This window comes from Glycine max, chromosome 4, assembly GCF_000004515.6.
Source record: "Glycine max cultivar Williams 82 chromosome 4, Glycine_max_v4.0, whole genome shotgun sequence".
NCBI lineage: Eukaryota > Viridiplantae > Streptophyta > Magnoliopsida > Fabales > Fabaceae > Glycine > Glycine max.
The window spans coordinates 21,539,821-21,611,909 of NC_016091.4; the positions used below are offsets into that span (position 1 = coordinate 21,539,821).

Sequence of the window (72,089 nt, forward strand, 5' to 3'; positions counted from 1 at the left end):
GAGGGGGGCCAACTGTGCGAATACAACCAGAGAGGGAGGCTATCACACAGCTACTATGCATACCGGGGCAAGATTTCACCCGTGCCGCTGGAAAGAGACGAGTGCGGATCATGCGCACCAACATGACCACTCTTGCACAGATATAGATGACATTGCTACTTAGCAACATTCTGCCCAGCGACCGCAATGTCAATCTCCCCCTGCAAAAGTATCAGTTGGTCTGTGTCGTCCCGACATGGGTAAGTATGCATATGGTTCAACTGATTTCTAATGCCATCTACTATTTGCAGGGATCGCACCCACAAGACACCCAGTGGACCCGGAAAAGTCCAACAGGGCCCTGGGGTTTCCAGCTCTGGTTACGGGCCTCTATAAGTCCTACAGGATGCCCGTACCCCCCCGGCAAGGTCACGTCATCATAGGTAAGTATGCACATCGCTCAACTGATTTCTGATTTCATCTATTGTTTGCAGGGATCGCGCCTGCAAGACACCCAGTGGACCCGAAGAAGTCCAACAGGGTCTTGGAGTTGTCAAGCTCTAATTACGGGTCTCTGTCAGTTCTACGGAGTACCTGTCACCTCCAGCAAGGGCATCAGGCCCCCTACTAATCGAGCTTTCATCAAGAAGTACTGCGCCCCCAGGCAGGCGCAGGGCGAAACACCACATCAGCATTGGGATGGCCGGTAGCGGGCAATAGACACACCGCCACCACCTCTAGAGTTCACCTCAGCTCATCCATAAAAAGGTTAAAGCGTTGCCTACGACACATGGCCGACCAATAGGCGACCAAGTCTAAAGCCAAAGGTAAGCAAAGTACTAGGTCCATGACCGACAAATCATTAGGCGTCCAGCTCAAGACGTTAAAGAAGCGCTACTAGGAGGCAACCTAGTAACTTTTAAATTTCTGCTTGCTATTTGATCACCTTTTGTTTCTCAAGTCATATTGGGACACACCTAGTTGCTCATGATCCTAAGAATTTAAATAAAATGAGCACAAGCTCGGAAGGTAGTCATACCTCACAAAATATATGTATGCGTGTTTAGGTAGTGAAAAATACCTTAGATATGCATGTATGTAATTTAGGTAGCAAACAACTACCTCACAAAATATATATGTATGTTTAGGTAGCAAGATACCTTAGATATGCATGTATGTAGCAAAAAGATACCTCACAAAATATATATATGTATGTTTAGGTAGCAAGATACCTTGGATATGCATGTATATAGCAAAAATACCTCACAAAAATATACACATGTTTAGGTAGCAAGATACCTTGGATATGCATGTATATAGCAAAAATACCTCAAAAAAATATACACATGTTTAGGTAGCAAAATACCTCAAAGAAAAAAAAAAGAAAAAAAAAAAGAGAGAAAAAAAAAAGAAAAATAAGTTGTCAAGCTGAAAAACCAACATGCTTTTGAAAAGAGATGACTTCCAACTTTTCTTTGAAAAAAATTCACTGATCATAACTAGTTTTTGAAAAAATGTGTATACACCTGAAGGGTGAATGCTGTGAAAATTTTCCCGAACGCCCAAAATGGACTCGGATGAATGCACAAATTGATAAAAGAGCATATTTTGGAAACATTGGGTTGACTAAAAATAGAGGAAATGAATCCTGAGCCCTAGCATCACATGACCATAAAAATTTGACACTTGAGTGTCCACATAGGTGCATGCATGACCAGTTTTGCATAAAATTTCCAAATCATCATTTTTGCATTTGTGTCATGGAAATAATATGGGACATCCCTTTTATCCTTGAACCAAACCAAACCCTGACATGTATCATGTCTAGCCATTCTACAAGCCTTGAGCCAAAATCCTGACTCACCATAAACCTTGACCCAGGGTGAGAATGTCAATCCTTGCCCTCGGAAGCAAAAAAGAAAAGAAGGAAAATTTCCAATCAAAGAGTGGGAGAAAGAAAAAAGAAAAGAAAGAAAATTCCCAACCAAAGAATGGGAGAAAGTAAAAAAGGGAAAGAAAGTTCCTGATCAAAGAAACTAGAAGAAATGTGCAGAAAGGTCTTTTAACCAGACAATATCTGAACAATACAGAATTGTCACCAAATAAACAAAAAAGAAAGGAAACCACGACCTGAAAGTGGTCTTCTCCCTTTGATTACCAACCAAAATCCTGTGCGTCGGTGACTTATTCGCCTCGCGCAAAACAAAAACAGAAAAGGAAAAGGCCAAAAACACACAAAAGCCGAAAAACCCACCAAAAGAGCCCATTCCCAAGGGAAGTCCTATTGATCCATGATCACGCATGTAATTTTTTATTTGATAGGAAATAATTTGCAAAGTCAAGTCGTGACATATCTATGGTTCGGAATTAGGATGAAACACTTACCTGTGCGAGATTGATACACTTTGAGTGATTTTCTTCTATTTTTGTCGGACCCAGTGTTTCCTCTAAATGGTCATTTAGAAATGAAATGCTAAACATCCAAAATCTCATTTATGGTTATCGGGGATTTCATCAACATACTCTCCTTCCCCGGTGGACGCACTGTTTTTCACTCAAAAAAGCATATGCTTCTCTAATCAGTTGGAATATTTGTCTCTTTGCTAAAGCATGTTTGCATTTTAATGGAGAAAACACAGAGACTTTTTCAAGTCTCACAAGTTATCCAGAACTACGTAGGTCTGAGTTCCTCATTGGAGGATACGTAGGAGCAAGAGCCTCGCTTTTGTCGACCACACCACCTTTTGTTGTCATGACCCAAGAGCTGGTAGCCCGCGGAGACACCTTACGGTTATCCGCACCTCGTCATTCAGTGACCCCAAGTGTGATTGATGAGCAGAGGCCAATGTGGTCATCTGCGCCCTTTCCGGAGATGTCAGCATCTTCCGGTGGAGACTTTTTCAAGTCTCACAAGTTATCTAGAACTACGTAGGTCTGAGTTCCTCATTGGAGGATACGTAGGAGCAAGAGCCTTGCTTTTGTCGGCCGCCCCACAAGATCTGTCATACTGACCCTGAGGTCATGTGACATGCGGAGACAAAATTTGGTCATTCCGCACCCCTTTCCATTCAGACACAGTCGTGTCCGATGGCACGTAGAGACAAAATTTGGTCATTCTGCACCCTTTGTCATCCAGAGGCGGCGGGCCCGATGACATGCGGAGACAAAATTTGGTCATTCCGCACCCCTTTGCCATTCAGACACAGTCGTGTCCGATGGTACGCACAGACAAAATTTGGTCATTCTGCACCCTTTGTCATCCAGAGGCGGCGGGCCCGATGACACGCGGAGACAAAATTTGGTCATTCCGCACCCCTTTGCCATTCAGACACAGTCGTGTCCGATGGTACGCAGAGACAAAATTTGGTCATTCTGCACCCTTTGTCATCCAGAGGCGACGGGTCCGATGACATGCGGAGACAAAATTTGGTCATTCCGCACCCCTTTGCCATTCAGACACAGTCGTGTCCGATGGTACGCACAGACAAAATTTGGTCATTCTGCACCCTTTGTCATCCAGAGGCGGCGGGCCCGATGACACGCGGAGACAAAATTTGGTCATTCCGCACCCCTTTGCCATTCAGACACAGTCGTGTCCGATGGTACGCAGAGACAAAATTTGGTCATTCTGCACCCTTTGTCATCCAGAGGCGGCGGGCCCGATGACACGCGGAGACAAAATTTGGTCATTCCGCACCCCTTTGCCATTCAGACACAGTCGTGTCCGATGGTACGCAGAGACAAAATTTGGTCATCCAGAGGCGGCGGGCCCGATGACATGCGGAGATTTACATTATCTTCCGCACTCACAAGATCTGTCATACTGACTTTTGAGTCACGCTGACGGGCGGAAATACCCGATTGGTTATCCGTATAAACATTCTTTTGCTATCTGTAAGACAGAACGCTTGATAGCATGCAGAGACTGACATCGTCTTCTGCACCTTTTGTTCCCTCGGGAACAACAAGTCATTTGCATGTGGAGATTTTATGGTCACCCGCAACTCTCGTCAACCGAGAGGAACGAAATTAGTGTCTTATCTTTACTTTCCTTTTATCTCCAATAAAAGACAAGTAAAGAGGGGCAACTGTCATACCCTAATTTCGTCCGGGGACCTTTGCTTGATGACATGTGACCTTTCTTTGGTCCTTGTGAGGTGCTTGGCACCCATCATTAGGCAATTTGTGAAATTCCAGGGCATGCCGGAAAACAAAAAAATATTTGATGCACAATCCGTAAGTTTCCGTGACACACCGGAAATCAATTGGAAGCATCGTTGCATAATTAAGTGAGGTTCCGTAACATTCTGTAAGTCAAAAGGGGATGATTATGTAATCCGCAAGGTTCCGTAACATTACGGAAAGAAAACAAGTATCGTTACGAAATTCGTAAGTTTCCGTAACTTTACGAAAAAAGAATCACCAAAAAAAAAATAGAGGGGGGTGTACTTAGTAAAAATGGGGGTGCAAATAGCACCCAGGCCCACTTGGGCCCTCCAGAAGGCTGTTGCTTCTGGAGGAAGCAACCTGGCTCGCCTGGGCGAGCTGGGCGGCAACCACCTCCCCTATTTTTGCTATAAATAGGGGAGGAAGTGAAGAAGAAAAGGGTTCAGCCCCTTAGGTACTTCTCTCTCTTTCGAATTTGCTTGGAAAAATTGTTTCCGTGAAGAAAATCTAAGCAGAGGCGCTTCCGAAACGTTTCCGTAACGTTTTCCGTGAAGATTTTCGCAAAGGTTTCAACCGTTCTTCGACGTTCTTCATTCGTTCTTCATCGTTCTTCGATCTCCAACGGGTAAGTACCTCGAACCAAGCTTTTCGATTCATTCTATGTACCCATGGTGGTCCACATTGTGTTTCGAGTATTTTTATTCTCATTTCATTTACTTTTTATACCCCCTTTTGACGTGCTTAAGCCATTTTACTTAAGTCATTTCTCGCTTAACTTAAAAATAAAATAAATTTCCACCGATCGTTTGAATTGTATTATCCGTTAACTTCGGTTAAAATAAATTCCGACCGTTCGGTCGTGCCGTAACCACGTTGGAAATCAAAAAGAGATAAAATAATAATATAATAACAAAAAATATACCTTTTAGTAAAATAAAGCGGAAAATCAATCGGACATTTTCTCTTTAGGATTTCTCATTCTTAATTGAATTGACTAATAACTAAGGTGAAACTAAGGCTAAAATCAATTCGCCTAGTCAAGCTCGTCCACAAAAATAGGTTTTTGAAGTTTGTCATTTCAATTGCTCACTAAGTAAAATGGATCATTTTCAAGGTCCAACGCCTTAAAATGATCACCTTTTAAGTAAAAAAAAAGAACCACTTGATAAGAAAGAACTACGTAGGTCTGATTTCCTCGTCGCAAATTGAGGAATACGTAGGAGCAAAGGGAAAACACCCTTGTCGACCACAAAAAGAGAAAAATATAAAAAAGGGCATAAAAGATATAAGGACGTAAAGGGAACGTAAAAATCAAAGTCATGTTTGCACATTCGATTAAAGGCTGTCGTCCCTTGTGACGGACGTGTGGGGTGCTAATACCTTCCCCGTGCGTAAATACAACTCCCGAACCTTTCACTTAAAAGTTTGTAGATCGCGTCTTTTCCAGTTTTTCCGACATTTTCCTCAAATAAACATTGGTGGCGACTCCGCGCGTATTCCTTTCGTGGAACACGCATCCCGCGAGTCACGCGTCGCCCTCCCGCCGAAGGGTAGGTTGCGACACACACCATTTCTGATTGGGAAGACTTGGAAATTAACTCTGGAGTGCAGGTCACTTGAGCAAACAAGCTAGCAACATACATTCATATTCCAGTGAAGGTTAACTAAATATGCAAAGATGTAATTGTGAGAGAATGAGAGACAATGGCATCAAATTCATCCATATTATTAGCATTGTGACTATTTTTATAGTAATAGCATAAACTTAAGAATCCTAATGAGTCCTTGGAGACATCCAACAGCAACCTTCAAATTGCCCCAAGCATCATGCATAGTATCGCTTGACGACGTCAGAATTCACAAGCGATTGTCCTCCTCAAATCTCAGTCAGCCTGCATCAATTAGACTTTGCACCTTATGTTTCAGGGTCATACAATGCTCAATGGAATGTCCTGAAACTCCCCCATGATAAGCACATGTCACATTCGAGTTGTATCCTCGGGGAAATGGAGGTTGAGGGATCTTTGTTGGGATTATGGCTACCATTGCATTATTGAGCAGATACAGGAGTAAGTTAGCATATGACATCGGGATTCGGGTGAATTCTGTAGGCTTCTTTTCTGGGAAATTCCTTTCTTTGTTATTTTGGTTGGTATTAGGGGTGGTGTTTGGTCTTGGATATGCAGCGGGTGGATTTTGTGGCTGATTTAGGGGTGGCCTTTGTGGTTGATTGGGTGTTCTTGGTTGGTAGGGTGACGGGTAATGGACAGGACTGATATTACTTGAGTAGTGATACTGTTGGGGAGGATGTTGGTACATGGGATTATAAGGGGCTAGTGGAAAGTTTGGCCACACGGGAAGTGCAGCCATAAATGAGGTTCTCCCTCCTTCTTCCTCTCGCCACTCCTCCCGGGACCCCATTACCAGGATTCGCAGAAGCAACATAATTAAATTTCCTTTTGTTAGACAAGTGGCCTCAGATATCTTAAGTAGGGGGGGTTGAATTAAGATATTCCAAACTTTTTCCCCTAATTAAAAATCTATCTTACTTTTTACTTAAGTTATGAATTCCCTTAATGACAATCTTCTTAAATATTAATTCAAATGAAGCAACTTGAATATGAATATAAAGCAATAATAAATAAAGGAGATTAAGGGAAGAGAAAATGCAAACTCAGTTTTATACTGGTTCGGCCACACCCTTGTGCCTACGTCCAGTCCCCAAGCAACCCGCTTGAGAGTTCCACTAACTTGTAAATTCCTTTTACAAGTTCTAAACACACAAGGACAACCCTTCCTTTGTGTTTAGAGATCTTTTACAACAAGAGACTCACAGTCTCTTAATCCCTTAGAGAATGAGAAGAAGAAGAGGAACAAATCTCTCTAGAAAGAGATGGATTTTACAGATTGAGCACTCAATTAATTCCTTAATGAATTGCAATTGAATTGGCCAAGGAATTCTTAAGAGGATAAAATGAATTTGCTCTTTGAGAGGATAAACACTTTGTTGTTCTGAAAATCTCTAAGCAATTTCGTGTTTAAGTCACATATATATAGACCATTGGTGGTCATGAGTAAAGCCTTTGAAAAGTTGTGACTCTTGAAATTATTTTTCTGAAATTCCTGTCTGGTAATCGATTACAGAATTTGTGTAATCGATTACAGCTTTTAAAATTTGAATTAAAACGTTTACTAACTGCTGGTAATCGATTACCAAAATTGTGTAATCGATTACAGCTTTTAAAATTTCGAATTCAAATTTTTATAGCTGTTATAAAACGTATTTGGCCACTGGTAATCGATTACATCCTCTGGTAATCGATTACCAGAGAGTAAAACCTTTGAAAAACACTTTTTATTTTAAATCACTTGGCCAAACCTTTGCTAATTCAATTAGGAATTCCCTTCCTAATATTCTAGTGATCATCTTGATGTTGTGACTTGTAATCTTGAAGTATTGTCTTGAATTTTAATCTTGAAAAGCCCATTTGCATCAATTGCAACACATCATCATGATCATCATCAAAACATCAAAGCCAATTGCATCTACAATCTCCCCCTTTTTGATGATGACAATACAATACCTGAAATCAAGATTCAAGCAAGCAACAAACAATTGTATATAGATAAAATGTGCATCCGTTTTCTCCCCCTATATTTCGGAATACATGATCACTTGATTTCTAAGTTTGTTAAGCTTTTTCTTAAGCTTTTGCTACAACCTTTTTCTCCCCCTTTGGCAACGTCAAAAAGCCAAAGAACTCGGAAATCAACACAGTTATAACAGTGGAGTAGCAAGATATAAGTATCAGAGTATTAAATCCAATAAGCCAAACTCATAATCAAGAAAATAATCAAACCAGAATTCTAATAACATAAAATGTCAATAACCACAAAATATCCAAGACTGAAACACAAGAAAAAAAAACAAAGTACTTAGCATAATAATGTAAATTCTAAGAAACTAAAAGCCAAAATACACGGCTTATAAAAGATAAATAAGCAGAATCTAAAATCTAAGAAGACGGAGGAGGTGGTGGAAGATCGAAACTCTGACGAATGTATCCGACATCCTCTTCAAGTTGTGTAAGACGAATGTCCATACCGGCAAAGCGTGAATCTAACGAGTCAAAGCGGTCACCAACATACGAACGAAGACCCCGTAATTCGGAGAGGACTTCATTCATGAGTGCGGAATCTTCACGTTGAGGGGGAGGTGAAGGAGTACGTTCATCTTGAGGAGGGAGTGCATCCTTCTTCAGCCATTGTCCATTCCGATCTTTACGATACCCAAAGGAGGTCACTGCTCCAGCACCAATTGCAAAGGAACGCTTGACTTGAACAAAGGGTTCATCATCAAGCGGAATTTGAAAATGACGCAAAAATAGAGTAATCAAATGTGGATAAGGAAGAGGTGCATTGGCCCGTAATGCCTTATGCATTCGGTACCGAACCAAATGGGCCCAGTCGATCTGACGACCAGTTAGAAAAGCCCACATAAGAATCAAATCCTCCTCAGAGGCTTGTGCTAAATTTGAAGACCGAGGAAGCAAAATCCTAACAATGATATAATGCATGATGCGATTATCAAAAGTTAATGACCCGGCCAACAATCTACCGGTCATGTCAGCTTGATCATTGCAGACCATGCGACGAGCATCATGACTCGAATAATCGAATTTCCAGTCATCAACAATGGTGCCCTCAAAAGGTGCACCTTGACTGGGTAAATGAGTCAAAGAAAAGAAAAGTGACTGATCAATGACCATAGAAGTACCATGCACCTCAGACATAATAATACCATCCTGAATTTTTAAATTGCAGTAGAAGACCTTTACAAGTTCAGGATAATATGGCAATTTAAATGACATGAAATCAACAAGACCAGAATTTTGAAACACTTGATAGCAATCAAACGTTTCATCATTAAAGAACTCTACGTCTAGGTACTTAGGGTCTAAGATTATTCTAGAAGAAAACTGAGAAAGGTACCGTAGACGTTGATCATCGGATGAAAACAGTGTTGATGATCTTGGAGATGACAAAGAAGGAGGAATAGGTGTTGTGGGTGCTCCGGATGGGCCGTGACGGCGATGGGCAGCAGCAGTAGCGGTGGAGGATGATCCCTTTCTCTTCTTTGATGGCTCTGCCATTTGATGAAGTTTTTCTGGATTTCGATCGGTGGAAGTGAAAGAGGAGTGAAAAAGAGGAAGATTGGGCTTTACGGGACGTGATTTGGTGAAGAATTGAGTGAGAATCGAAGGTTTGAAGTTCTAGGTATGGAGGAAAACGTGGAGGAAGCTTTGGCTGCGCAGCAGCTCGGATTTCGTGAGTATTTATAGAAGATGACGCATTGTAATCGATTACAGGTATTGGTAATCGATTACAGGCCCAATAAGCCTTCTGGTAATCGATTACAGGATGTTGTAATCGATTACAGGCTGCCTGTTCATGTGTAATCGATTACACTGGATGGTAATCGATTACCAGAGCCTATCCTAGGCTAGTTTCTAAGAGAATATCTATATTTATGCTCAAATACATCCTATATGACTAATTTTCACTACTAATACACTAAATTCAATCATTCAATTACTATATACACAAGAAATCATAAATTCTATCATAAAGACAAGAATTCAAACAAGATCAAACAAAATAATCTACAATCAAAAGGTAAAAAATAAATCAACCAATCAATCAACCAATCAATTCCTATTTTTCTAAATCTCTTACATCTAAGAGACCTAATTCTCTTCTAATAGAGAAAAACACTTCCTTGGGGAGAGGTTTAGTGAAAATATCAGCAAGTTGATTCTTAGTATCAACAAATTCTAATACACAATCTCCCTTTAAGACATGATCTCTAAGAAAGTGGTGTCTAATCTCTATATGTTTAGTTCTTGAATGTTGAACTGGGTTTTTGGATAGATTTATGGCACTAGTATTATCACACTTAATAGGTATGCGATCAAGAATGATGCCATAGTCAGATAATTGTTGCTTCATCCATAAAATTTGTGCACAACAACTACCGGCAGAGATATACTCCGCTTCAGCAGTAGATAAAGCAACACTGTTTTGTTTCTTACTATGCCATGAGACAAGAGCCGATCCAATAAATTGACAAGTTCCACTTGTACTTTTTCTATCAGTTTTAGATCCGGAAAAATCAGAATCAGAATATCCTATTAAGTTACATGTTGAATTCTTAGGATACCATAATCCTAAATTGATTGTTCCTAATAGATATCTCATGATTCTCTTTACTGCACTTAGATGTGATTGTTTGGGGTTGGATTGAAACCTAGCACACATGCATACACTAAACATAATATCAGGTCTACTAGCAGATAAATAAAGAAGAGATCCGATCATACCTCGATATTGTTTTATGTCTATAGACTGACCAGATTCATCTTTATCTAAGTAACAATTAGTGCTCATTGGTGTAGACATGTGTTTTGCACTATCCATCCCAAATCTTTTGATCAATTCCTTGCAGTATTTGGATTGATTGATGAATATACCTTCTTGTGTTTGCTTGATTTGTAATCCCAGAAAGTACTTTAGTTCTCCCATCATTGACATTTCAAATTCACTTTGCATATCAAGGGAAAAATCCTTGCACAATGAATCATTAGTGGATCCAAAAATTATATCATCAACATATATTTGAACCAACAAAATATCATTAAGCTTTCTCTTTATGAATAATGTGGTATCCACTTTACCTCTGGAGAATTCTTTTTCAAGAAGAAAATTACTTAATCGTTCATACCATGCCCTAGGGGCTTGTTTCAAACCATAAAGAGCCTTTTGTAATTTATAAACATGGTTTGGTTTATCAGAATTTTCAAAACCAGGGGGTTGTTCAACATATACCTCTTCTTGAATTAATCCATTTAGAAAGGCACTCCTAACATCCATTTGATAAAGTTTAAAGTTCATTATGGATGCATAAGCCAAAAGCATTCTAATGGCTTCTAATCTTGCAACAGGAGCATATGTTTCTTCATAGTCTATCCCCTCTTCTTGATTATACCCTTTTGCTACTAACCTGGCTTTATTTCTAATAATTATACCATGTTCATCTAATTTATTTCTAAAAACCCATTTTGTTCCAATGACAGGATAATTTTCAGGTTTTTCTACTAATTTCCATACCTTGTTTCTTTCAAATTGGTTTAGTTCTTCTTGCATGGCAATGATCCAATTATCATCTACTATGGCTTCTTTTATATTTTTAGGTTCAATCATAGATACAAAAGCCATATTATTGCATAAATCTTTAAGAGAATGTCTAGTTGTTACCCCTTTTGAGATATCACCAATAATGTTGTCGAGGGGATGATCTCTTGAAGTTTTCCATTCTCTTGGGAGAGCATCATTGGATTTACCTTCTTCTGGAGGATCTTCATTGTTTCCTTTGTCATTTCCTTTGGAATCTTGTTCATGAATGTTCATATGTTCTAAAGAATCTGCAATGTCATCTAGCATATTCTTTGTTGACAATATAGCATTAGATTCATCAAAGGTAACATGAATGGATTCTTCTATATTCATAGTTCTCTTATTATATATTCTATATGCTTTGCTTTGTAAAGAATATCCAAGAAAGATGCCTTCATCAGATTTTGCATCGAATTTTCCTAGATTATCTTTACCATTATTAAGTACAAAGCACTTGCAACCAAAGACATGTAGATGAGAAATATTAGGTTTTCTACAGTTAAATAACTCATATGGGGTTTTCTTTAAAATAGGTCTTATCAAGGCTCTATTCATGATGTAACATGCAGTATTGACAGCTTCAGCCCAAAAATACTTTGGAAGAGAAGTATCATTTAATAAAGTTCTTGCAATTTCTTCCAATGACCTATTTTTCCTCTCAACAACTCCATTTTGTTGAGGAGTTCTTGGTGCAGAAAAATTATGTTCAATACCATGTTCATCACAAAATAATTCAAAATCTTTATTTTCAAATTCACCCCCATGATCACTTCTAATGGATGCAATCTTGAGATTTTTCTTGTTTTGTATGATTTTAGCAAGTTTCCTAAATGCATGGAATGAATCACCTTTATGTGTAATAAATAATGTCCAAGTATATCTAGAGAAATCATCAACTATAACTAAAGCATAGTAATTTCCTCCAAAACTCATGGTTCTAGATGGACCAAATAGATCCATATGCAATAACTGTAATGGTCGAGTGGTTGAAACAACATTTTTAGATTTGAATGAGATTCTTGTTTGTTTGCCCTTTTGACAAGCATCGCATAATTTATCTTTTTCAAATTTCAATTTAGGCAAACCAACTACTAAATCTTTTGAAATTAATTTATTTAAGTGATCCATGTTTATGTGAGCAATTCTTTTATGCCATAACCATGGATCATCATCTTTACTAAGAAAGCAATGATTATTTTCTTGTTTTATGCTTAAGTCTATCATGTAAACATTATTGACTCTATGTCCTACATGCTTTATATTAATGTCATGCTTATGTTCTATAAGACATTTCTGAGAATCAAATGATACTAGATAGCCTTTGTCACATAGTTGACTAACACTAAGCAGGCTATGCTTAAGACCTTCAACAAGTACAACATTTTCAATGGAGTTTGAAGAATTTGTACCTATTTTACCCACTCCAAGAATTCTACCTTTGTTGTTGTCACCATATGTTACATGCCCGCTTTTCTTTGGAGATATGTGTGTAAAATTTGATGCATCTCCAGTCATATGTTTTGAGCATCCGCTATCTATGTACCACTTCTTTCTCAAAGATACCTGCATAATCAAGTTTTTGACTTAGGTACCCAAATTTTATTGGGTCCTTGCATGTTAGTATAAACTGAGGATCCTTTTGGGACCCATATCATTTTAATATTACTATAATTTTTCTTGAAGTAGCAAGTTGATATGCCATGTCCTCTTCTTCCACAGTAAAAACAAGTGATGGAATTAGAATTACATTTTTGTGTGGAAGTGGAAAAGTTTTTATAAACCTTTTGTAGTTTTTCAGATTTATACCCTAGTCCATTTTTATTTGACACATATCTTTGTTTACTTAATATAACATCTAAATTATTTCTACTATATGAAAATTTTGCAAGTGAATTTTTTAACTCTTTAATTTCTTTTACATATTTATCACAACAACTACAAGAATCTGTTATTTTCTTGTCATTAATAGTGGAGATATTAACTTTTTCATTTGTTTTAGAGATTGAAACTTCATTTCTAAGAAGATCTAATTCTTTGTTTAATTTTGAAATTTCATTTTCTAAATTTGAAATTGTTTTCTTTGATGATGAAACTAATTTTGCAAGTTTAATTGATTCTTTATGCAAATCAGCAAATGCATCTTGCAATTCATCAAAAGAAATAGATAAGTTGTTTGAAGATGTTACCTCTTCATCACTTTCGTAACTTTTTGCCATAAGGCAAAGATTTATCTCTTCATTTTCAGAATCATCAGAGGATTCCAAATCATTTTCATCCCATGTGATGTATGCTTTCTTTTTCTTGTCATTTTCTTCATTTTGGTGCAATCTTAATAGTTCCATCTCGTGTTCCTGCAACTTACCAAATAAAGTGGCAAGAGACATGTTAGACAAATCTCTTGATTCAGAAATAGCCGTTACTTTGGGTTGCCATTCTCTACTTAAACATCTTAGCACCTTGTTTATAAGATCTTCATTTTGAAATTCTTTGCCTAAGGCTGCTAGATGATTTACTATATGTGTAAATCTCTTTTGCATACTCTGAATATTTTCATTTGTATTCATTCTAAATAATTCATACTCATGAGTTAGTGCATTTATCCTAGATCTTTTAACATCTGTAGTTCCTTCATGTGTTAATCGAAGAGTGTCCCACATTTCCTTAGCACTCTTGCAATTTGAAACTCTGAAATATTCATCCATTCCTAGGGCAGATGTTATTATGTTTTTGGCTTTTAGGTTGTATTGTACTCGTTTTCTATCCTCTTCAGACCATCTATCTCTAGGTTTTTCTATGGTTATGCTTTCACTTGATGAACTACCATCTATTGAAACTCTTTCTACTGTGGTGGGTATATAAGGCCCTATTTCAATGGCTTCCCAGATATTTAGATCTATTGCCTCGATAAAAATTTGCATTCGGGTTTTCCAGTAGTGGTAACCCTCTCCATTAAAGATTGGAGGTCTATTGATAGAATTCCCTTCTGGAAATAAGGAATTTGCTGAGGCCATCTTTTTCTTGAAGCTTCTAAACTTTGTACAAGAATGAAGCTCTGATACCACTTGTTAGACAAGTGGCCTCAGATATCTTAAGAAGGGGGGATTGAATTAAGATATTCCAAACTTTTTCCCCTAATTAAAAATCTATCTTACTTTTTACTTAAGTTATGAATTCCCTTAATGACAATCTTCTTAAATATTAATTCAAATGAAGCAACTTGAATATGAATATAAAGCAATAATAAATAAAGGAGATTAAGGGAAGAGAAAATGCAAACTCAGTTTTATACTGGTTCGGCCACACCCTTGTGCCTACGTCCAGTCCCCAAGCAACCCGCTTGAGAGTTCCACTAACTTGTAAATTCCTTTTACAAGTTCTAAACACACAAGGACAACCCTTCCTTTGTGTTTAGAGATCTTTTACAACAAGAGACTCACAGTCTCTTAATCCCTTAGAGAATGAGAAGAAGAAGAGGAACAAATCTCTCTAGAAAGAGATGGATTTTACAGATTGAGCACTCAATTAATTCCTTAATGAATTGCAATTGAATTGGCCAAGGAATTCTTAAGAGGATAAAATGAATTTGCTCTTTGAGAGGATAAACACTTTGTTGTACTGAAAATCTTTGAGCAATTTCGTGTTTAAGTCACATATATATAGACCATTGGTGGTCATGAGTAAAGCCTTTGAAAAGTTGTGACTCTTGAAATTATTTTTCTGAAATTCCTGTCTGGTAATCGATTACAGAATTTGTGTAATCGATTACAGCTTTTAAAATTTGAATTAAAACGTTTACTAACTGCTGGTAATCGATTACCAAAATTGTGTAATCGATTACAGCTTTTAAAATTTCGAATTCAAATTTTTATAGCTGTTATAAAACGTATTTGGCCACTGGTAATCGATTACATCCTCTGGTAATCGATTACCAGAGAGTAAAACCTTTGAAAAACACTTTTTATTTTAAATCACTTGGCCAAACCTTTGCTAATTCAATTAGGAATTCCCTTCCTAATATTCTAGTGATCATCTTGATGTTGTGACTTGTAATCTTGAAGTATTGTCTTGAATTTTAATCTTGAAAAGCCCATTTGCATCAATTGCAACACATCATCATGATCATCATCAAAACATCAAAGCCAATTGCATCTACACCTTTTCCTCAAACCTACTTCAATTTTCTCGCCAGCAAACACTAGATCTGCAAAACCTAAAGGCATGTAACCTACCATTATCTCATAGTAGAACACCGACAGTGTGTCCATTATCATTGTTATCATCTCTCTCTCCATCATCGAGGGCACTACTTGAGCTGCCAGATCTCTCCATCATTGAGCGTATTCTTTGAAAGATACATTGTCTCTCTTGCACATTTCTATAGTTGCATTCTATCTGGAGTCATATCAGAGTTATACTGATACTGCCTAATGAAAGCATCCATTAGGTCCTTCCATGAGCGGATTCGAGAAAGTTCCAGGTTAGTATACCAGGTAATAGCTACCCCAGCGAGACTCTCTTGGAAGAAATGCATCAACAACTTTTTATCTTTCGCATACGCCCCTATCTTCCTGAAATACATTTTGAAGTGATTCTTTGGGCAAGTGGTTCCTTTGTACTTATCAAATTCTAGCTCCTTGAACTTTAGAGGAATAACCACGTCGGGCACCAAGCATAATTCTGACATGTCAGCAAAGCCATAATCTCCTCCTTCTTCAATGGCCCTCAGCCTCTCCTCTATAGGATCAATTTTTTTCTTTTCAACTATAATAGGAGGTCCTCCATCCATCATAAAATGTAAGAGTTATGATGGATGTCTATACTGAGGGCCCCCCACAGCATTTGGCACGAGGACACTAGAAAACGCAGGCCCTTTAGTGGTATATCTAGACATGGCAAAAAAAACTCATACCCGTGGGTACTCATCCGAATTTGTCTCGACTTTGACCGGTAATACCCGAGTTGACCGGGTATGGGTTTGGGTTCGGGTTTTCCCCGATAACCAAAAGTCGGGTATGGGTACTGTAGACAAAGGATCAAGCTGAATGTTTTGATGATGCCAAAGGATTACATGAATCACATGCTTCTCAAAGATTTATTCAAGACAAAGATATTCAAGATGAATGATCAAGACAGTCTTTAGAGTCTTAGGAAGGGTATATTAAATAGGAAGGGAATTCCAATTGAAGTCGCAAAAGGTTTGGCCAAGAAATTAAGTTAAAAAGTCTTTTACAAGAAATTTACTCTCTGGTAATCGATTACCAGTGGCCAAAACTGATTTACAACAGCTATTAAAATTTGAATTCAAAATTTGCCCTTTGTAATCGATTACACATATATGGTAATCGACTACCAACAGTTTCTGAACGTTTTAATTCAAATTTTAAAGCTTGTAATCGATTACACATATACTGTAATCGATTACAAGAGCAGATTTTCAGAAAATATTTTCAACAGTCACATCTTTTTATGTGGTTCTTGAATGGCTATCAAAGGCCTATATATATGTGACTTGAGACACGAATTTGCTAAGAGTTTTTCAGAACAAAAAGGTCTTATCCTCTTAAAAAGCAAATCGTTTTATCCTCTTACAAATTCCTTGGCCAAATTACTTGTGATTCAATAAGGAATTATTTGAGTGCTCAAATTGTTCAATCAATCTCTTTAAAGAGAGATTTCTTCTTTTCTTCTTCTTCATTCTGAAAAGGGATTAAGAGACCGAGGGTCTCTTGTTGTGAAAGAATTCTAAACACAAAGGAAGGGTTGTCCTTGTGTGTTTAGAACTTGTAAAAGGAATTTACAAGATAGTGGAACTCTCAAGCGGGTTGCTTGGGGACTGGACGTAGGCACAAGGGTGTGACCGAACCAGTATAAATTTGAGTTTGCATTTTCTCTTCCCTTAAACTCCTTTATTTATTATTGTTTTATATTCATATTCAAATTGTTCTATTTGAATCAATATTTAAGAAACTCATTATTAAGGGAATTTATAACTTGAATAGAAAGTGAAATAGAATTTTAATTGGGGAAATAAGTTGTAATATCTTAATTCACCCCCCCCCCCTTCTTAAGATATCTGAGGCCACTTGTCCAACAAGTGGTATCAGAGCTTCATTCTTGTATAAAGTTTAGAAGCTTCAAGAATTATGGCCTCATCAAACTACTTGTTTCCCGAGGGAAATTCTATAAATAGACCTCCCATCTTTAATGGAGTGGGTTACCACTACTGGAAAACCCGCATGCAAATCTTTATAGAGGCAATAGATTTAAATATTTGGGAAGCCATGGAACAAGGACCTTATGTTCCCTCTATAATAGCCGGAAGTGCAACAATAGAAAAACCTAGAGCAGATTGGACTAAGGAAGAAAGAAGATTAATACAATATAATTTAAAGGCCAAAGAATATTATTACATCTGCCTTAGGAATAGATGAATACTTTAGGGTTTCAAATTGTAAAAGTGCTAAGGATATGTGGGATACACTACAAGTAACACATGAAGGCACAACAGATGTTAAAAGATCTAGGATAAACACTTTAACTCGTGAGTATGAACTTTTTAGGATGAATGTAAATGAAAGTATACAAGACATGCAAAAGAGGTTAACACACATAGTTAATCATCTTTCATCTCTAGGAAAAACTTTTCAAAATGAAGATCTAGTAAATAAAGTCTTAAGATGTCTTAATAGAGAATGGCAACCAAAAGTAACAGCCATCACAGAATCTCAAGATTTATCTAGTATGTCTCTTGCTACATTATTTGGAAAATTGCAGGAGCATGAAATGGAATTACTAAGATTAAATCAGCATGAAGAAACTGATAAGAAGAAGAAAGGAATCGCTCTTAAAGCCTCATCTGCAATCCAAGAAGACAGTGATAAAGAAGATTCAATTGACTTGGATAATGATGAAGATATTAGTCTGTTAGTAAAAAGATTCAACAAGTTTCTGAGAGTCAGAGGAAATCAAAAGTGACCCAATTTTAAACCTAAAAGAAGGACAAAAACTTCATCCTCTACTCTAAAATGCTTTGAGTGCAATCAACCTGGACATCTGAGGGTTGATTGTCCCATCTTCAAGAAAAAGATGGAGAAGTCTGAAAAGAAAAATATTAATGAAAAGAAATTGAAGAACACATACATTACATGGGATGAAAACGATATGGAATCTTCTGAAGATTCAGAAAATGAAGAAATAAACCTCTGCCTTATGGCAAAAAGTTATGAAAGTGATGAAGAGGTAACATCTTCAAACAATTTATCTATTTCTTTTGATGAATTGCAAGATGCATTTGCTGATTTGCATAAAGAGTCAATTAAACTTGCAAAGTTAGTTTCATCTTCAAAGAAAACAATTTCAAATTTAGAAAATGAAATTTTAAAATTAAGCAAAGAATTAAATCATCTTAGAAATGAAGTCTCAATTTCTAAACCAAATGAAAAAGTTCATATCTCTACTATTTCTAACAAGAAAATGTCAGATTCTTGTAGTTGTTGTGAAAAGTATGAAAAAGAAATCAAAGAGTTGAAAAACTCACTTGCAAAATTTACTTATAGTAAAAATAATTTAGATGTCATATTAGGAAAACAAATACATGTCTCTAATAAGGTTGGACTAGGATATAAATCTGAAAAACAACAAAAATTTCATAAAAACTTCTCTACTTCCACACAAAAATATAATTCTAGTTCTATCACATGTTTTTACTGTGGAAGAAAAGGGCATGGCACATCTACATGCTATTTTAGAAGAAATTGTAACAATATTAAAATGATTTGGGTCCCAAAAGGATCCTTTATTCATACTAACACACAAGGACCCAATAAAGTTTGGGTACCTAAGTTACAACCTTGATTTTGTAGGAACCCTTGAGGAAAAAGTGGTACATAGATAGCGGATGCTCAAAACATATGACGGGAGACAAATCAAAATTCATACATATCTCTCCCAAGAAAAGCGGACATGTAACTTATGGTGACAACAACAAAGGTAGAATTCTTGGAGTTGGAAAAATAGGTACAAATGCTTCAACCTCCATTGAAAATGTTCTACTTGTTGAAGGTCTTAAACATAGTCTGCTTAGTGTGAGTCAATTATGTGACAAAGGCTATCTGGTATCATTTGATTCTCAAAAGTGTGTCATTGAACATAAACATGATATGAATATAAAGCATATAGGGTTTAGAGTCAATAATGTTTACATGATAGACTTAAGTCAAAAACTAGATAATAATCAATGTTTTCTTAGTAAAGATGATGATCCATGGTTGTGGCATAAACGAATTGCACATATAAACATGGAACACTTAAATAGATTAATATCAAAAGATTTAGTTGTTGGTTTGCCAAAACTAAGATTTGAAAAAGATGGGCTATGTGATGCATGCCAAAAGGGAAAACAAACTAGAGTTTCTTTCAAATCTAAAAACATTGTTTCAACTACTCAACCCTTACAATTACTTCATATGGATTTGTTTGGTCCTTCCAGAATCATGAGTTTTGGAGGAAGTTACTATGCTCTTGTTATAGTTGATGATTATTCTAGATACACATGGACTCTTTTTATCACTCATAAGAATGATGCATTTCAAGCATTTAGAAAACTTGCAAAAATCATTCAAAATAAGAAAAATCTAAAGATTATATCTATTAGGAGTGATCATGGGGGTGAGTTTGAAAATAAAGAATTTGAATTATTTTGTGATAAGCATGGGATTGAGCATAACTTTTCTGCACCAAGAACCCCTCAACAAAATGGTGTTGTTGAAAGGAAAAATAGATCTTTGGAAGAGATTGCTAGAACTTTATTAAATGATACTCCTCTTCCAAAATACTTTTGGGCTGAAGCCGTTAACACTGCATGCTACATTTTAAATAGGGCTTTAATAAGACCCATTTTAAAGAAAACTCCATATGAATTGTTCAATGGCAGAAAACCAAACATCTCACATCTTCATATCTTTGGTTGTAAATGTTTTGTATTGAATAATGGAAAAGATAACTTAGGAAAATTTGATGCTAGTCAGATGAAGGTATTTTCCTTGGATATTCTCTGCATAGTAAAGCTTATAGAATATATAATAAAAGAACAATGACAATTGAAGAGTCTATACATGTTTCCTTTGATGAGTCTAATGCCATTCTTCCAAGGAAGGATTTTTTAGATGATATTTCAGATTCCTTAGAAGATACACATATCCATGGAAATGACTCTAAAGAAAAAGTTGAAGGAAGCAATGAGGATTCTCAAGATAATGGGGCTAGAGGAAATAATGAACTTCCAAGAGAATGGAAAGCCTCAAGAGATCATCCCCTTGACAACATTATTGGTGATATATCAAAAGGGGTAACAACTAGACATTCTCTTAAAGATTTATGCAATAATATGGCTTTTGTATCTATGATTGAACCTAAAAATATAAAAGAAGTCATAGTAGATGATAACTGGATAATTGCCATGCAAGAAGAACTGAATCAATTTGAAAGAAATAATGTGTGGAAACTAGTAGAAAAACCTAAAAATTATCCTGTCATAGGAACAAAATGGGTTTTTAGAAATAAATTAGATGAACATGGCATAATTATTAGAAATAAGGCTAGGTTAGTAGCAAAATGGTATAATCAAGAAGAGGGAATAGACTATGAAGAAACATATGCTCCAGTTGTAAGATTAGAAGCCATTAGAATGCTCTTAGCATATGCATCCATAATGAATTTTAAACTCTATCAAATGGATGTTAAAAGTGCTTTCCTAAATGGTTTAATTCAAGAAGAAGTATATGTTGAACAACCCCCAGGCTTTGAAATCCCGGATAAACCAAATCATGTTTATAAATTGCAAAAGGCTCTTTATGGTTTGAAACAAGCCCCTAGGGCGTGGTATGAACGCTTAAGCAATTTTCTTCTTGAAAAAGAATTCTCTAGAGGTAAAGTGGATACCACATTGTTCATAAAGAGAAAGCATAATGATATTTTGTTGGTTCAAATATATGTTGATGATATAATTTTTGGATCCACTAATGATTCATTGTGCAAGGAGTTTTCCCTTGATATGAAAAGTGAATTTGAAATGTCAATGATGGGAGAACTAAAGTACTTCCTGGGATTACAAATCAAGCAAACTCAAGAAGGTATATTCATCAATCAAGCCAAGTACTGCAAGGAATTGATCAAAAGATTTGGGATGGAAAGTGCAAAACACATGGCTACACCGATGAGCACTAGCTGTTACTTAGATAAAGATGAATCTGGTCAATCTATAGACATGAAACAATATCGAGGTATGATCGGATCTCTTCTCTATTTATCTGTTAGTAGACCTGATATTATGTTTAGTGTATGCATGTGTGCTAGGTTTCAATCCAACCCCAAACAATCACATTTGAGTGCAATTAAGAGAATCATGAGATATCTATTAGGTACAATAAATTTAGGATTATGGTATCCTAAGAACTCAACATGTAACTTAATAGGATATTCTGATTCTGACTTTGCCGGATCTAAAAATGATAGAAAAAGCACAAGTGGAACTTGTCAATTCATTGGATCCGCTCTTGTCTCATGGCATAGTAAGAAACAAAACAATGTTGCTTTATCCACTGCTGAAGCGGAATATATTTCTGCCGGCAGTTGTTGTGCACAAATTTTATGGATGAAGCAACAATTATCTGACTATGGCATCCTTCTTAATTGTATACCAATTAGGTGTGATAATACTAGTGCCATAAATCTATCCAAAAACCCTGTTCAACACTCTAGAACCAAACATATAGAAATTAGGCACCATTTTCTTAGAGATCATGTCCTAAAGGGAGATTGTATATTAGAGTTTGTTGATACAAAGAATCAGCTTGCTGATATCTTTATAAAACCTCTCCCAAAAGAAATATTCTTTTCAATAAGAAGAGAATTAGGCCTTTTAGACCTTAGTGATTTGGATAGGTAATTATTATTTATGAATGATTGATTGTGCTTTTGATTGAGTATGACGCTTGTGTTGTTTAATTTAATTTACTTTTTGTTAGTATAATAAATTATTAAGATAGTATAAGTTTTTAGACTTAGAAATAAGTTTTTCTTTTAGGAAAAGGCTATGTTTTTGTTCTGGTAATTGATTACATGAATACTGTAATCGATTACACTAGAACAAATGGCCTGTAATCGATTACAGTATTCATGTAATCGATTACCAATAGGCTGCCTCCTCCTGTAATCGATTACCACGCGTCCTGCTCTATAAATATCACATTTTCCAGACATCCCTACGCAGCCCCTTTTCTCTTGCGACGTTCCTCCATTCCCAAACCTTCAAACCTTCGTATCTCACTCATTTCTTCATCAAATCAACTCCCGTAAATTGCAATCTTCTTCTTTTTCATTTTTCTTTTGATTTCACCGATTGAAATCTGCAAAAACTCCTTCAAATGGAAGAATCGTCAAAGAAACGAAAGGGTTCTTCCGCCTCCGCTTCGGCTTCAAGAGCTCATCGTTCCGGAGCCACTAGCGCATCCACAGCACCAATTCCACCCTCATTGTCCTCTTCCCCATTGTTTTCTTTCGAAGAACAGCAGAAACGGTACTCAAATCTTTTCTCATCTCGTTCCATTATCGACCCTAAGTTTATTGATATGGAATTCTTTTCTGACGAAACCTTTGATTGCATTCAATCCTTTCAGAACTTAGGTCTTATACCTTTTATGTCATTACAATTGCCTATTTATCCTGAATTGGTTAAAGTTTTTTATTGTAATCTTGAAATTCAGGACATCACTCTGATTTCTGAGGTTTTTGGGATAAAAATGGTCATTGACCAATCCCTTTTCCATGACTTAACCAAATTAACCAATGACGGTGTACCATTTGAAGGTACACTGAATGACGACTGGAAATTTGATTTCTCTGCACATGATGCTCGCCAGTTGGTTTACACCAACAATGCGGATATGACTGGACGTCTTCTTGCCGGGTCATTGGCTTTTGAAAGCCGCATCCTTCACTATTTAATTGTGCATATTCTGCTTCCACGGTCTTCAAACCTTGCCCAGGTTTCTGAGGAAGATCTAATTATCATGTGGGCCTTTCATACAGGGCGTCAACTTGACTGGGGACACTTAGTCAGATATCGCATGCATAAGGCATTGCGATTAAATGCTCCACTACCATATCCACAGCTTGTTACTCTCTTTCTTCGTCATTTTGGAATTCCTCTTGATTCTGAATCTTATACTCCAATCAAGAGATCCTTTTTAATTGGTGCTGCTGTGATTGCTTCTTTTGGTTACCGCAAAGACCATGATGGCTCTTGGGTCAAAAAGGGCGCTCAACCCGCTGATGAAGAAGGCAACCTACCAGTTGAAGATAATTCCACTCTTCTTCAAAGGATTATGGACAAGTTTGATGGACTTCAGACTTTTGTTGGTGACAAGTTTGATGCCATGGAATTGCAAGTTTACATGCAGTTCGATGCCATGGAATCAAGGATCACCAAAGTTGAAGAAGATGTCTCCTTCATTCGTACTTGCTTTGATCCACCACCACCGCCTCCATCGTCGTCTTAGCTTAAGTATTATGACTAAGTATTATTAGTAATTACGTATTATTAGTACTTTGGTTTATTGCCGTGTATTTGGCTTTTTGTTCTAGTTATCGTAGTCTTGCACTATTATTATAATTCTCGCTTTTGTTTTGGTTAATTATGACGCTGTATGGATTTATTTTGATTTAATGGTTGGCTTTGTTTGGATATTTATTATGTTAATGTTTGGATATTGATTGTTTTGCTCTAGTTCTTTTTGATGTTGCCAAAGGGGGAGAGAATTTGGGAGAGCACATACGGGTTAGAAATCAATTAGAAATTTATTAGAAATTTATCAATAACAAAAGTTAGGCATACATGCCAAAAGATAGGGGGAGTAAGGGTTGTGTGAACGTGCTACCATCTTGTGTATAGCTTGTCTTGATTTCAGGTATTGTCATCATCAAAAAGGGGGAGATTGTAGACAAAGGATCAAGCTGAATGTTTTGATGATGCCAAAGGATTACATGAATCACATGCTTCTCAAAGATTTATTCAAGACAAAGATATTCAAGATGAATGATCAAGACAGTCTTTAGAGTCTTAGGAAGGGTATATTAAATAGGAAGGGAATTCCAATTGAAGTCGCAAAAGGTTTGGCCAAGAAATTAAGTTAAAAAGTCTTTTACAAGAAATTTACTCTCTGGTAATCGATTACTAGAGGATGTAATCGATTACCAGTGGCCAAAACTGATTTACAACAGCTATTAAAATTTGAATTCAAAATTTGTCCTGTGTAATCGATTACACATATATGGTAATCGATTACCAGCAGTTTCTGAACGTTTTAATTCAAATTTTAAAGCTTGTAATCGATTACACATATACTGTAATCGATTACCAGAGCAGATTTTCAGAAAATATTTTCAACAGTCACATCTTTTTATGTGGTTCTTGAATGGCTATCAAAGGCCTATATATATGTGACTTGAGACACGAATTTGCTAAGAGTTTTTCAGAACAAAAAGGTCTTATCCTCTTAAAAAGCAAATCATTTTATCCTCTTACAAATTCCTTGGCCAAATTACTTGTGATTCAATAAGGAATTATTTGAGTGCTCAAATTGTTCAATCAATCTCTTTAAAGAGAGATTTCTTCTTTTCTTCTTCTTCATTCTGAAAAGGGATTAAGAGACCGAGGGTCTCTTGTTGTGAAAGAATTCTAAACACAAAGGAAGGGTTGTCCTTGTGTGTTTAGAACTTGTAAAAGGAATTTACAAGATAGTGGAACTCTCAAGCGGGTTGCTTGGGGACTGGACGTAGGCACAAGGGTGTGGCCAAACCAGTATAAATTTGAGTTTGCATTTTCTCTTCCCTTAAACTCCTTTATTTATTATTGTTTTATATTCATATTCAAATTGTTCTATTTGAATCAATATTTAAGAAATTCATTATTAAGGGAATTTATAACTTGAATAGAAAGTGAAATAGAATTTTAATTGGGAAAATAAGTTGTAATATCTTAATTCACCCCCCCTTCTTAAGATATCTGAGGCCACTTGTCCAACAGGTACGGGTATGGGATTACTACATCTGCCCCGACCCGAACCCGGACCCGCCCTACCACTTAAAATTTTTAGAATTTTTACATAATTTAATCAAAAGGCCTAGAATTTTTATTACTTGTTAATTTTATTTTAGAATTTTTACATAATTTGATATGCTTTTCTTAACGATTTTTGTATACACATGCGCTATAATAAATTTATTGACATATAAGTAGTTAAAAATAAATGTTTAACAATCAATTTATTTTTTCTAAAATCAAATTTTTAATATTTTCCTTACAAAAAAAAATATTTTTCTAATTTGAATCGGGTACAGGACGGGGTCAGGGATACCCGATACCCAACGATTACAGGGATGGGATAATAAACTTTAACCCGTCGGGTATCGGGTACAGGTATGGAGACATGTTGGGGAGTCAGGATTGGGGAGATAATACCCGTCCCCGCCCCATTGCCATGTCTAGGTATATCCCATATAGACCCTGAAACTAGTCAGAGTGTGGTCCTGGGGAGCTTCATGTGTTTCCCCCATAGGTTGAGAGACATGGGCATGAGTATGATCAGGTTGGGGTTGTTGATTCTCAATGAATAAGGGTGTAGAATTATCGATATTCTCATCAGGAGCATGTACAACAGTAGGCGATGTATAATTAGGATGGAAACCGTATGACAGAAAAGAAGACTTACTCTAGACTTGGACATAATGAGGCCCATATGCATTTGTTGCCGCCTCGCCTCCTTGACCTACTACATCTGAGACTAGACAACTCTCTTGATTGAACCCAGACGGGTGAATCGAGTCCCTCTTAGTAGCAGTACTAGCAGCAATAGTTGTAACAATGTTGACCTTCATCATCTTCCTCATGCTCATTATTGCTTCCATCATCATTTTCATCTACTCTTTCATGGCCTCCATATTGACCTTCATTTGCTCCTGTACTTGCTCTATGCCACTTATTATCCTTGCCTTAGCACATGTCTGATAAGGGTTCCATAAAGCGTAGTCTTTCTTTCTTAGCACAATGATTACATTTTTTTTATGATTTCAAGGAAAGAATGTAATGAGCAATGTATACCATTGTGGAAAAACAAATAAGCAGGAATGCATGTGAATGATAAGTTGTTGAAGTATTGCGAATTTTACATAGAACACTCAATAGAACATAGGGTCAAATCAACTCTAATATTCATTAAAACAACATTATTCATTACATCTTGTCAGAGTCAAAGTGCAACTAGAAATGAAACATATGCACATCAACGGTTCCTAATTATGTAAATTATTAGCTCAATCATGTGTTGGCAGTATTCAAAGAGGCTATGTAAACCCGATCCATCTTCTGCCCCAACTTTTACAAGCTAGATACTTTCATACTTTGACCTTGACTTGATAAAACCCTTTCTTGAAAGGTTGTGTTTGGTTTGACCCCATGATCCAAGGAATAGAAATTTTGATCGTCAATACTTTGGCAACCTATCATAGAGATGAATGATCAGGGCATACTTATGCTATGCATGAAAAATGTATTTATGAGATCGACACAAGATGCTCGAAAGACCACCCTTTCTTTTTAACAATGCATTAGGTACCATGTTCATGTGATTTTCAATCATTTTCAGGAGAAAAGGTTGTATAACCCCAACATGGTTTGTTTATAGCTATCACCATGGTACCCAACACATGTAACTAAGAATGCGATGTAAAATTTCACGCTTCATTGTGACTTTTTGGTGATGAAGAGGAAAATGCAAGGCATGAGCAATTATATGGTAGGATTATGCATGAGTGAACATAACATGTGAATGATGTCAACAAAATGAATGTAGTTGTCTGAACAAAAAAACATGCTAAATGAATATGTAGGGAAATGCAATGACTTATGCAAATGCGGTGCATAAATATGATAAATGATGAATGCGGGAATGATATGTCCATTATGATGCCATAAAGAAATGCATGGTGTGATCAAGGAAACAAGACAGGGTGAGTTTGCTTCGTGCCCCTAATTCAGGAACCTAACGGAAAGGGTCTGAAAGTTCACTATCTAGTGACAACTTCCAAGGGTAGTTTCATGTAACCTCACCAACCTTTAGAGATATAATCCTCTTAGGTAACAACACTGCGGCGATAGGGACTACCAGCAGCAATGCCTCACCAAAAGAGGAAAACTCTAGATGAGGCTTCACTGTCATCAAGCAAGTTAGAGACCCAACATGACCACAGATCGACCTCCACACCCTATGGCTCACACAAACCCGGGTACATGGCCCAATATCTCAAAGTGTGTGCAAAAAGTGTGGGTGTCGTGCATAAACAGAGAAACCTAAGAATTACCCAACCCCACCTGCAAAACAACCAGAAAATTCCCAGACAGATACAACAAGTACATCACATGTCATCTACCCTAGGATTCAATGACACAATTTATTTCTAACTATGAAGGTAATAGATACAAGGATACAAACCAAGAAGTAATAACGTAGCAAAGGTTATATACAAGCATGAGTGAAATAAAGAATAAAGGAAATGAGATCGAAGCAAAATCGATAAAAGAACGATAATGGAATGAAACTTTAACAAATAGGAGCACAATGTAGGGATAAAAGAGAAAGCGAAAATAAATAAAGAAAAAGTCATGATAAAATTGCACACTCGATCAAATGGCTTAACTCTCTAATGAGTCCCCAGTGGAGTCATCACGCGGGCCACGACAGGATGGTGAAATAAAATATTCAAATAAATAAATTGTTTTCCAAAAAAATAACTCAGGGAGTCACCACCGACATTTATTTAAGGAAAACATTGGAAAAACCAAAAAGGATAAGAAATGGTCTACAGTTTGAGAAAAAGGATTCGGGAGTTGTTTACACACAGGGAAGTTTTAGCACCCTACATGTCTGTCATGAAAATGACAGCCTATAATCGAGTGCACTAAAAATAAAGTGACTTTTAATTATTTATCTTCCCTTGAAAACATGAATTATATTTTGTTATATTTTCTTTTATTTAGAAAAGGAAATCAAATTTTTATTTTTAGAAACAAAAGGGATTTTATTTTATTTTTAGTTTTTTTTGGGTCGACAAGGGATTTGCCCTCGCTCCTACGTATCCCTAGGTGCAAGAGCAAATCAGACTTACGTAGTTCTTTATAGAAAAAAAGTGTTTGTGTGTTGAGTTGATTTTATTTTATTTTGAAAGATTTTGGGTTTTGTGGTAAAATTTGTAAAGTCAAGCAAGTCGGAGACCTAACATGGGATTCACAAAATTTACTCACACTTTATTGAAACACTGGCAAGCAAGTCGAAGACCAAGCATGAAGTGTGTGTAACATGAAAAAGGAGAATTGAGTGATCATTTATTTGAGAATGTTACCTTTTTAGATAAGACTTAGTTTTATGGTAAACTTTGTGAACTCAACCAAGTCGAAGACCCAATATGTCATTCACAAAATTTACTCACACATTATTGAAACACCACCAAGCAAGTCTGAGACCCAGCATGGAGTGCACATAGTGTAAGTGTGTACTAAAAAATGCTAATGCGGATTTGAAAAAATAAATAAATAATTGACATAATGCTACAAAATCCGATAAATAGAATGAGAATAGAAAGGGATAAAATAGAAGTGGGGAGTACAGTTAGTGATTAAGGATGCGGGATTAAAACATGGGAAAAAATAAAATGAATAACGAGATATTTACAATGCATTATTAATTAAACTAACTAGCTAGACAATGATTAAAAAAATCGCATTGAAGAATAAAAGAAATGATAGAGACCATAAAGAAATACAATAAAATAAAGGGTTATTCACTAATATGTATAATTTATTTTTTTAAAAAAAATTCAAAGTCAAAGGTTTAGCTTGGACTTAGTCAATACTGACGGAGTGCTAACATGGCGGGCCTAGTCACAATCCTAAGTGGTAGGGGTGCACATATAAAGAAGGGGGTGTAACCATCAGCTTTATTTTGTTTCAAACTTCACAAAAAATGGATTGGGCCCAAAATGAAAAAGATGCATGTGTTAAGAAAAGAGGTGTAAATAGTTGTGTTCATTTTATTTCAGACTTCGCAAAAATGGGCTAGGCCCAAAAAAAGGTGCATGTATGAAAAAAGTTATGTGAATAATGTTTCCATCTTATTACAGACTTTGAAAAAATAGGCTAAGCCCAAAACAAGAAAAGGGTGCATGTATTAAAAAGGCAGTGTAAACAACATTTGTTGTTGTTTTTTTACATTTTTGTTTTTTTAGGGTTGGGTTGGAACCGGGTCAGGGTGACCTGGCCCAACCCATATTTAGGCATGAGGGTTGAAACAATCCTAGATGACCTAACTCCCACAATGACGCCGCAATAGGAGAAGCCCGCACAGAGGATGGCGCGCCTCCCTAGTGCCACTGGTGCATGGCATCGCAACACGAGGCTGCCATGGGGACATCAATGGTGGTGGCGTAGAAGTGGCCCATGGTGGTGGCGCGCTAGCTTCATCAGAAAATGAAAGAAGGAAGAAGAAAAAAAAAAGAAAAGAAGAGAAGGATGACAGAATGCAAAAACATCAAGAAAAGAACGATATCATCATGTATGGATCTCGTAGGCGACCATGGAGCTCAGCAGCGAGACGAATGGAAAGGTTTTGTAGGAGAAGAAGAAAAATGGAGAAGAGGAAGAAGAAGAAGAGAGAAAGAGGGAGAAGAAACGTGAGAGAGTGAGGGAATGAGGGGTTACCTGGTGACCCCTCTCTTTTCTCTAACGTCGTGGCCAAATGGCGTGATGTAATTGGTATGTTTTCCTTCCTTGGGATCTGCACTACTCTGTCCTTCCTCAGACCTTCCTTTTACGCTTTTTATACAGTGTCCTCTCTCTTGACCTAATGGGTTCTCTTTGAGAGCCCAATAGGTCACACAATATATTTTTTTTGAGTGGTTACCTGGTGACCCCTCTCTCTTCTCTGACGTCGTGGCCAAATGGCACGATGTATTTAGTTTGTTTGTCTTCCTTGGGACCTACACAACTCTGTCCTTCCTTAGACCTTCCTTTTACGCTTTTTATGCAGTGTCCTCTCTCTTAACCTAATGGGTTCTCTTTGAGAGCCCACCAGGTCACACAATATATATTTTTTTCTTTTTGTTTTCTTTCTTTTCTTTTTTCCTTCTTTCTCTTTTACGTTTTTTTCTTTTTTTTTTTTTGTTCTTCTTCTCTTTTACGTTTTCTTTCTTTTTTTTTTTGTTCTTCTTTTGTTTTTTTTTCTTTATTGTTTTTTGCGTATTTTCTTTATTTTCTCTTTTCTTTTTTTTCTTTTCTTTTCTTTAATTTTTTTTGTTTTCTCTATTTTTTTTCTTTTTTTAGACCCAGACAGAATTAGAGTCTAACATGGAGAAAAAATATTTGTCAAAATATTGTTTTAAATTTAAAATATTTTTATGACGTGTTCTTTTAAAATCAATTTACTTGTTTATTATAAATTAAAATAAAAGTAAAAACATTTCCTCTTTTCTTATTTAGGTTCTCTCAATTAAGTATTTTCTATTATTTCTTCCTCTCCTCTAGAAGTGTATTTTATACACTACTCGAACAATTAGCTAAAAAAGTTTGTCATACATATATATTCTCAAAATTGCTAAAAAAAATGGTAATAGAATTATTATAATTATAATAATTTTTATAAATATGTATAAGCATATCTTTTAAAAATTTTATGGATTTAAGTTGTACATAGATAAAGATTTTTAAATAAGTTTCAAGCAAGTAAATATATATTTATTTAATTAATTGTAATGAAAACAAATCATAAAAATGAAGTGAGTAAAATTCTGTTTGATAAGTTCATGTGCATTAACCAAATTGTAGTAGGTTCCAAACATTAGATAACCAAGTTCATATATGTTTCAAACTTTCTGGTGTTCCTTTTGCTAACAATGACACTCATTTTTGTTAAGAGGCAAATGAAATATTTTACTAAAAGAGAAATGGATTTGCCACAATTTATGGACAATCCATAGAAACATAGAGTACACAATCACAATGATAAATTCTGCAAAACATTAAAACCTCTTCTCACTACTTTATGTATCCAAAACTGACCACGTGTACTCATAGCCAAAACATCTTATTCGCAATACTAACACCATTATTTATACTGAGTTCCTGATTGCAATAAAATGATTATGCAGAACCATACAATAACACCCCACATCTGATCAGACCTTCGGTAGCACATGATGGAAGCTTGCTTGAGAAGCTTTTATGGAGGCTAGATCTTTGAGCTTCAATAAGGTCCTTCAATGGTGATTTTTAGCCATGGAGTAGCAGCGGAAGATAAAGGAGAAGAAGTGAGAGGAGACGTCATCCACTAGAGAATAAGCCATGGAAAGAAAAGCTTCAGCACCAATAGAGTGCCTTGGATAAGAAGTTTAGAGAGGAAGCTTCAATGGAGGAAGAGAATGAGAGAGAGAGGGGGGCATGGGAATTGAAGGAGATTAGGGAAAGAAGTTGAACTTTGAAGTGTGTCTCACAAGTTTCTTATTTTTCAAAGTTATGACAAATGTTACACATGTTTCTATTTATAGCCTAGCACATGGGAAGCTTTCTTGGGAAGCAAGAGCAAGTAAGCTTCCTTGAGAAGTGATCGAGGCCGTACCCGAATCAAATAAACATTAAAAATGCAGTATCTAGGAAGTGATCCTAGATCGTCTCCCAACGAGCAATGATCAACCAAACGTTCATAACATATAGTAAGAAAATAGTAACGAATTGGGGGGGTTGTTTGTTTTTGTAAATTAAACAGCAAGCAAATTTGAATTAGAAAATAACAGAATTAAAACATGTTGTTTCCCCTTGATTCACAAGCAAGTCTCTTATCCTAGGTTACGAGAATTTATCCTTAATCAATTCAACCACTTAATCCAACCCTAAATTAAATTACTAAGCGAAAATTAACATAAGGTTGTCATTATGTGATTAAGCAACACATACACCAATTAATCATGAACGAAACTTATCATTAAGCATGAACGTAAATTAAGCACAGAGACAATTAATCAAGCACTAAGCATGCATGGATTAATAGCAACAAATATAGAGTAATTGGTGAAGAGGAAAAACTGATCAGAATTCAATAGTAATAACAAAACCTCGAAGAGAGCTTTGCTTGATCCTCAAGAGAAAACAACGCTGGAGACTTAGCCTTCCATTAATCAGTAGAAAACGAAATTGTAGATTGAAGCAAAAACAAAATTGCAGAAAACGAATTTTATTCTACGTGAACAGTGCGCATGAACAGTAAAAACTGGAATTCTAAAATCCTAGAATTATTTTCCTCTCCAAAAACTCCCCCGAAACTAAAACCTTGGTGCTCTTATATAGGTTCTCAGCCCCAAAGCTTACAAATCTGTTTTAAGTCCAAGCCCATAAACAAAATAAAATAAAATCTAGACAAGATAAGATAAGATTGAATGAAATAAAATCTGGATAAGATAAGATTTGATAAAATAAAACTGTCTGCTCTCTTCAAATCCAAGCCCAATTCCGGATTCAAGCCCAATTTCTTATAATTCTCCTAAAATTAAATTAAAAACACAAAATTAGTCAAGTAGGCCCAAATGATAAAACTGCATAATTAATTTGACAATTAAGGCTAATAAGTAATTAAAATAGTGACAAAAAGGGTTCAAAAATAGGAGAAAATAATGACACATCAAGAAGCTAAATGGGAGACTACTCACACCCCTCTAATAGTTAAGCTCACCCCATGCTAAAATACATGAAAATACAAAAAAAAAAGTTCATACTACAAAGACTACTCAAAATGCCCTGAAATACAAGGCTAAAACCCTATACTACTAGGGTACCCTTAACTTGTAAGGTAGGGTGCCCTTAATTCGTAGGCCAAAATACAAGTCCAAAAAGAAGGAAAACCTATTCTAATATTTACAAAGAAAAGTGAATTCATACTTAGTCCATGGGCCCAAAATCTATCATAAGGCTCATGAGATCCCTAGGGTCTTCTCCTGCATCTTTGGCCCAATCTTATTGGAGTCTTTTATCCAATGTCCTCGGGCGATAGGATTGCATCATCCCTTCCCCCTTGAAAAGGATTTGACCTCAAATCCAGAGGTTCTTGAAACTCTGAGCTTCTTTTTTCGATACCTGTAAAAAGAATAAAAACATATATATTAGTGGTGTTGGGTATGTTAAAGTAAGGTAAGGTCTAAAAACCCTTTTCCTAGGCATCTTCCCATGAGGGAACATGATCCCTCACCAACTCAATTAGTAGTGCTACAAGTATAGAAAAATATAGGACAAACCTTTTATAAAAGTTTAAGTCATGGAAGCCCTAAATTTCCCTTATATTTGGTGGAGTGGGCCACTCAGGATTGACCTTTCTTCTCTTAGGGTTCGTGGAAACCCCTTGATCACTATTTAAAAAAAGAAAGTAATGCAATAAAACATACATTTTTCTATATTTTCATGTTAATTACTCCTACCAAAAAGTATGACAAACCTAAGGTGTCCCATTTGAGCACCTAGGTTTGTATTGAAACCAAAAATAAGAACAAACCTACCTAATGAGTCCCTATGTATGTGAATCAAGAAGATGTTAGATGCATGAGTGATTTTACAAAAGAGGATTGCACCTTTCAACACATTCGTCATAATGTAGCTCCATGTGGCCTTGGATCTTCATCAATGGAGTCCTTTGCTTTTTGAAGATCAATGGCAGCGAAATGGAAAAGGAAGAAAAACGATTAGAGACACCACTTCAAGGAGAAGATGAGTCAAGAACGAGCTCACCATCATAGGAAGGCCATGAATAAGAGCTTGAAGGTAGGAGAAAATGAGTGGAGAGAGAAAAAGAGAAGGAGCACGAAATTTTATGTCTCAAATGAGATTTGAACTTTGAAGTGTAATTCTCAAATGATCACAGTTGAAAAAATGCACACATAAGGCCTCTATTTATATCGCCTAAATGTCACACAAGATTGGAGGAAATTTTGAATTTGAATTTGTGGAGCCAAATTTGGAGCCAAAATTTCACTAATTATGATTAGTGAATTTTAGCTATGGTTTAGCTCACTAATCCAATATCAAGTCCAAGATTCTCCACTAAGTGTGCTTAGGTATCATAAGGCATGTAAAGCATGAAGGACACGCACAAAGTGTGACTATATGATGTGACAATGAGGTCTGACTATATGATGGTCTAAAATTTAATTGGATTGGACTTCTCCCAATTCAATTAAATTTATCTCCCAACACACACATCAAATAGTGCACTTAATGCATATGAAATTACAAAATTACCCCTAATACAAAAACTAGTCTAGGTGCCCTAAAATACGAGGGCTGAAAAATCTTACATTACTAGCGTACCCTCCCTACACTATGAAACCTTAAATACAAGCCCTAAAAATAATGAAACCTTAATCTAATATGTACAAAGATAAGTAGGCTCATACTTAGTCCATGGGCCTGAAATCTATCCTAAGGTTTATGAGAACCCTAGGGCTTGCATCTCTGACCCAATCTTCTTGGAGTCTTTTATCCGATGCCATTGGGGGTAAGATTGCATCATTCATCATACCACCTATCATAAGGATTTGGTGCCTCATAATACATATTTTGGGCACCAAAAAACACAAGGATTTAAGCTCTTACGAATTAAACCCTCATCCAACAACTCCTTTACTTGAGGAATAACCTCAAGCTCAAGAGGCATGGCGGTGCTAACAAGTGTTCCTTTACAATGGAGAAGATGCGGAGGTTGTCTAAGAAGGGAAGTATCTTTAATGTTTCTCTTTATTGCAAAATGACTTTTCTTCTTAGCTAACCTCTTGGAGGAGACACTTACCTCCTTACATTGCTCCTTATCCATTAAAGATTGGTTTTTTTCTATTCTTCCACTTATCATCTTTGGGCTTAGAAGGTGCAGCCCCTAAGATGTCTTGACCTTGGTATTTCTTTGGATAAGAGTGAGAGCTATAAGATTTTGAAGTAGGCTTCCTTTTGAGTTGTTGCTCTACCCTTATGCAAAGTTGGACTATGTCATCTAGGTTCCTATATGGAAGGAGTTCAACCTTGTCCCTCACTTCCATATTAAGTCCACTAAGGAACCTAGCAATACTTATTCTTTCCTCCTCCCTAAGCCTAGCTCTCAAAAGGAGTAGTTCCATTTATTGCCTATACTCTTCAACACTCATACTCCCTTGTCTAAGCCTTCAGAGCTTGTCCATAAGCTCCCTTTCATAGTAGGAGGGGATGTGCCTCTTCCAAAGAGCACTTTTCAAGTTATTTCAATACTTTACTGGAGGATCCCCATGAATCCTTCTTTCCCTAACAAAGGAAGTCCACCAATAAAGGGCATACCCTTGGAAGCTAAGGGTAGCCAAAGAAACCTTCCTTTCCTCACTTGTATGATGACAAGCAAAGAGTTGCTCAACCTTCATTTCCCAATCTAAATAAGCCTCTGCATTGTCCTTCCCATGGAAGTATGGGAGGTTAGTGTTAACCTCTTGAGGCTTTCTTTCCTTTTCTCTCCTATGAGAGTGAGGTCTAGGATGTGACCTATGCCTTCCTCCATAATAGTCACTAATTTCTTCACAATAGCTAAGCTCACCCTATGCCAAAAGTCAAAAGAACCTAAACTCAACACAATTCATGGTTCAAGAACAAGAATAAGAAATTTGAACCATAGAAAATCAAATCTAGCATTTATAGCAAGTTTAATCGGTAGAAATTCTAAAACATCATGTTAACAACATTCAACACAAGACATGTGAGGAGATGCATGGAGAAAAATGAAGAATCAACAATGAAGGAGAAGGTAAAGCTGAAAATTAATGGAGGTTTAAGGAGTACTTACTTGAAGCTCTTGTGCTCTAATACTTCTTGATGGAAGCTTGCTTGAGAATCTTCTATGGAAACTGGATCTTTGAGCTTCAATAAGGTCCTTTAATGGTGATTTTCAACCATAAAGTTGCAACAATAGATAAAGGAAAAAAGGTGAGAGGAAACGTCATCCACTGGAGAATATGCCATGGAAAAAGAAGTTTCACCACCAAGAGAGTACCTTGAATAAGAAGCTTAGAGAGGAAGCTTCAATGGAGGAAAAAAATGAGAGAGAAGGGGCGTAAGAATTGAAGGAGATTAGGAAAAAAGTTAAACTTTGAATTGTATCTCATAAGTTTTTCATTCTTTAAAATTATAACAAGTGTTATACATGTTTCTATTTATAGCCTAGCACATGAGAAGCTTCCTTGAGAAGCAAGGAAGGTAACTTCCTTGGGAAGATAGAGGAAGTAAGCATCCTTGAGAAGCTAGAGGGGGGCTACTCGCACCCTCCAATAGCTAAGCTCACTCACTTCATGCCAAAATACATGAAAGTATAATGGGATACTTCTTTGGGAAACAAGGAAGAAAGCTTCTTGAGAAGCTAGAGGGGAACTACTCACACCCCTTCAATAGCTAAGCTCATCCCATGCCAAAATACATGAAAATGCAAAGAAAAAGTCCTTACTACAAAGACTACTCAAAATGCCCTGAAATACAAGACTAAAATCTTATACTACTAGGATACCCTTAACTTGTAGGGTAAGGTGTCCTTAATTTGTAGGCCAAAATACAAGGCCCAAAAGAAGAAAAACCTATTTTAATATTTTAAAAAAAGTGAACACATACTTAACCCATGAGTCCAAAATCTATTCTAAGACTCGTGAGAACCTTAGAATCTTCTCCTACATCTCTGACTCAAACTTATTGGAGTCTTCTATTCAATATACCCTTGGGGATCCCCATCAGCACGCCTCAGAATCAACTAAACAATAGAACCTCCAAAATGACATCCAAAATGACAGATAATAAAAAAACCATGTATAAATTAATCTATCACTCCTACAATAGAGTCTTACAACATATACTCCTACACAAAAAGAATTGTCAAGTTTGCTATACATTAAAAAAAATAGTAAAAGGCGAATTTTTATTTTTTTGTCAAAATTGAAGTTAAAAGTTCTATGCGTGCATGACGGGGACTTTTTTGTCTTACCCTGTGACTATGCATCAGAATCAGTGAGCTACTTGAATTCAGTTCTTTTTTGTTGCTCATAAAAACTGAATTTCGAGATTAAAAAATGTTAAGCAAACAATTATAATCATTTTAAACTCTCTTTCACACCTCACATTTGGTACGTTCAGCAATTCTTTTTCCACATGTTCAATTTTCAATTTACTCCAATTAAAACGCTCACTTATTGTATAAAACCATAGTTGTCACTCCTTTGTACCAGTCCCACCACCCCTTCTAAATGAAACCAAAAAGTTTAAACTCAATTTTTTTTCACTCACTATAAAATCCTAAATTTAAACTCAAGAAAAATAGAAAATTAAAAAAAAAATGTTTCTACCAAGTGAACCAACCACATAAAATTTCATTAGTACTCATTTTTTTATTTTTTTATTTAAGTTGTTAAGTTGTTAAAATTTTCTGAGTGATTACATGATCCCATCTTGCTTTGTTGATTTAGAGTTGTAGCACCAACATGACTCCTCCAATCAATTCTTATTAAATCAAAAACATTTTGAGCTCAATGAGTCAAAACTAAACATGCAAAAGCCACATTAAGACCATTAAATTGAGAGTTATTCCATATCTAATGCTATGATGATATTTCTAGAACTAAAATGAGCATTAGAAGAAATGTTAAGTGGCAAAAACACTATGGCATCACTTATTATAATTTCAGAAAATCATGTGACATTTTTTATTTTGAAGCTAATGTCTTTAGGCTTTTAAGTGATAGCATATAAACATAATGACAAAAAGACTAAGGAACTAAAATGAAAGAGAGGTATTAGGTTAAATATTATAATTTAATCCAAATTTGGTGATGAAGAATACTTGAAATCGTCACTTATAGAATTCAATATTATCTTCTTCCTTCATTATTACTGCCCTTTCTTCTGAACAAGGAACTTAACTATGGTCTCACTTTAAATGTTGCATGTTCATTTGTGTTGTAACAATAGTTTATGGCAAACCGAAAAAATTACTGGCTGAGTCACAGACAATGTTACTTTCTTTAAGACGTTTTATGGCATTGCCAAAAATTGTGCAAGTAGACTATCAACCACGACGTCCCCAGGATAAAACAGCCCAGATCACTGTATAAGATTCCCACTACACTGAGGGAACCTTTTCTAGAATTACACCCTCTTGTATGACTTGAAAAATCACTCTAAAAGGCAACCGAGAAATGTGACTTTAAAAGTCACTCTTAAAACCAATCGAAAAATATGACTTACAAAGTCACTCTTAAAGGCAACCGAAAAATATGACTTACAAAGTCACTCTTAAAGGCAACCGATAATTTTAGAGCGACAGAAAGAAAGAGGGAGAAGTTTGCCGGAAATGCATCGACTAAAATATGAGAGGGAGAAAGAAAAGTTGACGAAATGCTTCTCAACTGGGGCAAGGAAAAAAGAAAAAATGAGTTCTCTATATATAAGGAGTGAAACACTATTCAAGTGTTTATCCTGAGCGATGTGGGACTTGAAGCTTTTTTTTCTTTTTTTTTCCTTTCTTTTTTTTCAAACTTTCATTTGTTCTAACACATTTGTGCCAAAAGAAAACTACGCATTGAGAAACCCATGTGTCCCTCAAAAGAGGAAAGAAAACTTGCTTTAACAAACCCAAGCAATAAAGATAATTATACTGCATAGAAATTTGAGCAATCCAACGAGTAAACCATCAATAATTTTTTTTTACCAAAGACAATCATAAATTAAATTATACAAATACAAAATTCAAAGAATGGGAAAACTGTAAATAACTATGATACAATAAAAGAAATATGAACTTGATGGTACATTGCAGTAAAACACAACCCAAAAATGATTGCTTACATTGAAATTTTTCTAGACAAATGTCTTCCATTCTTGACAAAGCAAGAAAAAATTATGAATGCTTTTAGTGAAATTTTTCTAGATTGACCATGTCAGAATATTAATAACAGCTAAGCAAACATGTCTACAAAATTGTTATTTTCAATTACCAAAGCCATAGTTCTGAAAACAAAATTGACCATGTCATATTATTTCTAATAGCAAGAAAGCTTGTAAACACAATTGAACAAACATTTCTCTACACAATCATTAGTTGTAATCACCAAAAGTCAGAATTCTTCATCTTGAGACTATTTCTAACATCAAGAAAGCTAGCAAACACACATGACTAAACATTTGTCCACACAATCCTTAGCTCTTATCACCAAAGCCATAAAAAAAACAAAATTAACCATGTCAGACTATTAATAACACCAACAAAGCTAGAACCATGTGAGACTATTTTTAACATCAAGAAATGTAACAAATACACTTGACCAAACATTTGTGTCAACCTTTTATCTGCACAATCCATACTTGTTATAGTAAGAAAGTTAGCAATCACACCTCCAAACATTTGTATACACAGTCAGTATGACAAACCAAACTCACAAGGCATATCAGTCGAATAACAGAACATAACAATTTCATATTTTACTAAAATAAAAAAATGCTATAAATATTGATGTTAGCTCTCTAGAACACATACACAGGGTTTATCTTCTCATAGTGAACCAAAATATAATAAATAATGATAAAAAGAACTACACCCAAATTTTGAATACTGCCAGAGACTTACAAAGAATGTATTATATTGATAAAAAGAACTATTCCAAGAACCTTATAGCATCAAATATAGTGAATTTGGACAATACCTATAGCATCAAATATCCAGCAGTCTTGATAAAATGTTTCGTCCAGGAAAATCATTTACATGTAAGAAGGAAATATAAGAAATCAAACAACCCAAGCTACGGAATTCAATTATCTTATTAGATACAATAAGAAAATAAAAGTTGTTTGTTTCTCCAATTCAATACAACTTCTTTATCACACCCATTGCCTGTAGAATTAACAACTTTAATCACAATCTGTAGAAAATTATACTATGTTAATAGGAAAAAAATGACAATAGGATCACCATTTTACTTTCAAAATATAATCCAAAACTTTACGACCAGGTTCTCATGACATATCTTCGTATTAAGGCTCAAATATATACAAACTTTCTAGAAAACAACTAAAATTAAGCATACTTACACATCCTGCTTCTACAAATCAAACAGGGCAATTAGCTCTAAAATTTAACAGTTGGGCATTAAACACCAAAAAACTGTCAAGGAAGATTATGAATGGTAGTGGCTAGCTATGATGGAAGCCATACATATCAAATATCATTGGGTGGAACATCAGGACAAAAAATAGTGGTAAATGACCAAGTGATTTCAAACCATTGGATCTGATGTGCAAAGTAATTTTTTTTTCATTAATGTTTTTACTTCTTAAACTTTTGTTTGACTGGTCAATGTTGCTCAACTTTTTTTCATTTAAATTTTTAGTCCTTAAATTTATGAAAAATTCAGTTTGATTCTTGAAATCTCATTAAATAAATAAAAATAATGGGTTTAAACTTTTATTCAGGGAACCAAGTGATTGGGTGTAAGTGATTAATATGCTTAAGCTAAGATTGAATCGTTCGGGTACTACACAAGTTCAATCCATGACAAAAATAATTCTTGACTAGGCTTTACTTACCTCTCCGCCGAACTCAGAATTAGTCAAAACCCCTTTCTCCTGATGAACTAGAGGATTAAGAACAAAAAAACTTTTATTCAAGGAATAAAAACTAAAATTTCTAAAAGTTTAAGGACTAAAAATCTTAATGAAAAAAAATTAAAAAACCTTGATCAATCAAACAAAAGTTTAAGGATTAAAAACCAAATTTCAAAAACGTTTTGGAACTAAAAATTTAGGTAACCGTAATGGTTACACTGCTATAAAATGAACACAATGAACTTTTATCAAATAAGCTAAATTTGAATGGCACAAAGAATTAATGATTAAAATTACACACCACCAACATGCAAAACCTCTGCAGTTAAAATAGTAACAGAAATAGCTCAATTTTAGAAGAGGCAAACTCAATAACAATTGATGCAAAGACAAACGTGGTATTCTAGTTGTCAAACATAGTAATGTAGCTGATTTTTTGTCAAATTATTCCAAAGCATTACACACAAAAATAGAAGATCGTACCATGAACGGGTAAAAAGAAAAAAGAAAATAAGACAGGAAAGGAGAAAAGGAAGACGAATCATCATGAAATTTACAATAAACAGGTCCAATAATAAATAAAACAACAGTGTTTTCATAAAAATTATAATAAATAAAATAAAATGAAAAATATCATAGGAACAGCCATGAGCCTTGATTCTCTTTCTCTCTTTTTCGTGTGCAGCCGTCTTTGGCAGTAGAAGCTGGAAAGAAAAATAAAAAATGAGAAACTTCAGAAGAAGCAAAAAGAGGGAACAAAAAATAAACAAAGGAAAAATAGGAAACAGAAGAGGTACCAAAAAGAACAACTCCGGCACCGACAGACCTCCAACAAAACCCAAAGCAATGAAAAAAATAACCCGAATGGTAAAAAATGCCATGAACCCATAAGCTAGGGTTCAGTTAAAGCTAGGGGAAGACGAGAAGCATTTTAATATGATCTTTTTTTACAAAACTCACGTCCGTGCTTCATAAAAAACGCAGGAAAAAAAGAGAATAAAAAGGGGTCAGAGATTTGTTTGCTACCGAAAATAATTGTAAGGATAAGAGAATGATGACAGAAAGAAGAGATTCAAACTCAAATTTGAAAGAAAGAGAAAGAAGGAAGAGATTGAAATTCAAATTTGAAACGTGAAAGAAGGGAGAGAGGGAGACTTCACGTTCTGTTCTCTCATTTTGCATTTTTCTATTTATCCTTAAATATGTAATTTCCTGACAGTTGATAAATTAGTTTGTCCGGATAAATTAAGGTAGTGATACTGGTTATATGGGATGAAAATGTTATTAAAATATATTATATTTAAGGAAGATGTCTGTCATTTTATTTTTTTGGACGATATGTTAATAATTTTTTTATTAGAGAAAAATGTTAATAATTTTTTAGATTTAAATATTATTACGTTCCATCGAATCAAAATATCAATAAATTATTATTATTAGATAAAAATGTCAATAATTTTTATTAGACCTAAATATTAGTATATTTTTATTGGACTAATTTATTAGATTCAAAATTTCATTTCATCTAAAAATAAAATATAATTTTAGTGTAAATTTTTATCATTTTTATCATTACAAACATAATATTACAATAATCACTTAAAAAAAATATATTAACAAACATAATTTAAAACAAATATAATAATAACGATAATATTTATTATCAACCACAATTTGTTTTTCACAATACAAATTATCCAAAATAAACATTGTACCAATTTATTAAAATAAGCATTGTAACAATCTAATCATTACAAATTTTTTCAAATTATAATAGTTAGTCACAATCTACTATAAATAAAATATAAATATATTTCATATTTTACTTCTTCGAATCTTGACTATTTTATTAACGGTGACGGATAGAAGTTAATGTGCGAATATATTTGTCGTAATTTTTACACTTTGAGAGACTAAATTTTATATTTTCATCTAACAAAAACGCATTTGTCAGTGAATTACACATTCTAGGATAAAAGTGATTATTTACTCATTCCTATTCCGAGAGAGTGAAAAAAAGACGAAAAGTAAAAAAAAAATATTATATGACAAATATGTCTTATGTTGACAATTAGAGATGACCACATCGACCATTATTTCAGTGACAAATTCATCCCTTGGTGTCACGTAGGTTATTTGATTAACATGACGGATGTTAACGGCCGAATATATTTGTCGCACTTTTTATCTTTTCAGTGACTAAATTTTATATTTTCATCTTTTAGGAGACGCATTTATCAACAAATTACACATTCAAAAACAAAGTGATTATTTACCCTTTTAAAAAATAACTCAAGGCTATTAAAAGGGAGAAGTTTTTTAGCATCATTATAAAAATAAATGAAAAAGGTGTATTTTGTTTTCAAGGCGGGTTAGCTTTTGACATCTACGAGTTCTTCTAGGTGAAGGTGTGAATTCTTTGGAAATTAAACACCCTTGTCATTTATATACATATTACTTTCTAATTGAACGCATTCTTAAATAGCCATTCTTTTTTCTTTTTTTTTTGAAATTTGTATCTTCATATTTTTTCTACTTTCTCTCATATTCCGTGTTCATCAAATTTATTTATGCTAAATGTATCAATCATTCTTCCCGTCGAAAGTATGAATTCTTCTCATATCGTTATTTGCATATCTATTTTTGCATTTTTTTTTCTATTTGAACGCATTGTACACTAACTGAATTACAAATTTTTGTTCAATTACAAATTTAAAGGTTCAATTTTATTGATCTTTTTCAAGATATAGTTGATAAGATTGAGAAAATCAATTTATATAAATGATACATAATCATTTAACTGATAATAGAAACTTAACGCAATAAATTTTTTTATTAAAAATTTAGAATAAAATTTCAACATTTATCAAAAAATTTAAATATATTTAAGTCTTTTTATTATATGATATTTATTTATGGACTTCAGTATTTGTGTTTCATTTTTTATGGAGCTGTACTCGTTTATTTTTGTATTTGTTGCATATCTAAATACACATTTTGTAATTCTTAAGTATAAAAAAGCAAGTTTGATCTTTTTAATCTTTAATTCATGTTAACTATTTCTTTGGGACTAAATAGGAAATTTAGTCTCTGACTTTGTAACCCTTTTGCACATTAGTCCCTAACTTAACATTAAATTCAAAATAATCTCTATCTTTACATCCGTTATGCAAATAAGTTCCTACTGTTAAAATCCAATTTCCTCTGTTAGTCAAATGTTTATGTGGCAAGTCTTAGTCCATGAGGTGACAAATCTAAGTCCATGTCAGCATTTAGGGATGCTACGCTTGGTTGGAGCATTTCGTCAAACACCTTGATTGCGTTGTGGAAATGGCGAGGGTTGGCAGCGTAGGCGGCGGTGAAGGCGGAGGACGCAGAAGGGTCGGAATGGAAATTGGTTTTGAGGAGATGGGCATGGAGGGTTTGGGTGTGGGAAGGGGAACGGAGGTTGGTGCATGCTTTGAAGAGAACAATGCTCTAAATAGTTGGGTCCACAATCTGGATGAACAGGTCTCTGCATTTGGATGCACAGGGCCAAGCTTTTCCCTGCCAGCAGTTCTTTCGAGTCCACTTGTATGCGGCGTTGCATTTGCCATTGTTGGTCAAAAGGGGATTCAGGAATTTGGAACACGAAGACTGTTCATATAGGAAGAAGCTTTATGAGGCTGCCGAATGTTGAGAATGTTGTTTTTATCACTCCTGTGCCGCTGTTTTGGGAGCTACTTGGTAACGGTACTGATGAGGTCTTTAAGGATGAATTGTCTACTGCAATCATTTTTTCACACACCTTTTGCCTGATGCTATTGCGTTGATCTTATAGAAGCACAAAAAGGGAGTTGGCAGATTCTTAGTAAAATGGCTTAAATTCTAATTGGCTTAGAATCATCTGGCCACACAACTAAGTAATATACACCTCTAGCTCTACCTGAAGTGATTTACCCATTCTCAATAACTACTCACGTAAGTCAAAAGGTGCAGTATAAAGCCTTTCTTTAGCATTAATGTTCTTGACCAATATGATTGATGCGTATTGAATTTTGTTACCAAAAATTGGCCAAACTTATGTTACCAAATAACTTGAATTTACTTCTAACATTGTGCAGTATCAAAGTTGTGAAAGCACGAGGCACAACAATGATGAGAACGATTATGACCTGACATTACAAGGATGGAGAAGAGAAAGAAAAAAGAATTTTTTGCACATTTCAAATGTCTGGTAATCGTACATATTGAATAACAATATATATATATATATATATATATATATATATATATATATATATATATATATATATATATATATATATATATATATATATATATCCTACAAACAGTTCCCCAATTCAATGGACCCGTAACAAAGCAATCTCATGAACTATTCCTGGAATTCACCATCATGATATCAAATCAAAGTGGGTGAAGGTAAAAATTGATACTAACAAAAAATAAGAAACTAAAAAATGAAGGGTAATTTGTTGTTGCTGCAATCTCATGAACTACTCCTAGAATTCACCATCATCATATCAATCTCATGAACTACTGCATAATTTGTTGTTGTTGCCAAGTCTGATATAGAGCCACCTCTGGCAAGAAACTAGAGATTCCACAATGCCATTGCATAGGATACAAGTCTGCAGTTGGCTGAGTAGACACCAAAGAGGTTGTAGTGGACTTTTGCCATCCAAGTTGACTATCAATCTCATGAAGATGAAGTTGAAGAAGATAAATGGTGCTCCGACACTAGAAATAAATTTAAAACAAATAGATTATAAAGTTGTTAAGTCCTGGAAGGAAAGGCAGAAGCATGTTATAAAGAAAAAAAAAGGTATGCTGAAAAGAAGATAAATTGAGATGAGATCCCATAACAATTCCCTCCACTTGCTCGGTCACTTAACTTTTCAAAGAAACACAGGATACCATAACAATTTGAGATGAGATCCCAAACAATACAATATATGGCTGGAATTAGATCATCTAGCCAAACAATTTGAATACAAGAAAGGTTCATAACAAGACAACCAAAACAATGAAAGTCCAAATTGTAGTGACTGCACAAATGATTCAAAATAGCTAAGAAAATAAAAGGAAGCATAATTGAAACCAAATATGCACAGCAACATTAGCTTCAACTTAGATTTTCCAATTATCAGCAGTTTCATTTTTCTCAAGTGTTTTATTTTAAACGTATATTTATGTGTGTTATTTTTCTTAATTAACTTTCAACTTAGATTTTTCAGCAACTAAATATTGAGGTTGTATAAGTTCAAAGTGGTATTGGGAAATTTTTGTCGCTTGAAAGGAGAAGCGGAGACCCTTCAGCTGTGGATGGGGCTTCTATTTTGTAATGAAAACATATACAGTATGAAATGTTAAAAATAGTGAATCTCAAATCCATTTCAAATCCATTGGAGGAGGGCAGAAGAGGTTTGGGTTTTTTGGGGGTTAGGGTTTTGGAGGGGAAGAGGGAAGAATCACTACTACAAATAAAGCTTTTTAAGTCGGTTCTGAATGCCATTTTACGACGGTTTTGAACCGTCATAGCACGCAGTGTCGTAAAATGTGCCAACCTCTACAACGACAGTTTTTGAACCATCTTTAAAGACTGATGTTTCTAAGACGGTTCTGAGAATAACCATCCTAAAATGTATTGCTTATTCAAGGCGGTTATCAACTATTAACCGTTATAATAGGCCAACTTTCTACGACGATTTATGCTAAAATCGTCTTAGAAAGTTAGACTTACTAAGATGGTTTTTCCTGTAACCGTCTTAGTATGTCTCACTTACTAAGACGGTTTACGATGTAACAGTCTTAATATGTCATTTGTTTCGAAGGCTTTCTAAGACGGTTTTGCCTGCAACCGTCTTAGTATGTCTCAATTACTAAGACGGTTTACTTCGTAACAGTCTTAATATGCTTGTTGTTCTGAAGACTTTATAAGATGGTTATGCCTGCAACCGTCTTAGAAAGTGAGACATACTAAGACGGTTTAGGTTAGAACAGTCTTAGTATGTTCTTTATTTGTAGCACTTTCTAAGGCGATTATTCATAAAACCGTTTTAGAAAGTGAGACATACTAAGACGGTTTTTGTTCCAACAACCGTCTTAGAATAATTCTTTTTTTTTTTTAATTTTTTTGGTGCGGCTTTAGTTTTTAGGTGGTGTTTTAATTATTCTATATATTGATTTGAAGCAAAAGAATTTACATAATAAAAGAATTTACATAATTAAAGAAAGAATTTACATCATTTTGAAGAGTTGTAAAATCGTTTAATCACATAATAAAAGAATTTACATAATTAATGATAATATATAGTTTTGCAAGAATTTAAAATTACTATGGAATATCTAACATTGCTAACTTCAATTGTAAGTTGTCCACAAATTACAAGCAGTGCTGAAACCTCCCTCACCATGTAATGAGTCCATAATTAAGGGCAGATGCAATAAATCCCTAAACAAACAAGGACATTGATTAAAAGTTTCTATAAGGATCACCGAGTGTTTATCAGATAAAAAAAATAAAGATCACTTAGTTCTAAAATGCTAGAACAAACAATTTTATATTCTTCTCAACACCAGCAAGAAAAGATTAGTTACATAAAATGTTTAAAAATCAAAATACATTTTAAAAAATTGTGAGCATAACTACATGATACTTTGACAGATTTCACTAAATGGTAACAGAAATTCATCAATCAAACTATTTTCGTAAAAGCATTCACCTCTCACACTTCATTTGCAAGCAGTTCATTACACAGGTATATGCAGTTCATTTGCATAAATACATGATACTTTGACTAGCAAATAAAATTAGATCTATACAGCTAGTGGCGGAAATAAAACCATTTCATTGACATAGGAGTGAACTTAGGAACAAATTAGCCAATGAGCTAGAAGCCTAGAACACCTTATGACATTGGAAATCATCCCTTTCATTTATTGTAGAAAAACTGCATGCTAGTCATACCTTTCACGTTTCCTTTCTATTCTCAAAACATTGAAGGCATTGTTAATCCTATATAGTGGTTTTTCTATTATAGCGATATTAAACTTCTTTTTACTATCTGCATGCAAGCTGTCCAAAGGTATTTAGCTAAATTGCAATATTTCAATGCCTTACCGAAGTATGGAATATTGCGACAAGAGAGTTGTTCTGCAGATTTGTCTTGATTCCTGGATACAACAGGGCATTGAGAAGAATTTTTCCTACCTGCAGTATAGTTAATAGAAATGGAAACAATAAGTGAAGTTCTCAATTAAATAACTAAGACTACAGATTACATTTAGATTGATCCCCTAAAAACATACTAGACATACATCTTTATCTGCTGGATCACTTGACTACAGAAAACTATCATTGAGATGAACATTACAAAATCAAGCTGAATTGAAACAAGAGCAGAAAAATAAAAAAAAATGCTGCCCCATATCTATACTCTATAGTGACATATTCAGTATATAATTAACCTATTAAAAAATACCTTCACATAAAGCTTGCACTTTACTTCATGTACAACTGCTACACCTTTCTCTTTTGACTTCTTAACTGATGGGCTGCTAGGGTGCTCCAATTCATTTTCTGAGACCAAATCAAGAATATTTTATTGTCGTGGTGGTAGGGCTTTTGGGTGAGATAGTGTAAAATGTACCAAAATTAAAATTTTGAGTTGTAAGATTAAAAAAAATCAGATAATAAAATTTACCAAAATAAATTGGATGGTAAAATGTATAAAAATTAAAAAAAAATTGGTGTAAAATTTGAAAAAAAAAGATGGTGAACTTTGTGAAATCATGATAGTTGAATGGTAAAATATATAGTTAAATTTTTAATTTTTTAGTTTTATTTTACACAATAGTTTTAAATTATATTAATATTTTTTTTCTTAACTCTTCTATTTATCAGGAAAAGAGATCCTGTTTGATTGGAAAATAAGTAAAGTCTAATAAAAAATTATTTTTACCAAGGATTAAACTCAAATATTATTTAAAAATTCAAACTTAAGTTGAATTTATTAATCACTTATATCTCATCACTTGGTTAAAGTGAAATATAAATACAATAAGCATATGGTGTTATCAAATAATGAAATTGCTCTATTTAGTTTCCTTCTAGAATTTTGGATTGCCTAGAAAATGCAGAAGATAAAAAATAAGTGAACGAAAACAAAAGACAAATTTATAGAAATTGTGAGGAATCTAACTAAACTGGTGTTCCAACAAAGCAAGGTATAGCTCAATGGCATCATCATTTGTGGGTACTTTATTACCCAACCACTTCACACAAACCAAACACTCAGCTGTTCCTGCAAGTAGATCAGGTGCTCCAAGAAGGAGGAGAGTGCACTTAGCAACAACAAGAGTAGAGACCATGACTACTGTCATAGAAAAACTGGGCATTAAGATTGAGAGGAACCCTCCTGAGTCCAAGCTCACTCAACTGGGTGTTAGGCAATGGCCCAAGTAATATACTACTTCTTTTCTTTACTATATAATGATATTTCTCTTTTTAGTTTCCTTGTAATTTCTTTTCTCCATTTGATTTCAATTATTCTAGTGGTATTTAGTTTCTCCTTTTATTATGCCTATGAGGTTAGGATTTTTTTCTTTCATTTTTTATGAATTAATCACAGTATGTGCCTAGGTTTTTATGGGAAGTGGATCGTCTCCCATCCAAAATAATTGGAGAGTCTCCAATTAGAAAAGGACAGACCTTCCAATTAAGTGTGTGACTGAAATCAAATTGAAGAATTACCCCTCAACTCACCTTCACTTACACACTCTCAAACGTGATTGCTTCTCTTTTTTCTCTTCCCCTGAACCTACGAACTCAACGCGCCGACTGTGATAGATGAGAAACAGATGATAATAAAAAATTAACAAAGTTTAAGATCTACCACAAGCAATAACAATCACCAAACCAAATCAGAGTCAACCTATGAATGCTTTGTACCATAACAGAATTAACAACCCTGAAATTGTCGCCGCCACAGATAACTGGTTTGGTGATGTGAAAGTACATAGTCGTCACCGTCGCCACCGCCACCGCCACCACCACTGATACTGGTGTATTGATTTGGAAAGGGGGAAGCTGGACTCGCTGGAATGAATTGGGGAAATTAGGGTTGAGAGTGGTTGTGAGTGAAACGGTGAGTTTAGGGGTAAATTTCTAATTTAATCTCAACCACACATTTAATCCGACGGTCTGTCTTTCTCTAATTGACACTCCAATTATTTTGGATGGGAGAGGATCCAAATCCGTTTTTATGGCCTTTTCTCTGAGTTATACAAATGCCATGGGATTGAGATTGATTTTGTTGTGTTGTTTGTATCGTAGGAAAGGATGTTGTTAAGAAATTTAAGAGGTTCTTACTTCTTAGCCATTTAACAAAATTAAGTGGACATGAAAGAATGTAGTTATCTTTCTAATTGACTCTACAGAAGTTCCAATATACAGGCTTTTTATCTGATGATTGCAACTTAAGCTTCAAAATGGATTCATTCCATCTGATGCAAGACCAACCCTTAGGTTTCTGGGATCTTCGGCAAACACTGGATACAACTGATCAACTTTCTTCCACTGAGGAGAATCAGCAGGATGACAGAGCAATCCATCTTTAGTCCTGCCATTAGTATGCCATGTTAGGTTCTTCGCATCTTCTGCATTAACAAACAATCGCTTAAACCTTGGTATTACTGGAAGATACCAACACACTTTTGCTGGCCGATCAATGTATGTGGATCCAACTTCACTGGAAGCACCAGAACCCACTTTGTAGCGTGACACCCCACATGTAGGGCAGTTGCGCAATTCAGCAAACTCATGTCTATACAAAATGCAATCATTACGGCAAGCATGTATTTTTTGGTATTCCATTCCAACAGGACATAATATCTTCTTTGCCTCGTAATGAGTCTTTGGTAACATGTTATCTCCTGGAAGCATATTCTTCAATAACAACAGTAATTCATTGAAGCTTTTGTCACTCCACCCAAATCTTGCTTTCAAATTGACCAAAGCTAACACCCCTGATAACCGTGTGTACTTAGTGCATCCAATAAACAATGGAATCTTTGAATCATTATCTAAGGTGTCATAATACGGTGCATTTGCTTGCCTAAAACCCTCTTGTCCAAGATCACGTAGCATGTCTTCTATTTGATCACCGACTTGTTCATCAATTGGAGCAGTTGGAGGGGTTGATGACATTTCTGGTAACTCACCATGCCATATCCATTTTGTATAAGTAGGACAGATACCATCACAGATAAGGTGTGTTCTAATGTCATCCAAACATTGTCGTCGCCCATTCAAACATTTAACACAAGGACAAAAGTATAGTCCACCATTGTCGGATGCATTATCTTTAGCAAATTTTAAGAAACCTTCAACCCCATTTTCGTACTCTTCAGTTATGCGTGCTGTTTTCATCCAACGCCGATCCATCTTTGTTGTACTGTCAGACGACATACATTATTCGATATGCATGTGAACCTCTCTTTTATTAAACCAAAGGTGTCACCCTACCCCATTCAGGAAAACATTTTTTTACTTCATTTTCACTTAAAAGTTAACTATGTTGTGTTATTTTTAACTAAATTTCGACAGCATTTCGCTTTGGTCTCCAAGTACATGACATGAAAGCGGTGACAACGATTCACCCCGATCATGTATGCACCTGGAGAACAAAGCAAGATGCAATGTCCGAAATCTAGTTAAAAATAACACAACGTAGTTAAATTTTAAGTGAAAATGAAGTAAAAAAAGTTTGTCTTCCCAAACTGTCCAAACGGATAATTCAAGATTCAATACAACAATTAATCCAAACTATCCGTATTAATCGTTGTATTGAACCTCAAACGGGGAACTATGGCTCGCTCAATGAAGTAGAATGTAGTACTACACAATAGTTTCATGTGAACCAACAATATAATAAATAACGACATAAATGTGAGAATGGCATACAAATAAAGTATTCATTGTTAAATGAAGGAAATTAACAAGAATCAAAATTGAAAAGCATAAGAGATACTATTGTTGTATTAAAACACTGTCGAAAAGGGAGTGTGAGTGACAAATATCACCTAATATCGCACTTGGGAAATTTGTATGTACTCATATAAGTTTGTGCTATATTCATATTTATTGATATAATATCATGCAATTCCACTCTTTCAAATTATTCTAAATGTGAACTGATTGAACCTGAGTTTCCATATAAGAAAACAAACCCCCATACAACTTGGTAACCTCTAAAAGCCATTAGATAAATAAATATGAGTGGACTATGTAATGGAAGTCAAATGCAAAACTCAAGAATGACTCCAGAATTTTGTTAGGCTGAAGAGGTCTTTAGTGATATGAACATGGTTGGAATTTAACCTAATGTTCATAGTGACTTAAGTTACATTAGTTCACAAAATGAACCCACGCGTATTCCCTGCTATCATATTTTATGAGCCAATGACCTAAGTAACAAAACACGAAATAGAGAAAAAGAGAACTCAAAACACATTGGCAAGTTGGATGTCAGGCTCAAGTGCCTTGAGGGAGTCTAGGAAAGAGGGTGCTGAATAAAGCATTTGGTAACACAACATTGCTGAAACTTGCAAGCAGAGGAGAAAAGAGAGAAAGGAAGGTGGCAAAACACAGAAAATGGCATGGAAGTTTGTTGGGAGTCAAGTGAGTTGACCAAGATTATATTAAGAAGAGGCAGAGAAAAGGTCCTTTGAGCATTGGAAACGTCAGTGTGGCACTTTGTTGACCTGCACTCACTGCCGTTGCGGACAAAACACGTTTATCATTGACTAATAGAGCACATATGAAGAGGGATTCAACATTTGAACATTGACGTTTCATTTGAAAATTGGCCTTCTGTTTGTTTAACTAGAAATTTTTTAATACACCTTTAAACCATTAAATTGGTCGTAACATGATTTAGCCTTCAATATACACTTTTAATCTTTAATGATTTTTATTATACTTTTTTTTAGCTTTTTAAAGTTTTATTTAGCTCATTTAAATTTAAAGTGAGTTATTTTTTTCATCAATTTATAATTAACATCATTAATAATTTTATGTATCAATGAACTTTTTTAGATGATTTTTAACCATCACAAAAGAATTTTTTTTTCGGAAATACTTATTTTTAACTCTCTTTGAGTTTGATGTTTACAATGTGTTGTGATGACTGGTTAGACTTGACAAAGTTTTCACCCTCTTAAAGCATTACAGAACTGATTAGAGTTGACAAAAATGGTCTTGTCTTCTCTTCTTCAAACACCTACTTGATGAACTTCTGGTAAGTCTGTTAATAATTACAAGCTGGAAGTCTCTTAATGTGAACTACATTGTTTTGTCTGTTAAAAGTCGAGCAAAGAGCATACTATTTTGGTGCCCTGAATCGGACTTTGACTCTTTTAGACATTTCACTCTAAATTGAAGGACAAAGAATCCAAAACTGAATCCATTATTGAGAATTTGCAGGTACAACTCTGGAAAAGCGAGTTTGAACATGAAGCCTACTTGGCAGCAAAATCTAAAGCTACAGGAGCATCAGAGGAAATGATCTTCACATTGAAACAATTGTTTTGTTTACTAAAAATGCAAGGAAGGAAATAGAACATATGAAGAATGACACTGCAGAATTGAAGATGGAAGCTGAAGTCACTAAAGTTGTGTTACAAGATGCAGAAACAAAGCTTAGAGTAGTGGTGGAAGAAGTGGAAGCAGCTAATGCAGCAGAGGCAAGTGTTGTTGATCAGATTAAGGTCTCCTATTTTCACCTCTGAGTTAGATACCCTCCTACTTTTGTTGAACTTACATTCCATGTTGTCTTTTTTAATAAAGAGAGGCAACTTACAAAATGAGCCACAACACATATTTTCAGCCAATGACTGTAGCAATTGCTGCTTTGCACACCAATAAAAATTGCCGAACCACTACAAGAGAGGAAGAATAGTCTATCAGCCATACGCACAAATGAATCAATTCAAGAAACAATATTCTACCACAATAAAAGATTGTTAAACTAAATGTATGATGAAAAACTAGATTTTTTTTCTGTAGGTTGTGTTTTCAAGAATTAAAAATTGATTATCTTCCTCCTGGAGATAGAGTGAAAGCCAGAAATGGCCAAAATTGATCCTTTCCAACTATTGCCACTGATAATAGAAATTAATTATGTTTTGTCATGCTTAGATGATTATACTATGATTAGAATTTATAAGTTAGAACAACATCATTGTTAAGTTGTTAAGTTGAATGATATTAGGGCAACGAGGCTGGTTATAAAATTTTATAAAGTAGTAGATCTTAATTATTTTCGGTTGTTAACTTTAAAATGCTTCAGCTTCAGTAAGTGGCAGTGTGGCAGTAAGATGTGTTGTTGCTATTGTTTGGTATCCTTTTTGTTCCTTTTAAGGAAAAGAAAGAATATAAGGAAAAAATTACAAAGAATAGATTTCCTTCTTTCACTTTACCAAAGAAAATTACAGAGCTGTCCAATCCCTTTTTATATTCATCTAAGAACCCCCCTGGAAGAATCCATGTGCTGAGCTCCAATAAGATGCCATCAGAACAATAATGTTCTACACCAAGTTGAAGGATATTATCCTTGAGTAACCAAGCATCTCTTCTCCATCCTAAGACCCAAATGACAGTGTACAAGACACTGCCGTAAAAGTTTACCCTCTGCACCTGCCAAATTTTAGAATTCATCTAAAGAAACTGCTCCTTGCTATGGGGGAAAATCCAAGGCCCGTCAAACACACCAAAAAGCCTTCTCTATATGCTATTGGTTGATGGACTGTCTAATAAACATATGCAGTTGACTCTGATTTTGAACAACATATACATCTGCTTCGTTTTTTGTTGGATAAACAAAGTATTTTTAAAGAAAAAAAGACATGTCAAAACCTAGAGGATGATAAATAAATCATAATCTCTTTGTTAATCTACCAAAGATACCCCTCCTAAAAAGACATAAACATCACCCTTCTTATGTCTACAAAAATCTATGATAAATCATCAGCCAATCACTACTTTTCTAATTGTATGTATTCTAGCATTTTAATGCATGACAGGATCTGCCAGGATGTACCAGTACTTATCTTGGTCAGCATGCTTTCGTACTTATGTTTTCTAGAGCAACTACAGGTATTCTACTAAGGAAGAAAAACAGGAAATTATCAACAACTACAAGGCAAACTGCAAGTAAATTTTCTCTACTCAACTTCCCCTTCAATTTCCAGAAATTGATTTGTTTTTTGGTTACTGGTAACCTTTTGAGCTATGGTTAATTAATCAAAGATGCTTTGGAGGGTGGTTAGTTGGGAAAAAATTCCCTCCTTTCCTCATCTCTATATGCCCACTCCTACTCCCAATCCCCTTAACACCACACAAAAATCAAACTCTCCCAAGCTACACAGAAATGTGTGCACGCACAGTATCCCGATATCTTGTGATGTTGATGTGTTCACTCTTCACATGTTCCTATTGATGAGCGCAGTTTATGAAGAGTATAGTTATTTGGGTGACAACAATCTGATTATTAATGAGAACAAGGCCAATTTGTGTTAATATTTGAAACTTGAACTTACCTATTTTTGCTTTTCTTTTTAGATTAATTGATTGCAAGCATTTTAACTTTGGAAATGGGAATTGTCCATTCAGGTCTAGTTGCTTCTACAAGGTATCCAAGTTACCATCTCTTGTCTCTTGCCTGCTTTAATATTTTTCTTGGTCAAATTTGATTACCATTGTTGTTAACTAATTTGAGTAGCATCATTTTTTGGAGCAATGAATTGCACTCTGCCATGCTTCTCCTTTCACTTAAAGTATATTTATTAGGTTGCATGGCTCTTATGTCTTCCCTAAAGCCTTGAATTAGTTGTTGAATTTGATTTTATATAATCATATTTGTGGGCTCACTATCCATCTTGGTTAAAAAATCTACAACATTGTTTGTCTTATCTAGCACAAATATTGTTTTCATATTTATCTTATTTGAGAGCTTGAGAAAAATGAGATAGGAATTTCTGAATGCTAATGCTCAAGTGTTAGTAACCCAGCAAAGCATCTATTTATATACATGATGAGTACAATTTACTAAAAGAGAAATTAAAACTATAGCTTTAACTCCTAAGATACAATAAATTCTAATGATACATGAAAAGGGAAGCATTATTTATATTCTATTTCCAACACTCCTACTCAAGCTTGAGCGTTGAGATCAAAAGCAACTATCTTGTCATAGATATAAGAAATCATCGGTCCTTGAAGAACTTTAGTGAGCAGATAAACCAATTAATCATTTGAAGATAGCAAAAGATGTGTCTTTTTAGAAATAAAAAGGCAATCAATCTCTATATGTTTGGCACGCTCATGAAAAATTGGGTTAGATGTAATATGAGGAGCTGCGTGATTAACACAAATTAGTCTCAGTTCCAACCTCACAATTTTAGCTCTTCAGCGATTAGTCTATTTGTTTTAGACATTAGTTCACAAGTTGTGAGAGTCATAGCTTGAATTTCTGCTTCAGCTTTGGACCTTGCAACCACATTTTGTTTCATGTTTTTTTTTCTTTCCATGAAATGAGATTCCCTCAAAATAGAACACAATATCCAAAGGTGGATCTCCTATTAGGAGACTCAACCTTGCCTGCATAAGTATAGACAATAATCTCCTTATGCCTTCTGTTCTCAAACAATACCGAAAGACACACAAATTCAACTAAAACTGTTCACAGGAATGCAAAATTAAGACATACACAAATGAGGACAATCAAACTTCCAATGGCCAAAACTGAATCAACAAACTCTAGGTTGATTAGACAAGAAAAAGCAGAGATGAGAAAGCTCAAGAGAGAAAGACAAACCAGTGAGAGAGAGTGCTTGAGGTTGAGAGAGCAGGACAGCAAGAGCGTGAGGACATTCAGAGACAGGAACAAGTGCAGGAAGAATTCTAAAATTTCACATTTTCAGATAGATTTTAGATTTCTTTATTTTAGTTGATTAAAATTTCCTATTAAATTTCTCAAATTTTAAATTCTTTTTAATAAAATATTTGGACAAAAGATTTTAGCCCAAGGAATTTTAAATTCCCCCTAAAAATTACTATCCCCTCTTAGAATACCTTATACAAACACACCATAAAAGAAAAAGACTAAAAGAGTCTTCCAAGAACAACCCAACACAATTTTTGCTAGATTGACCAAATTGACCAAATTTTGGGATCAATCTCAAAATATATTTGATATATTTCATTTTTTAAGTAATTATCACTAATCCAAAATGAGGAATGTTGTTTTATATTCAAACTAGAAAAGAGTGTTTAGCAACACATCATCGAATATACACAATATTTTGCAACATGTTAAACAAACAAAGCCAAAGCAATTAACTGTACCATTCAATAAGCAGAAAACATCTATTTATTTTAATGATCCAGAAGACAACAAAATAAGCTCTCAAGAAGTTAAGAACTTGTAAAAAGAAAACTTATTACGACTTTCATTGACAGCCACATGCATGGTAAAATCCGATGTGAGATTTGAAGCAAACACCATGAAATTTGTGCGGCAGTAAGCAAACATTTATGAAACATAGGAAATAAGAATCACAGCTAAAACTAATCCTAAAATGGAACAAAGCAAACATGGTGTGATTTGATTCAATCAGTGCGTATTCTTCTTTATATGTCAGTAATTCTTGTGGAACATATGCTGCCAAAGTAAAAGAAGCAATAAACTGTACCATTCAATAAATGAAAAACATCTATATATTTCAATTTCCAATGATCCAAAAGCCAACAAACTAAGCTGTCAAGAAGTTATTACAAACTTGTAAAACAAATTATTATGAACTTCATTCACAGCCAGATGCATGGTCAAATCTAATTTGTTTACTTCGTAATGTACTGGGTAAGATTTCAAGCAAATATCATGAAATGAGATTCCCTCAAAATAGAACACAATATCCAAAGGTGGATCTCCTATTAGGAGACTCAACCTTGCCTGCATAAGTATAGACAATAATCTCCTTATGCCTTCTGTTCTCAAACAATAATCCATCCTTTTACTCATGATCCTTCAAGAAATATAAAATATCTGACAACTGCATTGTAATGGTCATCAACACTGGGAGAATTAAGGAATTCACTCACCACACAGACAACAAAAGAGATGTCTGGTCTTGTTACAATTGGATAAGTCAAGCTTTCTTCCAATCTCCAATATCTACTTGGGTCAGAAAATAATTCTCCTTGGTCAAGAAGAAGCTTAGTGATGGGTCACAGAGTTCTCTTTGATAGAGTTCTCTTTGATAGAGCTTAGTGATGGGTCACAGAGTTATGGGTGAAGACCAAAGCTGGGTTGTATTCGAAGATTGGGTGAAGACCAAAGCTAGGTTGTATTCGAAGATTGGGTGAAGACCAAAGCTGGGTTGTATTCGAAGGTGTGATTCTGTGTGAAGATAGAAAGGGCTAACTGTAGGTAGTATCAAGCCCTAATGTAATATAATTTTCTGGAAATAAATCAAAGGCGGTTGTTGTCAAAACCCGTCGTTGAATTTTTTTCCATAATTACAAAAATGCCACCCTAAAACATTCTAAGACGGTTGTTCATAACCGCCTTAAAATTTGCGTTGTAAAAATCAATTCTCAGCTTTGATAATTACAAGTTTGCCACCGCGTCACTTTATAAGGTGGTTCCGAATAACCGACTTAGAAATCGCGTCGTAAAAAAACACATTTTTAGTAGTGAATGGGGCGGAGGAGGAATGGGAGCTTCATAAACCCTAATTTTTTTGGGGAAGAAGAAGAAGCCAACTTGAGTGAGAGAAGATTTAAAGAAGCAGACTTTAGTGCCACGTTGGACTGTCTACGTGGCACTGAGTTGCCACCAATGCATCTCACTAACGACATCACTTGGGAATTTAATGACAAAGACTATTTTGCAAAACTTATGTAAAGATAGGGACTATTTTGAATTTAACATTAAGTTAGAGACTAATATGCAACAGGGGCACAAAGTCGGGGACCAAATTGCCTATTTAGTCATTTCTTTGGCCAAGAACAATTTTTTTCTCATGATCAAACATATTAAAAACCAAATAAGTGGATGTTACAGTACAATTTGACCGTTACAATTATACTGTGATGTGGCATAATTTACTCCTATTTTCCCCCATCTTTGTTTAACATTTTATTTAATTATTTTTGTAACCGTCTTGAATTGGAAATTGATAAAATTAATCAATGTGGAAAAGGTTAGAAATTGATAAGAATGATTCAAACAAAGATTAAAAAAAGATAATTAGATGACTCAAGGAACACTTCATGAAAAGAAAGACACACATAATTTGATAATTGTTGGCACCTAAAAAGTTATCGTTGAAAACGAGGTAGACGATTGGGCTCAGTTAAGGCACACAAGCCGACCAAAGGCGTGGCTAATATGGGATAATTTGGTAAAATTAATGAGGAAAGATATTAATGAGATTTTTATATTTTTGTTTTGTGATTATCATGAAATAAATAACATAAATAAATTATAATAAAAATTAAATGACAATAAAATAATTTAGTAAAAATAGAAATACTAAACTTGGATGGTGATGTTGATCTTGATTAATGAATGTCTAGGTTTAGGCTTGGAATTCATTTGATCCACTATGACTTCACAAATCTCTACTCATCTCTCTTGTTAATATTCAATTCACTAGTGTATTTTACGTTAACTCCCGCATTGTCGCAAATTCTAAATTAATTTTTTGATACTCAATCCCTTGGACATATTGACACAAGCAATCAACATTAATGGTCGAGAATCAGCGAGTCTTAACCAAGATTATTCTATCCCTAGAGATAATCTCAATTAAGTACTTGATTTATGTTCAAGTTTCAACAAGGCTCGCCAAAGCGCAAGTCAATTTCTAAATTCATCTATAAGATAGTCAATCAAATAAAATCCTTAAGTACGAAAACAAACAAAGAACTTAAGATGAAGTATTGAATTGATAGAATTAAAGAGAAACAAGGTTCATCCTTTTCTCTCATAGGTGGAAGGAATTGCATTCATAAAAATAATACAATGAAACCTAGAATATCTAATGGAATAATAGAGGTGTCTAGTAGGTGGAAGTCTAAAATATAATTCTAAGAACTGTTCGAGACTTCTACACCATTACAATGAATGTCTAGCCTCCTATTTATAAAATTGTAGTTGGGTTTAACTAAGGAGATAATCACAAGAAATTACAAACAAATAATACTCTAATTAATTCAAGTATTTATCTTCTTCTTCGATTGATTTATCCTTAAAAAATATCTTGCTCTTGAATTTCCTAGCCTTTATCTGTAATTTCTGGAATTTCTCTTTCCAAAATGACCTGCTTTTACTGTAAAAAATTCATTAAAAATAACTAAAACATAAAATTCTACCTAAGACAAAGTAAAAATTGAATTTAAAGCTAATTTGATTCAAAACAAGACCTAAATTTAACTAAAATGCCAAATAGACGTCACAAAATTCATATGAAAATCTAACAAATTTGACATTTACCTACACTTCAAACTTAGAGTCTTGCTTGTCCTCAAGCAAGACTAACTAAAACTACTACAACGGTAAAAACTACTTAAAAAAAGTAAGGACTAAAAAAATTGAGACTCAAAAACAAAAGTCAAATTAAAACTAAAGACTAAGGATACATAATGACAAGTTAAACACACACACTCTTCTTGCATTCCCCTTTATTCAACAATTTTATTATTCATGTGCTTCAATCAACTAAGTATGGTGCCCACATTCAACTTTTTAGCTCAACCAAATCAAATGCAAGGTCAGAAATATGTAATAAGAATGACAATCAAATTTAATGGCATAGCAACTTGTCCTCACAATAAGTTTTTCACTCTTAAGCTTTTGACTTAACTTTAGGTAAGTTTTTCACTCAATTCACAAATTAAGACAATACAACTCAACTTTGACTTTCATCTCAAGTCAATCAACACATTAAATGCATGCAAAGGTCACTAATGACATTCTTAGCTTGTAATGACACTTGGCTAACAAGGAAAATTGATGTTTCTAGATATTCAAAAGTAACTAAAAGGAAGGAAAGCATTTACTTTATTCATTGGATTTTCATTCACTTCTTACAAATCCTTGGTACCCCTAATTTTTCAATTAGATTCATACTTTACTTGTCCTCAACTTTTGATTATTTTTCTTTACTTTGCTTCTCTCTTAATTTTTTTTCTTTATTTTTCTATTTTTTTCACATTTTTCTTTCTCAACTTTTCAAGAGAGAATGACGACTTTTCTTTGTTCACATGATAGCTCATAGGTATCCTTACTTTTTTTCCCTTGAGTAGTAATTTGTGCCACTCCAAACTTAAGGACTTTCCCAATTCTTAGACCTTTGCTCTCCTACCTCTAAGTCAAGGGTAGTAGCAGATATAACATATATTTTCAAGGTTAAGGGATTAGAAAAGAATAAATCAATATAGGCTCAAAAGTATGGTGCAAGGGATTAACAATATATGGTTGGCTTTCTGGCTTTAGGCTAACCATGCAAACGTGACCTTGATCACTTCAATGCATACAATTGCAGTCAATATACAAGAGATTCAATCAAAGTCTACTGTGAGTGAAATAAGAGTGCTCTCAATATGTGTATCAATATAAAATTCACTCACTCACTAGGCTAGGTCTACAAGTTGCTTTATTTTTTTTCAGTTTTTCATGCCAAACTAATTACACATCTCAATCAAGCAAAATCAATGGTTTTCACTTTTAGCGTTTGAGTTCAACCACACAAAGACAAGAAAATGGTGATGCTTCTTAATCAATTGTGTTTACTTATTCCTAATAATAAACATATTCCTAAACTACCATACATATACTAAACAACCAAACTAATAAGGCGAAATTAATAAAAAGTAAAAGAGAGGGTGTAAAGAAGGCTTCACTTAGGGCTAAAGAGCCCTTAACATCTCCTTTTATCCATTGTAGCCTCACTACCTCCTGTTGGACAAGTGGCCTCAGAAATTTTAAGAAGGGGGGTTGAATTAAGATTTCGTTGACTATTCCTAATTGAAAATTTCACTTTCTTTATTATTCCCAAGATTCAATTATTTCTTTGTTAACAAGTTACTGAAATAATAAATGAAGGAAAGTAACATCAAGAAATATAAACACAACAGAAATTAAAAGATTTAAGGGAAGTGAGAATGCAAAACCGGATTTATATTGGTTCGACCATAACTCGTGCCTACGTCCAGTCCCCAAGCAACCCGCTTGAGATTCCACTATGCTTGTAAAATCCTTTACAAGCAATGAACCACAAAGGAATCCCCTCCTTTGTGTTCAGTGATTACAACCAAGAAGTTATGCCCACCCCAAGGAATGTTGGTCCCTTGTGTCTAGTGATAACAACCAATAAGTTATACCCACTTCTTGCAGTGAACCCAAAAGCGGTTAGTCTTTTGAGTCCAATGTTTAACCAAGAAGCAAATCCTGCTTCTTGTAATGAACCCAAAAGCAGTTAGTCTTTTGAGTCCAGTGTTTAACCAAGAAGTAAATCCTACTTCTTGCAATGAACCCAAAAACAGTTAGTCTTTTGAGTCCAGTGTTTAACCAAGAAGACCTTCTCTTGAAAATAGTCACCAAGAGTCGGTCTCTTGAAAACCTTTTTGTAAGAATGGAGGATAGGAAGAACATAGAATAGCACAAGTTTTTGCCCAATGAACTTTTCTTGACAAAGCAAGTATTGAACAAAAACTCTTAGAAAGATGTTGAGAATGAATGAATGAATGAAAATCAGTTATAAAATTTATTCCATGGTCACATATTTATAGCCATTTGATGGCTCTTGAAGAAACCATGTTAAAAGTTGTGACTCTTGGCAATTTCTTCAAAACTAGTCACTTTAAAAGTTGTGACTGTCTTCAAAACTAGTCACTTTAAAAGTTGTGACTCTTGGTAAATTCTTCAAAAACCAGTCACTTTAAAAATTGTGACTCTTGACAGTTTATTTTTCAAAACCAGTCACTGGTAATCGATTACCATTATAGTGTAATCGATTACACATCAACAGTTGTGACTCTTCATGTTTAGATTTGAAAACCAACATTTAGAAAACACTGGTAATCGATTACAAATGTTGTGTAATCAATTAGACAAGTTTGAAAATGTTTTATCACAAGTTGTGACTCTTGAAATTTTAAATTCAACGTTAAAAAACATTTGTAATCAATTACATGCCCATGGTAATCGATTACTACTTTGTAAAACAGTTATAAAACTGTTTTGGGCTTCTTGTAATCGATTACTGCCTTATGGTAATCGATTACCAGAGAGTAAAAACTCTGGTAAAATATTTTTCTTTGAAAAATTCTTTTGGACAAATTGTGCTATTCAATCTTTTCTTTGAAAAATCCTTTTTATACTTATCTTGATGCTTTACTTGAGGTTCTTGCATATCTTGAGTCTTCTCTTGAATCTTCTTGATTTCTTTAATCTTGTTTGAGTGTATCTTTGATTCTTGAAACTTGCTTAAATCTTGATTCTTGACTTGAGTCTTTGGCATCATCAAAATAAGCTTGGAAGCTTTGCTTCCACACCTCCCTGGACAACGAGTATGTGGTCCTCTAAACGAGCTGGCCATTAATAAGGCTGCATATGATGAACAAAACTAAAAAAATGCAAGTTAGTGTTATGCTACTGAGTGATAATTTTTTTTGAACTCCAAACTTAAGACTAAAAACTATCCTAAATGAATGTAATGTAAAAATTAAGAATTAGAAAGTTGGGTTGCTTCCCAGTAAGTGCTTCTTTAACGTTAATAGCTTGACATATGATATGTGGATTGTTAAGGAGATGTATGATGGTGTTATCGGTGAGTTGATTCATTGGGAAAATCTTCAATGTTGTGAATGTAGAAGAACATTTGTTTCTTGCCCTCTCTTAGTGTGTAGACTCCATTACTAAAATTGATGGTTACATGAGCGGTTCTCATGAAGGATCTTCCTAGAAGGTTTGGAACTTGCTGGGCCTCCTCTATATCCATGACAAAAAAATTAGTTATAAATGTTAAATGATTTACCTTTATTGTTACGTTTACCACTTTCCATAATGCTTTCTTTTTAGAACCATCGGTAAATTGTAGAGTCATGTTGGTGGGCTTTAGGTTAAGGCAACCAATCTTCTCTAAGAATGAATGAGGCATGAGGTTGAACCTCGCGCCTAAGTCAAGTAGTGCATGGTCAATAAGAGATTTCCCAATGTGATGGAGATGGTAAAACATCCCTTCTCCTCCAAATGTCTCTGGGTCTAACTTGATGTAGCACATCCCATGTGTGTTTTTCAATAGGTTGTTCCTCCTTATTCCCTTGTAGCATCCTCCATGTACATCTATGTTTATGTCTTAAGGGCCACTAAGGCTCAGTATGTATGATTATGTATTTCTTTTAATTTATTATCATTTAATTTTATGCAAGTTAATTTTTTATAAGTTGTACTTTATTATAACATTGTGTAAGGGTGAAAGAAATATGGCAAAAACTATCAAAATGACATTTAAATAGAAAACACATTTTGAAAATACCCTTTATTCATGAGTATTTTAATTATATGAACATGCCTTAAAGAAGTGCAAATATATATGTATATGTGTTCATTCTTTTCCCAAAAGAAAAAATATACATTGAGATATTTTATCAACTTAGAAATAGAAACTAATTTTAATGATGCATATTCTACAATATTTATTATTTATTAAGTTTTTAAAATAATATTTTTTGGAAAATAATTTAAGTTGTTACATTCTTCCAACGTCGTTTTTTGTTGTTTTCAACATCTCCATGAGTTCAATCAATTGTACACTTGTGAACATCATGTTTTATCCCATTCTTGGCAAAACCATGGCTTCTGTCACAAGCACTACTACAAAAAAGGTATTTAACATTGGTTGAAAAATTTATTTAACATCGGTTTTAAATCGATGTTGTATCAAATGATGTTGAAAGTCAGGAACTTTCAACATCGATTTTAAAACCGATGTGAAAAACACATTTCTACACCGGTTGTTCCTTAAACCAATGTAGTAAGTGTGTAAAAATTTGTAAATTTGTCAATTATCACATTGGCTGTGATCTTAGTCGATGTAGAAAGTTCCAATACAACATTGGTTTCCTCAAGAAATTGATGTTGTATTGGTACTTTCTACACCGGTTAAAATCACAACCAATGTAGAAAGTTATTTTTTTAAAAAAATATATGGCTTGTTCTACCTACACCAATTGCATGCATCCTACCTACAGTGAGCATGCATAGTGTGTAGTGATAGTAATTAAATAAAATAAATCTATAATTTGGAGACCAAATTTAAAGAAAGGTCAGTTACCTCAACAATATTGGAATCAAATTCAAATGCATCTCAAGTGCAACTTCATCAATAACATGCCCTCTATTGTAGTTTATAAGAATTGTTTCCTTTAATAGGGACAACATCATTTACAGAACAAAAATTTGCATCACTTGATTTTTGTAAATAATTTAGAGCAAAAACATGTTCCAATAAACTCTTACCTTCATCTTAGCTAGCTACTTTTTCCTTGTTGACTAGATGATATGTGGTTTTGTCCAAAATAGGATGAACTATAGAAGCACCCATGATAAACCATGTTACTTGAAATAATCAAATGTAGTATGTTACAATTAAATTTTTGAAATCAAATTCGTACTATATCTGCCTCCTACTACCCTTCGACTAGAACACACAAAACCTAGTTCAATTTTAGAAATACTAGGATTCATGGCCTTGTCCTGACACTTCTTCAATTACATGTATAAGAATAGTATATTCAATTTTGTGTCAAACTATCATTTCAAAATCAATTAGTCCAATCAAGCAGAAGTAAGAAATCATTTAATAGTCTATGAAGGCCGATCATCTTTAAACTACAAAGATAGTGTACCATGACTATGCGAAATTCTTTTGCATCATTAACACCAGTAATTGAATAACAATTGCCACCACTGGAAAAACCGCTTTGTACGTCGGTTAATTTATACATACGATGACAGTTATTAACTATCGTCGTATGCAACATCGTAGAAAGTGTTTCTACAATGGTTTCATAAAAAACCGTCTTAGAAAAAGGCACATTTCTAAGACTTTTAAGACGGTTCTTAGTTAAAAACCGTCTCAGAAGGATAGACTTTTCTAAGACGGTTTTTCAGAGAATTGTCTTAGAATGCTTTTTTTTTTTAAAAAAAAAAAAGTTAAAAAATTCAAAGATTCTAAGATGGTTTTTCCAAAAACTGTCTTAGAAAGTATACATTCTAAGACGATTTTTCAGAGAACTGTTTTAGAATGTCTTTCTTCTAAAAAAATAAAATAAAATAATTTTCTTTATTTAAAAATAAGGTGATATCTGTGATAATTTTGGACCATTTATTAATTTCTCATTCATCATCCTCGTTATATCTTGTCTCTTGATTAATGTTGCATGATAACAACTTGAACACATAATAAAACTTCTCCCAGTAGTTATTTACCTAGAGGCTAAGGCAGTGATTCATGATAAGCACTGAACGTGGGAATAGAACTCACCGTGAGAAGAAAATTGTTGATCCAAGTTTAACTACTCTTGTAGTAGAAACTTCAAACCAATAGTAGGTTAGCAAGATTGGTGGAATTGGAGTCCCTAGTTCCATTAGGACACAAAACTCAATACAAACAAGTAATTAATTAATAAATTGAATATGACTTGCCCACAAATAATGGCTACAAGTTTGCATCTTCAAAAAAAAAATTAAATTCATGTATAAGCAATTTTTAACTTATATGGAAGAAATTTACTTAATTTTTACAATTTATTGGTGGAGGAGAACGAGCCATTGTAAGAAAGGGAATAGACTTAAAATTATCAATATCTGCGAGGCTTTTAGCTTGCAAGTTCAATTAGAATGTTCCGACCAGTGCTTAGAGTTTATTTCAAAAATGCTTTTGGATGCAACACCTATAAAAGATCATTTGCCAAAAAAATTTATGATGCGAAGAGGTTAGTATCGAAGTTGGGATTGGAGGCTAAGAGGATTGCCTGCTATATGAATGGTTGCATGTTGTATTATAACAATGATGGAGCGCTAACTGAATGCAAATTTTGTAACAAGCCCATGTATCATGCAAAGACTATTGGAACAAGCAATAGAAAACTAATTCTAGTAAAGGAAATGTTTTATTTGCCTATAATACCAAGGTTGTAGAGAATGCTTGCATTAATGAAAACTGCAAGTCAAATGACATGGCACTATGAGAATAGAAGATCTTTGGGCATGTTACGCCATCCTTCTGATGGTGAAGCCTGGAAGCACTTTGATCGGGTACTTGCAGAGTTTGTTATTGATCCGCGAAATGTGTGACTTGGTTTATGCACACAAATGGATTTAACCCATATATTCAAGCATCATTTTTCACCTTATTCCTACTAGCCAATCATTGTTACCCCATATAATCTTCCTCTAGAAATGTGTATGACTAAACATTATATGTTTTTGAGTTGTGTCATACCAGATCCATTTAATCCAACGATTGGTATTGATGTTTATTTACAACTTATGACTGATGATCTGAAGAAAATGTGGAGTGGTGCTCTGACTTACAATGTTTCAAGAAAGAAAAATTTCATGATGGGGGCAGCTTTGATGTGCACTATTAATGATTTTCCTACTTATGGCATGTTGTTTGGTTGGGGGACAAATGGTAGACTAACATGTCCGTATTGAATTGAATGGAGGATAGAAAGGCCTTCCAGTTAGAAAATGGGGGAAAAGCTTGTTGGTTTGACTGTAATTGTATATTCTTACCTAGTGATCATGCATTTAGGAGGAACAAAAATGCCTTCAAAAAAGGGGAAGTAGAAAGGGATGAGCCACTGCGTATGTTGATACCTACACAAGTTTGGCATAGGGTTGGAGATTTGCCAAAAGTCACACAAACTGGTCTACCAACACGAACAATACATGGATATGGGGAGTGACATTATTGGACAAAAAGAAGTATCTTTTGGGATCTTCAGTATTGGAAATATAATTTGTCGTGACATAATCTTGATGTTATGCACATAGAGAAAAATTTATTTGACAACATATTCAACACTGTGAGGAATGTCAGTGCTAAGACAAAAGAAAATGACTAGGCTAGGATGAACTTAGCTTTGTATTGTAGACATGTAGACTTGGAGTTGAAGTCAGAGGCTAATGGGAAGTTGTTAATGCCAAAAGAAAATTACACTCTAACTATAGACCAAACAAAGTTAGTCTGTTAATGGATAAAAGAACTAAGAATGCCAGATGGTTATTCTTCCAACTTGGTGAGATATGCCAATGTTGATAAGAGAACCATGCATGGGATGAACAGTCATAATTGTCATGTGTTCATGGAGTGTTTACTTCCTATTACTTTTAGTTCATTATTGCCACATGTCTTAAATGCACTTATTGAAATAAGTTATTTCTTCAAAGATTTGTGTTCTACAACTTTGATGGAGGATGACTTGAGTAGAATGAAACAAAATATTACATTCATTTTGTGCAAGTTGGAGAGAATATTTCCCCCTGGTTTTTTATATTCAACAGAACATCTGCCTATTCATCTGGCATATGAAGCCAGACTTGGTGGACCAGTCCAATATAGATGGATGTATCCATTTGAAAGGTACTACAATGATCATTGTATTTTATTTAAAATTCATTTGTTTAATGCTCATCAATGATGACTTGGTTTTGATTAAAATTTGTAGATTCATGGGTGATTCTAAATGAGCAGTGAAAAATAAGGTCAGTGTTGAAGGATCCATTTGTGCATCTTATATACATCACGAGACAACTCATTTTTGTTCTCATTATTTAAACAACTTTATGTTGTCGCAACGCAATATTAGGAATCAAATTGCAATTGAAACTGAAAGGCGTCCACCAATGTTATCAGTGTTTGACCAACAAGGTCGTCTTTCTGGGAAGGAGTTCATTCACTAGTTAACTGATGATGAGAAAGACTCAGCCTATGTTCATGTGTTGATTAACTATGCCGAATCTAAGTCGTACCTTGAGTAAGTTTCACAATGTATGCCCTTTGGGTTTCGATAATTATTGTTGTCAATTACATTATACTCCAAATATTGACTTGTGATACATTATATTTGGACAGTTCATTCTTGCAATCCCAGTCAAATGCCTCTACTCGTAATCTACATGTAGATTCTCCTACTTGGTTCCAGGAACAAGCATGTATGTTATAGTATATTTTATTTTTCTATTTTATGGTAAATTAAATATAACTGTTCATACTCTTTTATTTGTAGGTTACAAAAGAGCCTACAAATGTGAGAAACCAACACTTAAAGGATTTATTGTATGGTCTAATGAGTTACGTTAAAGAATGACACACATACTTTGTCAATGCTTGCAAATTTCATACTCAAGCATGGACTAAAGGGAAGAAAACGATAAATAATGGGGTTCACGTAAAGGGCCTCACACAAGGAGCCGCAGATGATTTTTATGGGGTCATTCAACATATATATATGTAAGCAAGTAGTATTATTTTATTGTCATTGGTTTGATCCAACAAGTAGAGGAACAAAAGTTGATCCTAAATATGGCACTGTGGAAATTGGAATGGATAAAAACTATAATCTGTTTGACCCATTCATCGGTGCACATAATGTAAGACAAGTGTATTATGTGCCTTATCTAACAACCAAAAAGGACAAGCATGATTGGTGTGTTGTAATTAAAACGAAGATAAGAGGTTACATAGAATTTGATCATGTACAAGATGATGTGCCTTACCAAGTAGAGAAAATGTCACATGTCAACGAAGTCATTGAAGTTGAAAGTATTTCTGGATTGCATGATTTAAGAGGTGGTGTTAAAGAAGTAGACCTTGCTAATTTGTTGACAAACGAAGAAGAATAAATAATTTGAATGGAGAATAAAACAATATTGAACAAGACAATAAAGGGGAATTAGAAGATGACTTTAAAGTTTACAATTTTGAACAAGATTAGACATTGATGTTTGTTAGTCAGTTATAATGTTTGTTATTAGTGACATGTTTGTGTTGTTGTAATACTTGAGCACTTTGTTAGTTTATTTTATTTTTGTTGTGAAATGGCTTCATCCCAATATTCTATTTGATTAATTATTTGTAATATTATTTTTTTATATATAGATATGTCACCAGGTGGTGTCGAGCATCCCCGACCCCCTGAAAAAAGATGATGGAACTCAATAAACCAAGAGGGGGAGGGGTGAATTGTTTTTCGAACAAAAAAAGTACTTTTATGAATCAGAGTTGCGGAAAAACTTTTCTTAGCGGATGGTATCACAAAACAAATATGAATACTTAATCAATCCTTCCTTACACATGATCCTTCATTAACTTCCTTTCTTTCAAAATCATAAAACTTGAATCTTTTCAAACATTGAATAAAACTTGAATGAGTTGATTAGACCTTGAATGAGTGAAAGATATGAACAAGAGAAAAAGACACAATCTTTTATACTGGTTCACTCTCTATTTCAAGAGAAGCTAATCTAGTTATCTAATGCACAACCTGGATTAGATTTCCACTATGTATTAAGAAATCTTACAAGCAATCACAATCAATCTATAACTCTCACCTCGAAAAAAAAGACTAAGGCATCCAACACTAGGACCCTATGTGAATATAAGCCTAAGAAAACTCTACTCTTAGTCCAAACTAGAAAATCCTATTGTAGCATGTTGTAAGCAATTCACGCATAAACACAAGATCGTGTAAAAACCCTACACATGAAGGAAACCAAGTAGGAGAGATACAACCTGACCAATCTTTGCACAAAAACCTTGTTGGATTGAATCTACTCAAAACAAACAACTCATTTACAAGAAAAGATCTTCCAAATCAAAAGATTAAGAAGTTATGAGTTACTATAAAGCTCTTCTTTTCTCTTTTCTCATTCACCAATGAAAGCACAAAATCTTGCTCATTCTAAGGCTAGGAAGTAATTTTTGAGATGTATTGAGTATTTTCTAATGATCTCATGTTATGTAGATGTGAACACAAGCTGGTTATTTATAGAGAAAATAGTTATAACTACCTATAATCAATTAAATCTATAAGGTAATTGATTATTTCAACGAAGTAATCGATTATATTATCCAACTATTTGATTAAAGTGTTAATTCAACATATGGAAAATACCTCAAGAACAATACAATCGATTAGATGACCTAAGTAATCGATTAAACTGTTCTTGTTCACCTCTGAACAACTTAAACAAGAGAGAAGTAATCGATTAATCCATCTGGTAATCGATTAAAGCAAAGACTCCTGAAAAATCAGTCATTGTCTCAAACAACAATGTAATCGATCAAAGTTCTACCATAATCGATTAAACCAATACGAGACTTAGAAAATGTTTTTGCCTTTGAAGAAAATTTTCTAACTTAGAAAACTTTCTTCACATGATGATGCATGATGCAAAACAAATATCAAATGTATAAATATGCAACAATCAAGTTAACAACCAATACAAATGCCAGTGAAAGGAGTTGGGCATGTAAAAGCCAAAACTTTTCTAAAACTTCTTCAAGCTTTTCATTGAGCTTCAAGCTTTAGCCAAGACTACAACCATCTCAAGATAGTCTACCATCATCTACCTTATCCCCATGTTTTGTATTTATGCCAATCCAACCTCCCGATGTTGCACTTACACCATCTCCACCTCCGACTGAAGTTAGCCCATCTTCATCTCATGTTGATGCACGTGGACCATCCTTGATACCTACATCCACATCATCCCCATCCCCGATTGATGCACGTGGGCCGTCCCCAGTACCTACATCCACACCTTCCCTATCCCCGGCTGTAGCCAACATGCCTATAGATGAAGATGCTTTGGCCATGGAAGATGTGACACCCTCT

At 34.6% G+C, this 72,089-nt stretch overlaps 1 protein-coding gene, 1 long non-coding RNA gene and 1 other non-coding gene across 3 annotated transcripts; 1 reads left to right on the forward strand and 2 right to left on the reverse strand.

Annotated features, from left to right (window-relative positions):
- Positions 1 to 39,777: 39,777 nt before the first annotated feature.
- LOC106798411 (uncharacterized) lies at positions 39,778 to 42,279 on the reverse strand. Its single transcript, XR_001387936.3, has 2 exons — positions 41,908 to 42,279; positions 39,778 to 41,814 (listed from the first exon to the last, which is right to left on the reverse strand). It is a non-coding gene; the product is annotated as an uncharacterized lncRNA (long non-coding RNA).
- Positions 42,280 to 50,597: 8,318 nt separating this feature from the next.
- LOC102665998 (uncharacterized) lies at positions 50,598 to 51,557 on the reverse strand. The gene has a single exon (XM_006579176.1). It carries the CDS (start codon positions 51,555 to 51,557, stop codon positions 50,598 to 50,600), a length of 960 nt encoding a protein of 319 aa, XP_006579239.1.
- Positions 51,558 to 58,702: 7,145 nt separating this feature from the next.
- Positions 58,703 to 58,851, forward strand: MIR4405B (microRNA MIR4405b). Its single transcript, NR_161685.1, has one exon. It is a non-coding gene; the product is annotated as a microRNA MIR4405b (primary transcript).
- The last annotated feature ends 13,238 nt before the right edge of the window (positions 58,852 to 72,089 follow it).

Excerpts from the sequence above, each read along its gene's own strand:
- LOC102665998 (XM_006579176.1), bottom strand. The coding sequence starts at position 51,557 with ATGGATCGGCGTTGGATGAAAACAGCACGCATAACTGAAGAGTACGAA.